The sequence below is a fragment of the Halictus rubicundus genome, chromosome 10 (assembly GCF_050948215.1).
Source record: "Halictus rubicundus isolate RS-2024b chromosome 10, iyHalRubi1_principal, whole genome shotgun sequence".
In the NCBI taxonomy this organism is placed as follows: Eukaryota; Metazoa; Arthropoda; class Insecta; order Hymenoptera; family Halictidae; genus Halictus; species Halictus rubicundus.
The window spans coordinates 4,576,826-4,648,914 of NC_135158.1; the positions used below are offsets into that span (position 1 = coordinate 4,576,826).

At 47.6% G+C, this 72,089-nt stretch overlaps 1 protein-coding gene across 1 annotated transcript; it reads left to right on the top strand.

Annotated features, from left to right (window-relative positions):
- The first annotated feature begins 377 nt into the window (after positions 1–377).
- On the top strand, positions 378–24,698 carry LOC143358185 (putative aminopeptidase W07G4.4). Its single transcript, XM_076795139.1, has 8 exons — positions 378–394; positions 5,236–5,517; positions 9,692–9,800; positions 18,035–18,182; positions 20,641–20,993; positions 22,427–22,705; positions 23,346–23,585; positions 24,279–24,698. The coding sequence occupies exons 1-8, from the start codon at positions 378–380 to the stop codon at positions 24,696–24,698; spliced, it is 1,848 nt and encodes a 615-aa protein (XP_076651254.1).
- The last annotated feature ends 47,391 nt before the right edge of the window (positions 24,699–72,089 follow it).

Below are 72,089 nucleotides of genomic sequence, written 5' to 3' on the forward strand. Positions count from 1 at the left end.
TGACACAGTCTCGGGAGGTCGAAAAAAGGGCTGTGTGCGGCCGTTTAAAGGGCTGGCCATCACCAAAAATAAAAGCCAGTGGAACCCCGTGAAACCAGTGAAACGGTTCGATCCACATCGAGATCCACTCGGTCCAGGGGCGATCTCACGATAACACCGAAGCCGAACGATCGATTCAGCCTGAAGAGAGACGCGAGGGACATCGATAGGTCGCTGCTCGTTTTTCTTTTTTCCGAGCTTTGACGCCTGTTCGCGACGTCCAGGAACCTCGCTTCCCACGATTCCCCGATCGCGATCTACGAAGACCGTCTTCGGTTCGACTCACCTTCCCCGTCCGCCCTTCGAGCAACCCTAAGGCCGATGCACCAGCCTACAGCATGGCGGTCGAGTCGAGGCAAGTGCAGTTTTAGTCCTGTGAAATGACCGTGTGTGATTGTGAAGCATCTTTTGGTCAGACATTGAAATTCAGGCGGTGTTTGTAGGATTTTGTTGGTTAACAATTTTCCTCTGGGTTTAGAGCTTTTTTCGGGGATTTTATTGGTTTGTGGTTATTTTGATGGTGAATGCTCTCTTTTGGTTTCATAGTGGTTTAGAAACGGTTTAAACATTGAATTTCAGATTATCGAAGAATTCTTAATATTTGAAATTTTATAACGTAGATGAAGTGCCGTTTTTGAGGAAAATATGGCTCCAGTTTCTCACTATCTTTTTTTAATGGAAAATTTGTAATATTTCTAAACCATTATTGTCTTAAATTATTGTCGTTTGTAATAAAATACTTAGATAGTGACAATATTTTTTTAACCATTGACCGTTTAAGTTTAAAGGACCAGAAGAAGTGAGCATTGATCAATTAATTAATACCATTTGACGGATTCCCATGGGGACAATTTTGGTTGCAGTCACGATAAATATTTAACTTGTCGCGAGCATTCAGCAGCATCAGTTATGCTGTTTTCCGTGTTTGCGGACGAAGGTGTAAATTGTATCGCATTTAAGTTCGGTGAATAATCGCGGTCAATTTTGGTATAATCGTAATTGATACAGTGACAGAAATAGCTGTTAATTAAAAGTTTCATTTACAGTGCGTAAAGTGAAAAAGTTCGTAAACGGTAATTCCAAAATGAAATACTGCGTTATTTTCGATGACCCATAAACGCTCGCGAATGGAACTTCATTTAATTTTGGATAATACGAAATTAGCCATAAATTCCGATATTTCGCGGAACGAATTTCCTGTAACCAGTCTTTTACACTTCGAGTCAATTTAGGGGTCTCTGAACTGATCCACGGCCACCGGAATTTCATGCACGCACCCGCGGTCTAATTACCATTGCTGGTCAGTGAATTTTAGCGGATGGATCTTCCTCTACAACAGCCCCGGCTACTTCGTTGAGCAAGCTTCGTCGTGTAACCGCCGAGAGAATTAAATCGCTGCTGTTTCTGGTACGGAGTGGATTAAAGTCACTTTGCCGGTCGATTTACCTGGGAAAGCAAATTTCCCGCGAAACCAGATTTATTTTACAATTTCGGACGATTTTCGCGTGAGGAATCGCCCGGCGCCTTGTTAGGGGATGATGAATATCGCCGCGTGCCCGACGATATACGTAATTCCCCCAATTTTCCAAAACTGCACCGACAGTTTCCGCACCCCCCACCCCTCACGTTGCATCGACCTGTATATCGTTAAAGTTTTCGTGTATCCTTCCGTTATGCACGGATGTTTATGCAAATACCCGGCCCCACGCCACCGAGCACCAACTTAGTTTCCCCATTAAGCATCTCATTATCCTCCCGTTTAAGAGCTTTCTTTATTAATAATTCTATGAAACCTAAGTCTCTAGTTTTCATTCCTAGAAAATCTCTCATAATAATTTTATTCTATAAAAATATTGAATGTACGAGAGTTCCGATGAAAATATTTAATCTGAACGTTTGCGGTCTTAAATTATAGGCGGAAGATCGCCCATTATCGTAGGATTACTAAAAAAAAAAAATAGATATGAAATCATGTCTAAAAATTGTCTAATCCCGTCCGCCAGCTCAAATTGCTTCAACTTTAGCGCAAAGTAACGTTTCTAAATCGGGTCAATAAAGGAAGAAGTAGGCTTGCGTCATCCGCAACTGTTTTACACAGAAATGCTTACACAGAAAAATCGCACGATCACCTGCACTAACTCGCAAAATAGTGATTGTAGCTGCGTCAGCACACTGAACCAGCAGGATAGCTTCGAGTCACGTGTACCTACACGGCGCATAAAATTTATGGACAAGTTACAGCCTTTCCAAGGCAATCTGTCCAGTAATCGACAGCCGAGATAAACGTGTAATAAATGCAGGCGTTGTTGAACGTCTCAACCCGCGGGACCGATCCGCTTCGCGAAACTTGCCCGCCCATGTAAAAAGACAGGGCGGGCCGCCCCTCTCCCCCCACCCCTGGGGCAACGGGGGATGTTTCGCGGGGCCACGCGGATATCTCCGAGAAAAGTTTCTTTCAACGACGAAGGACGCGTGGGATTCGTTCCGCGGGAACGAAACGGGGATTCTCTTAAAAAGCCACCGTCGAGCGCCGCCGGTGCCGCGACTCGCGGAATTCCAAAGTAATTTGCACGAAAACGAAATCTCCAATTTTCTTCTCGGCAACTTTCGAATGAATTCTTCTTCTTCTTCTTCTCCTTCCCCCTACCACTCTTCTTCGTCGGTGCTTCCGGGAGATGTTAAGGTTCTCACCTTGAAACGCGACACCGAGGACGCGGAAAACTTCTGCTAGGACAACCGAGCAACGTACTTTCGCGTGTCACCCGGCGAACTTCCGGCGTTGCAACGAAAAATTGATGTCCGCGGATGTCGCGCCGCGTTGTGAATCTAAATGGAACTTTGGGAAAGTTCGCTCGAATTTAATTTTGAGACGTTGCTCGAGAGATCCGCCGTGATCAGAGTGCGAACACCTTTGTGCGTGCATTAGCGAGCGTGGAGAATTTAAGGCAACGTGTGGACAAACGAAAATTAAAACAGAGAATTAGGCTTCTTATTAGGATTGTTATAAAATTACTTAAATATCCACTCAAAGATAGTAAGATTTATCCGGGCCTTATTTATTGAATTTTTAAGGAAACTTCATTTGTCTGTTCATGAGAGACTGTATCTACTCGGAAAGATCTTCGTGAAGAACATTAATACAAAGATAATATTATGCGAGTTTAATGGTAATTTAATGTACTAAAGAAATTAGATAAACGATCCAATTTATAGTTTCTATAAAATCTGAAACGTATACAAGTCCTCCCAAAATTAAGTTACCACTAAACAGTCGAAAAATTGGAATTTTAAAATTTCTGCAATTTCGTGTAAAAACGTCTTACAACTTTCTAGCTGCGCTCATTTTAAAGGGCAAAGACTCTACACTCGCACCCTTAAACTCAATTTTTTCAGAGATCCTGTTTTTTTTAAATAGTCTGAACTTAAGTAATGCATCAATAACACAAAGGAAAGTTAGTTTTTAACACGAGTGGAGTAAAAAGGAAATAAAAATGACTGGAGAAAGAGTACTCAAGGGTAAACAGCTGAAGGAAATGGCACCGCCGAAGAGTGCTACGATCAGGAAGACACAAACGATCGAATCGATCAAAGTGGAAACAGAGGAGCAACCGCGAGCCTGTTTCGTGGATCTTAAGGCGATCGTTCCGATCGAACGGTCACTTAGCGACGATGGCGAGCACTCAGGAAATACGCGGGATTTATGTTCCGCGAGATTCGTATCGAATCGAATCGAATCGAATCGAATCGAAGTTCGCTGGGAGATATCGTTTTAACGTCGGCCGTCGATCTGACCGTCGACTTTTCTGCCTCGCGGCTCTTAAGTCGTTCGCTGTGTCAATGTTCCCTCGTCGAAACGTGCCCGGCTATCAAGTATTCTTTGTGCTGTAACCTCTCTGGATGGTTGGAATCGATACCGTCACCCGCACCCACCGTCTCCCTTTTATTCCCATCGATAGTGTTTATTGGACGGGAGCTGCGCCGAACGTTTTATCTGCTATAACGAATACAGCTGCCAACTATGCAAATACATTACGTAAAAGATCAAAGGCGCAGATATTTCGACTACCAGTTACGTGAAAGATATCCGAGCTCGACAGCACTGCTGCTGGTATCATTGATCGAATACGCTGTGCAACGATAAATTCCGTTCTCCGATGATTTAATCTTGCCGCGAGAATTAGTGCCGGTATCTACAACAATTAGAGATGGCGAATTTCCAATTGTAATCGGACTTTGATTACTTTAATTAAAACTAGAGCCACCCCTCGTAAATACACGCCGAAAGCGCGCGCTGCCTCCGGTTTATACTAATGAAAACTCTAATATACCGTGCGCTGTAAATTTGCCGCCTCGACCTCATCATTCTGCAACTTTTAGCGGGAAACGGAATTCGCGAATGGTTGATACGTCAAAATTTATTCCCTGCATTCAGGATTCAATTATTGCGCCGATGTTGCTGGTGTATTGTGCTGAATATTAGACGACGCTTCATTCCAATTAGATTACTGAAATTTATCGGAAGAGAGCGCGGAGAAATTAAATTCAATAATGAACACACTACCACCAGAGCAGATTAAATTTCACTTAGTTATATCAACCTTGGTTTTAATTTTATAAAACGCTTTTTAGCTCTTGATATATTCAACAAAAGAAAAAGTTCGAAATTTGTATAAGGGGTGATTTCATCCGTTGAAATCGAACTAGAACAGCAATAAAATGCATGAGTGTATCAATTCGTTTAAAAAATTTTAAACATTTTGCGAGAGCCGTTTTCCCCGGCAGTACCAATCATCTAACCTTTCCAATTTTAATTTCGGCAAATAAATTGCTTCCAACTCCCGGAATGCTCGAGGCTCCCAGGCTGTCAATCAAGGCGTTAATAAACGCCACAAGCGCCAAAAATTCCCGGTGCAACAAAACAGCGTCGCCTCGCAAATTAGATTCAGACCGCGTGATAAATTGCGTCGCGCGGAGGGTTAATCTTGCGTCTCGGGTTGAAGCTGCGATCCATAGAGCCGGTGTCTCCTGCCGGATCTCTCAGGTTCGCTCGGATCAAGCTCGCCGGGATGCATATTGTGCAGAGACGACGACGTGTCCCGGGTGTATCATTTACTGTGGTGGAATAGTCGGTGTCCCAACAGGTGTCGATCCGAGCGGCGGTTTCGTTAACACAGACCCGGGTCCGATTCGTTTCAGATGGATGCCGTGTCAGCTGAAGATCGAGGTGAACATCTGCAGCTGCGACTACGACGGCATAATCCTGGTGGCGGGATGCGCGCCAGGATTCGACGAGCCCGAGCCCTTCAGGACCGTCCTGTACGCTGCTGCCCAGATCGATTCTGCTCTGGGCGTGATAGGTGCAGTACTGCCCATCAATCTACCGGCGAAAAGGCTCATCTACAGTCCGACTGGACCGCTCAATATGGACTATCACGACGTGAGAAGCTTCGCCGAGGCGGCCACCAAAGGGGTAGAAAGGTACGCCAAGGGCCCGATGCTATTTTAATTCAGCTCCCACTGAAAAATCGTTTCTGTTACGACTTTTATCGATACATTTATTTGTCGCAGGCTTGCGCAGTCTTTCACCAGTTTTAGTCAATCTTGGTTTGTGTTTCTCTTGGTGGTTTCGTTTAGAACGTCTGAATTTTTTGAACATTCCTTTTAGGCAGGCGTGTGCAAAATTAGATTTTTGTTCATAGTTTCTTAAGATAGCTCCAATTGCTCTGGAGATACTGCAAGACTAGGAGGAAGATTCGGTACTTCTTTCAGGAAATGGTTCAATCTCCTAGAACTGCATTGTAGCACGTATGAAATAAAGACAGCCTTGTGCAGGTCAAAACGAGATGGAATTTTTGTTTAATCATTTTTAAAGTAGTTCTTCTGGCTTTGAAGGCATTGTAACGCTGGAAGGAAAATTCTTTATTCCATTTCAGGGTTGTGGTTTCAACCCCTCAAATTGTATTACGGTGTGAATGAAAAATTGATTGCCCTTGTGGTTGAGTTGTTCTACTTAAAAATGAAGGTACAATTAATTCACCAATTCATAAAATTCATTAATTGTTTGGTAGGTTTGCCAGCATTGATTGTATATCTACATTTCGGCATGGAAAAGGGATGAACTAAATTACACGTTCACTTAAAATGTTCGTAAGCGTTCATTCAAGATTGGGAAACGTTTAGAGGGATGATCCTTCTTTCTGAGGGTTCAGAAATAACTCCAATTATAATCGAATCTATTTAACAACACTGGATTCATTATCGAATCGCAATTAATCAATGATCAGCCACACCACCTAAAGGCGCCGCTATCCCCGCGAGTTTGAACAAAAGCGGTGCCACTGGGACGCGACGAGGGTAATTCGCGCGTAATTGCTTATTAATTGCGCGGCTTAATTGGCGGCAGATCGGGCCCGTCGGATCATTAGACGAAACTCGGATTACTTGTTTCTCTCGAGCCACAAAGGCGATTTCGCAGGGCTTGGCAACGCGGTTAACTTTGCTGATGCTCGGCAGCTCGCTATCACAGAAAACATCCTCCATAACAGAATTTACCGACGAAGCGGAGGCTGACAAGCTCCTTGAATAGATCTGTCTAATCTGGTAGCTATCTTAGGCTGCCTGGAGCATGCGAGAAATTGGGGGTCTGTGAGAAAATGATTAAACTCTCGAAAAGATATCTAACATAGTTCTCAGACTCGCAAAAGCAGTCGACAGTATGAATTGGTTGGTGGGAAAGTAATTTTGTAGTAACATTTTGAAAGACAATTAGCCACATGCTGGAAATATTAGTTTCATCATTAATCGATCGAATATTGTCCACAGATTTTTCGTGTCGAATTATTAGTACCGAGAATGTGGAATTCTAGTATTGTTAAAAACCAATGTAATTTTCCCATTGAGCCGGCATAGTAATTTGTAGCACGACAGAGGTGTTCTACATGAATAAGAGATTCGAAAATGTACAGTAATATTTTAGTGAGCGTACTTCCCTGCTCGAGAAAATTGTTTCGAAATGTATCGTGCACGCGTGCTTCAGATTACAACGATGTCTGACTATTGTTCGGTGTTTCTACTTGCGGTAAGCGATGCTCGCCGTGCAGCAGTGTCTATGTTCTCGATATCTAGTATCAATTTATGGCAGGGTGGTGTAGATAACAGGTATTACGGTATCACTGGTTCAGATTCAGGATAGTAGAAACGGAATCTACTAGTCAGACGTGAGAACTGAACGGTGATAAAGTGCACGCGCACCGGTTAATGTTTCGGGACCCGGTGAACCAAACCTTCTTATCACATTAACAAAACACTGTAATAACGAAAAATGCAAGGAAGAATATAGAGTATCCAAGAAATTAGAAACAGCGTCAATTACAAATATTGTACAAAGGGTCAGGTAAGTAGAATGAGAGCCTGAGTCTATTTTGACCCGGGGTATCTAAATCGTCACTCAATTACTGAATGTCAAAATGGTCAAATTCTAAAAATGGTCCGCCTTCCGAGTGTTAAAATATCACGCAGCCCACAATAAAATCCTCCAAACAGACGTCCACGTCGTTAAACATCTTTTGACAAGTGTCACCGCGTTGCAAAATTAATGGCCCACGAAATATTATCTCGGCATCGATCTGCAGCCAGCGAGGAGGGTCGATCGCCCGTTTTCGACCTCCCCGAAGACTCGCACCTGTCCTCGGAGCCTCGGGGATGATCGGTGTCCCGCGGGGAGCGGATAAATCGAGCCGGTGAATATTTATAAGAACATACACGGAATAGTTAGCCCTGAATTGTGGAAGGGTTGACCGTGCACCGTCGCCTGAATGATTCATAGGTGCCATCGGTTTTTACCGAGGCAGGTGGGCTACGCAGAGAGTGGGGGTGGATCAGGCGTGTCTATTTATGATCGCAGGACCGCGGTCCGGAAGGAGAAGAGCTCGGCCGGTGTAATAAATTCGGAATGCTGGCTCAAGCGAGAACAGATGGATGAATATTTATTCGCGATTAACTTTTCAAACGAGCCTCTTCTCGCCTCGCCGCCTTTTTCTTCGCGCCAGGCGAAAGCGGAGAAACGGTACAGCAAAGTATTACGTTGTTGTAGATGGAATTTTCCATTTTAGAATGTTACGGGCCGATTGAAACTTGACCTCTGCCTCTCCTTCAGTCAAAGTCCACATTCGGTCCCGGCTGCGCTTCTCTCGTTTTCATCCCCTATCTCTGCTCGAGTCATTTCTCGGAATAAAAACGGTACCCAACCCGCGACAGTTTCACTGCTGGCGTAGTGACACTTAACCGTAGACTATAGTTAATTATTGAAAGTTCAGCCACCTTGCTTTCGGGCCCCGACGTCACGAGCCTCGTCGCCTGGCGGCGAAATTCCTCGCGAGTCTCGGCCCCCACGAAATTTCCGTGAAAAATGAAATTCCACCGCCGCCAATCCTCTCCTCTCCTCTCCTCTCCTCTCTCGTTCCTGCGGACTGTCCCGATGTTGCCGTGGATTCCTCGCATACGTCGCCGACACTCGCAAGCATGACAGCCGCAATACCGCCGCGAAATGAAGAGGAAAGAATAACTTTCCCGCCCGTCGTCAGTCCGTTCCCGATATTGGCTGCGATCTTTTGATTCCCTGTCCCGGCCTCCCGAACGACGCCGACGAATGAAATCCCGCGCTGTTCTCTCGTTTGCTCGTCCGCGGTTTACTTGACGTCGGAACTCGGCACAACAGGAATTCCCCGGTGATTTTCAGACGTTTCCGGGCGACTGGATCGGTATTCCTCAATGGAAAAACTTTTTCGGCCCTGTTGACGAGCGTCTGCTGTTTAGAAATTGTACGCCATTTCGTAGAACCGCACCGCGAAACGGTTGTTTCATTTGCCTACACTGTTTCCGGGAACACAATGAGCAGGAAAGGCTATTAGATTAGTCAGCATATTAAGAGTCGCCACCGCGAGGGAATTTGTGTTCTGAATGTTGGTTTTTGTATGTTCCTTATCTAATTAGGAGGCTGTGTGAATTAACACGTTGGCTACCACCGTTTGTTTCGCTGTCTACCCGCACTGTTAAAATGTTTTTAACATCCCTCCTTCGCGAAATATTAAAATAATTTCACTGGAGATGTCATGGAGACTGAATATATAGTATCCTGTTTACATTAACTTTGTGTAGAATTAATTTGACTATCTTTAAGTATATTGCAGGCTCGTGAACGTCACGTGTAACGTGGTAGCAAACATGTTAAGGGTGAGAATATCATGAGAAATGACTTTCAGCGTTTCTCAGATGCGCTGTATTAGTATAGTCTTGGAAAATTTTATTTTAATGTTTGAGTATTATTAACCCTCGTCCACCCCTCGTATCGATCAATAAATATACAGAGGCAGAACAAGGCTTTATTATTTCCAAACGATCGAAACAATTTCATGGATGAATGTAGGTAGACGTCATTTTGCTATATTTAATGAAAGCATTTACAAATTGAACTACTTGCCGTCTGATTGATTTTTTATCAGGCTAGTGTAGGTCAAGGGAAAAAATGCAGGTGATAGTATTGTGCCTTAAACGTATTATGGAAAATGTGGTTTTTCTTTGTTGAATTCTAATTCGATGATTTTACGATTCCAATCGAATGTTACTAATCAATTTGTTAATTTTCGCACAACAGAGCACTGAAGGCTGGAGTTAGGTGTCCTCTGTTGGCGCTTCTACCAGATGTCCGGTTCGAAAATGTCGAGTTAGTCACACTTCTGGGAGCTCTGGAAGGCCTCTATGTGGTGAGCATAGTACTCTATCATTCACCAAAGATTCGTACTAATTTTATTATAAAGATAAATTTCTTCATCCCTTAACACCCGTACATTTTATACATTTTCTATACAGTTTATATCTACTTTCCTTCAAACGAATACGAAAAGTTTCCCCATCAAAATCTGTCTAATTTCAATAAATGAATAAATAAACATAAAAATTGCTACCTGCAAACAACGGAAAATATTTCTCTGCAAGTTTGGCTTCTTTAAGCAAACGAATTCGTGTCCACGTAATGCCGGAGAGTCCATCTTCCTCGTTTCGAATATTCAGACATTCGTGAGCAATTATAGTCACCTCGAGACGCGCGTAAGCGGGCCAGGGGAAGATTAGTAAACGTCAGCGCGGCTGATAAATGCGCGGCGCTCGATCGTATGCAACACGGCTGGTTAAAGCGTTTCCCAGATAGTCGGTCGAATTGTGGCCGTTCACGCGCCATTTAAACCAATCAAACAGATACAACGCAGATGGTTGCATCGCCCGGTGAGAGAGTGGTAGAGAGCGCATAGGTGTATACATACACGGTATTTCGTATTTCAACGAAAGAGGGAGACGGTTGCAAAACGAGCCGTGTTTTCGCCGACGGTCCTGTTTGAAAGGAATTTCTCGTGGCGTCGTTTCGATCCAAGCTCGATCGGGCTGACATGCCCGGCAAACTGACCTAAATCCGGCGTGTGTCCACCAGGAACCGCCGGCGGCGTCTTAATCCATAACTAATGACGGACCTCGCGTCACCCAACGTCCCATGAAACAGCCATACTTCGTGAGCCCGAGCCAGGTTGCGCAGTTAGGCTCTTAGTCAACGACTCGACCCTCACACTCACGCCAACAACACGCCAGCTTCGTTATCTCCCGGGATAATTGCCGGAGCGGAAACCAATCTGACTAAAAAGCTCGATTTTCGAAGCTCGCCCTGGCTGAGATCATTTTTCGCCGAAACGGGGATGATTGGGGTAACTGATACCGGGAAAGGATAATCGAGAGATGGAAATTGGAATACACGGAATTTTCATCCATTGATCAGGGTTTGCAGTTACAAAATAATTTTTTATCTTTCTCTCTCTTTTTATGATTTTATAGTGGAAAACTACACTTCTTTATCTCTGGACAATCTACATTGTTTAATCTCTCTGCCAAATTGTGTTTGATGTATTTGGTCAGCTGTGGTGGTTACTCCGAGTTAATTGGATCCAAAAGTAGGGGTTTGCTTTTAATTGTAACTTTGTTTTTCTCGACTTGCAATAAAAGTGGAACATTCGTTTCCCCCGTCAAGTTATAGATCCCAAAGAACTGTCTTCCGCAACAGAACAAAATTGTCTAAGCTGCTCAGACAGTGTAGTAACCTATTACCCGAGGTAATAGCGAGATTATGTGAGTTTCTCGAAAAAACGCCCGCCTTGAATATTTTAGCGATCCTATTTGGTTCTAAAACTGGCATCAAGGGTGGAAAGTGTGCAGCGCACAGTATCCTGACTGTGCCGAAGGGCTCCAAAGGGTCTCGACGCCTTAAGAAGGAAGTTTACGGTGACCCATAAAAGTTCATAACCCCATCGCTCCGGCTCGCTCGCTGGAAAAAGCACTTGCCGTGGACGAGACAAAACACACATGACTCTGCGTTTGTGCTTCATTTTTCGGAGGTGAAAAAAAAAACGTATTATCGAAAATCAATCGCCCCGGGTCCAGCGAAATATTTCACACATTCCGGCGTTATTTAATTCGATGGAAGCCATATTTGAGCCATACCGGCGCGCGAAAATGAAAAACAAAGTGATCACCTAAAATATTGAAAATTATTTTCTCGATGATATTCGACCCATGCAGCTGCCCCCAAAAAATGAAAATGGTGTCTGAAATAGACTTCGTTCAATATTCAATCAATGTTCGATATCAAAAATCCTGAAGGGTTGGCTGAAAGTCTTAAAAGCAGTATACTAGAAGTCTCGAAAAACTAATGCTAAACAGTTAACAAAAGTTCTAAAAAAAATTGTGAAATACAGTAAAAATGTCACTGTTCTCTGTAATATACTATCTAGAGGACTTGAGTATACACAAATCAAGAGGATAAAAAAATTCTGCACCAAATAGAAAATTCTTCCCGTCAAATATGGAATAGTAGAACACTAAAAAAGTCATTTTTGCACACAATTTACTAAAAATATTGATGAGAGGAAACAGCAGTGATACAAATTTGTGAACGAAGCATCCTGTAACTGGCTCTTGGGACGGTAAGTGTGAGCGAAACTCACCTAACCGTTAGTTCGGCTACTAGTCACGGTTGGACCAGGTAAATTCAACAGCAACAAATGGTCCCCGGTGGCCGGTGGATTGCTTAACATTATTCGGCGGTGTTTTCGAACAAATTCGAGTCGTACGTGGCGCTGGAAAGCCCTCGACGTGGTGGCCGCGAGCTTGTGTGCCGGGCCGGCTGGTCACCGGGCCGAATAAAATCCGCGGTAATTCGGTTCGACGACACTTCGAGTAAACAGCGGCCGGTGACAGGTATCAGCAGCGAAACGCGTGGTCAACAGAGCTATTAAACAAAACCTGTCAACGACAGCGGCGACGCAGCCTGCGCTTGATGGATAAGTGTGTCTTACGAGCGGAGACCTGGCCGGCCACGAGGATCCATTGTTCATCGACGTCTTCGCAGTCTGTACATGGAACACGGTCCGACTCGATGGGCGGCACACCGGTTTCTGATGGACGGTTGACACTCTGGCTCGACGGTTCCTATCGCGAATTGAAAAAGTAAAACACCGCACCGCGCCTAGTCGAGTCTAATGGAACAGTCTTGTTTGACGCGGCCCGGCCCGGCCCGGCACGTCGGGATCGATCATTTTTCGAGAGCACTCCGTCACCGAGGCTGCCAGGAAATTATTAGAAGAGAGCATTGACACCTGACTGGTCAGTAAGGAACCTCAATGTGACGTGACAAATTGGTTCGGGGCTGGATTACCATTGGTGCCATTTTTTCCCTGGGTAAAATCGGGCTTGTAACTTTGTAATTAGCGAAAGGCTGGGGTTGCAATGGGGTTCCTGGAAAGGAATGTACGTCAGTCTCGTTTAGGGCTCGGTAGTGTTAGTGTTAATCATCGATTTCCCAATAATCTATCCAGAGGCTAACGATCCCTATTTGCCCCTTAGTTGAAGGGGCATTTCACAGGCTCCTTCACAGGTGGATCAAGGTAGGAAGCAGGGCGCGTGCCTTTTCCACGATGAGCAGCATCGCGACGACGACAACGACGGAGACGAAAGGGGTTAACGGGGGTGTGTGAGAGGGGCGGAGGAAGCCGTCCTGCCAAGAGTAGCGGATGCCTAGCGTTCCGAAATCTTGACGGCTGGCGGGGCGACCTAATTAGCGAAATACTCGAGGCCCGGACTGCTCTGTGTTTGAGCCATCGACGTCGGAACCCCGTTCCTTCTTTCGTCGGCCCTCACTTCCGCCGTCGTTTAGCCACCCCCGCCGGCGGGTCTCGCGAATAAGGGGCATCGTTTTCCAAATACCGGAAGACGCCCTCGGAATTCCGACGCCGCGTAATCGGAACGCCGCTCTGAGCGTCGCCTCTTCGTTTCGCCGCTCCCGTACCGAGCCCGCTTCCGTTCTACCACCCCCACGTCACCCTTCCTTAACCCTTTTCCCACGCTCTCTCACTTGTTACTCCAAGCCACCCACTTCGTTCCGTTTTTTGGCACACTGTTTAGGGTTCCCCCATTTTTTCGCTTGTTTCCCGCGAGAGACAACTTTTTCCGCGAGTTTTTGGGAATTTTAATGGTCGGGTGGGGATGTTGTCTAAGCGTTGATGGGAATTGTCCGTGGAAAACTGTAGGAGAGAGTGTAGCTATAGTATTTTTGGTTCATTCGTTATTTTAGCTTACTCTTTCCGAGAGAATAATTCTTTCCGTTAGAATTCTAGGGATTTTTACAGGGGGTTGGTGGTGTTAGCTGAGGTGTGAAGAAGCTGAAGAGTGGGTGGGAATAAGAATGAACTGTAAAGGTGATGCAAAATATATTGATGGACCAAAATATTTCGGTTTGAAGAAGGGTGATTCATATTTTGCATAATGGAGATATGTACACGAGGGGGAGGGTTTTTAGCCCTTCAGCATGCTTGAAAGGTTCTCGACTTGTCCTTTAACGTTCGGAAACTCGTGGAAGATATTCGTGGTTTAATCCTCGAAGAGCTGCCGTCACAAGCTAATTGGTTCTTCAGATACCATCTTATGATCCGAGTTTCTTCAGGAGCTTTCTTGAAGACATGAATTTATCTCCAAGGTTCTAGACGATCGTTGAAGGGTTACTGTGGTCCTCATGAAGCCCTGATTCTCGCAGTTGAAATTTAGCACACTAAGTGGTCCATTAAGAGTCGTTTCTGGAATCCTGGAGTCCTTCAAGGGCCACTCTAGAATCCTGGCGCATCCAACGGTGTCTTCTCTTAGGGTAGGTGTTCTTTAAGAGCCTTGGTGGTCTGCTAGGCTTGCAGAGCTTCCTGAAGGTCTCTCGATTGGTAAGCGAGTACTAAATTCTGTGTACAAATCCCTTTTCCTTTTTCTTGCAGTTGTTTAATACTGTGTTCACTTAATTAATAAAAAGTGAAATTGTATTCAAAGTAAAAGAGTCGTGAAAAAATTGTTTAATATTGCTACGTGCTTCGGGTCACTCTTGACCCATATAAATTCTTCATCCAAGCAAATTTTTATTGTGTCCCGGTTGATTTTATATTTAAACGAAAACTGTCAGAAAATTATTGCTAATACACCTGCTTCCCTTTTCTCAACATAAAAATTAGAATCTCCATCATTGATCAGAGTAATCGATATTCCAACACCGCCACAAATAAAGTTCTGTGCAATTTTCTTCGCTCGCAACGATCTTGCGAATGATCGAAGCCGTTTAATGAGACGGCGATCGCAAACCGGAAACAGCCACAGTATCGATGCTCATGGGAAATCGATGCCTTCGCCGATTATTGCTGACGTAATCAAGAAGGCCAGTCCTCAGACGTTCCAACGAGCATTTAGCAGTAATAACGCAACCAGGTTCGAAGAGCTTATTCTGGGTAGACTCGTCCAGCGAACAGAAAACGGAGCCAGAACAGTAGGGGTGGAATCGTCGGGATGAAACGAGAGAAAAGCGTCGCGGTAATCTTCGCAAGAATCACTCACCAAGAACTCTTCGTCCCCATTGTCAGCGGAGAGCAGTCGATTCCCAACTTCTCCGCTCGAGTTGGGGATTTTCCGAAATTTACCGGGATCTCGAAACTTGTTCCTCGGAACACTTTCAATTAAAATACAGTGGCTGCGATGCTCGAGCACCCTGGCGTTTCGAGCAACATTTCAGGCAAAGTCAGAAGCTCCAGATATAAGTGTGATCTAAAATACAGGGTGACTCCGAAATCATAAAAGGGAATACAATTTTTCACTCGTTTTTCTCGAAAACGTGGAGTCAAATGGAAAAATGTTATTCTTCCATTTCATTAATTTCATTTGTATCTTAATTTCACAAACTATGAAATATTAAACTTCTGATGAAATATTAGAGCACAGGACTATAAGTTTGGTTTAGACCGGGGATCCGCGAAAGGATCCAGAGGAAGCGGACGACAGACTCGCTCGATCGATGCTCGAGAAGCTCTCGAGATTCTTATTAGCGTCGGACGCATTACCGCGGCGCTAAACTGCTACAAAACGTTTCCCGCGATTTCAGGCTTTCATGCGATACCGCCTCGCCTGTATACGGCACCCAGACTGTTCACCTACTTCGAAATAATAGCTATCGAGGCACAGCGGGTATCTATACGGGTGGCTACGATACGAGCAGCGAATACATTAACGCTAGAAACTGTATGCTCCATCGTTCGGATAACGATGATGCTCGAAAATCGAAACGCCGATCCTTCTTTCCGTTCCCTCAGAACAAAAAGAGCATACCAACGAGCCCTGAAAAAATAAGGAAAACAGAGAGCAACACTCAACCAGCTGTTTCCGCTCCGAGAGAAGCTGTTGCTTTTATTCGGTAAAATTTTAAGCTTAAATTCGGAAATGTACATCGTGTACGAATTTTGGATCACGGGTAATCAAGACGAACAAATAATGTGTAATGTGTACTGATTTCCGTTATAAGCACGAACGTACTGGATGCCGAGTAAAGTGTTCCGATTTTATGAGATTTCCGTGTTCATTTTCGACTGAAAACCCGTAGGTTCATGGAATAATCATGCAGAGATTACAGGGAATTATCGACAGAATTCTTGTTGAATGCGTATTCGAAAGGGTTGGCGAAACGTGAAGCGGAAGGGCGCGTCGTGTGGTCCCTCCGGGCCGAGGGTGGAATATTAAAGGAATTAATTCGAGCGCGGGATTCCGAATGAAACATACATCATCCGCGGAAGTCCGTGCGGTCTCTTATGAGCCGGTGATCCAGTAAGAGGATTATCCGCTTTAATATTTTCTGTACGGCGGAACAAAGCCGCTAAGAAGCTGCGTCGGATACTCGGCTACCACCGGGACGGCCGCGATACGTTCGGAAACCAGCGGAAACTTGGTCTCCCAGGCTCCTGAAATATTCCTGAGCAGTTCGGTGTCTTCCTTGACGCCCTTCGGGATCTCTATTCGTCCCTCAGGGCTCGCATCTCGGTGCCTGTTCACCTTTAACCTGTCACTGCTTTCGCTGAATCGATTTTTCTATTCTAGTTCACAATTGTACGAGCCACCTTCCAATGAATTCTTAAATTCCCCTCTATTGGATATCGTTCTATCCTCGTCCGGCAGTAAATTTGCCTCTCGCGACGGCCGAGAGGAAAGTAAACCTTGATAATGATGACGATCTCATGTGTCGTGTGTACACGGTCTTCAACAAACCGAGATCGCTTCAACGATTGCTTTAACACACAAAAATTAAATTGTTTTGAACTTTAACACAGAGATGATTGTGAACAGACTCTTTGCTGATGAATCGTTAGGTTTCGAGGTTAAATATGCCGCTTCTGAAGCGACCTATAATACTCCTATGAACATGTACTAGCTCAATAGTAACAGAGTGGGCATGAAAAACTTCTTGATACGTTTTTCGAAGTCACAATTGTAGTTTGTGGTTGAAAACATTTTTCCTGAAACGTCCTGTAGATAGTTAATTACGGAGACAAACAGATTATCCTGATACTGAAACATCGAATCAACGTGTGAGAATAAAGAATCATAGTTCGTATTGAAACATTTTCCTCCGAGTCGGTTTTAAGTTTTCGAAATTGGGGACACATTTTCTGAAACACCCTGTAGCCAGCGTCTCTTATTATCAACATTAATAAGTAATTCTATGGTCTAGTATCTCTCTCCCATATCGAGCTAGCCCATAGAGGCGAAAGAAATCTGCATCGATCGGTGTTCTAATTATTTAATAGCACGTACAGGCTGTTTCAGGAATAACGATCGTAATCTTCAAAATTGACCGTATCTGAACTCGTAAAGTTTCAACCTTCTATGTTCTAGTACCATCGATTTTACTTTATCACGCAAATAGAAACTTTAAAACATCATAAAAGCAAAATGAAAGTGGATTTAGTATGCCAAATCAAACTAGAAATTGAATTCAAAGATTCAGGCATTCGAGTAAGTAGAATAGACCAGCCCGTGGCGCGACTTTTCGAACTATAGAAACTATTCACGCGAATAATTATTTAATTTCTACACATATCACTGCTCAAGTATTTAAATATTTAATTTTAGAAATAGAGCTCTTATATGCTAAACATGTACGAGAATTAGCATTTGAATTAAGTAGAATATATCAGTACATGATCAGACACCAATCTTTATTCACATTCGACGTCAGTTCTTTTATTCCTGAGAATTTCTCAAGTCCATACACGCGTTTCTCGATGTTCCTTAGCTTCTCCCAAACAGTATAAAAAGTAGCATAAGCTACACACTCCTAAAACTGACAGAGAAAATATTTTTTTCATAAAGATCTACGCGAAAACAGTTCCACAGCAAAATTGGAAGGGGTTCAAAATTTGTCAGGGTTCCAAAATTTCATTCAACGTGAGAAAGACACTAGGCATTAGTCCCCTAAGCGATTGATGGCGTGCAGCCCGCGAACCTCAATCTCCTTGAGCGTAGCACAGTAGAACCAAGAATTTCCGAGTACCCTTAAGTGTCATTCAGTGTTTCCGCGGGCCTGAATCTGTCTGTACCGTCTGTCCAGCCCCTGGAGGTGCGAGAAATATGCCCGGACCGTTGCTTCAAGGCGTGTCAGCTGGCCGTCTGGAGTCCGATTTGCAGTAAGAAGCTTCAGGGTATCGTGAAGCTGGCCTCGGCGCTCGAGAGCGGAAGATACGTCGCGAGGGACATCGGTAAGTCCTTCTCCGGCCGCAATTCCTGTTGCTTTATCGAGCGGAGTCGCCGAAGAATAGCTTGTCCCTTTCCTCACCCCTTTCGACTTCCGTCTTTCCTGTAAATGGAACGGCGGAAAAATCACCCGCAGCCACCCCCGCAAGCCACAGCTGCGACACCGCGAACCTCGCCGTCACAGAAACTGCGACTGCGGTCCCCGACGAGACCACGCGAAATTTTCGCCTGCAGACGCACGCCAGACCTTGCCAGGGTTGCTACCCTTCTCCCACCGTGCAAGTTCGCTCGTCGCTAGTTTCGAAACTCGTCCGGCTCTGCAACTGTTTGCCGATGTTGACCGTGCGATGGACGCTTTGTTGACCTCGTTAGAATTGTGTTTCCCCGTAGACAATTCCGGATAGGGGTAACGAATTGTTCGGATTTGTTTTTGAGGGACGTTGTACCGGGATCCAGAGCTCTCATTCAGAAGGTGATTCCTAGGTCCTTAGTTCGAGGGTCTAGGGCTTTAGTTTAGACTCAATTTCGGTCTTAATCCATTCGTATACTGCGGATTTAGAATATAAATGGTCACATATATAACTGTAAAGACAGTGGTAGGATCGAATAATGTTGTTACATTATCACGGCCTGTTGGTATTGAAAGAGGAAGTGTATTTTAACATCTGCTATTCGTTAGTATAGGGCTTACTCTATAATTGTACTAGAACTGAACGACCACAAAACCAGAGCAGTTTCATGGAGGATAGTTTAATTTCGATAAGCAAACCGAAGCCATCACGTGCAGAGAGTAACCGACTAAATATTGGTTATAAATCTCTGTCACCAAATGGCTGTTCCGCGGCTGGCCGATGGTATCGAAATTAGTCGTAATTATTCCACAGATGTTTATGCATTTATTGCACATATATCGGACGAGTTTGCGAGAACCTCGCCGAACGACAAATTTAAATAGAGATTAATAGGATGCTTTAATGTCCTCTGCAAGCTTCCCATCTCTCAACCATATCACTTCCTCGTTTAAAAAATGATTCTGTACCAGTACAAAACACAACAGATTTTCGGTACAATTTGCTATAATCGTGTTAAAAATTCACAGACTAATCACTAGACTAGACCTTTATACAAGTTCCCATTTTATAAAAATCTAAAGAAGAGTCTTTCGCGTCGACTACAAGGATCCTTGTGGCGAATACAAAATAATAAGTCTTCTTGCATTACACAAAGTTGCACATGTTGTGAATGCATAAAGATCCGCAGTCTCCTAATCGCGATAAGCCGGTTCGCTTTCGCTCGGCGAGTTTGTGGTAGATACGACGTAAATTCGTTATACAGCGCTGTATAATTGAGTAGAGTAAGTATCCGATTCTTGAATAATGAACAGGTCGGCAGCTCGGTCCATTAGTAATTCACGGAACTCGTCGCGAGGAGACAGCCAATCGGGAGCCTGTGACCGCTCCACTTTTGAAACGGACGTTTAAACAGATTGTCCGCATAGCTCTCGCTCGGGCGCGGTCACCGCGGAATTCCGTGTTTCGCATAATTCCGCGGCGGACGATCCTCCACGGGGCCGAATCCTGTTTCTTTTATGTATGGCGTGGGATGCGGGGGAGGGAGGGGGGAGAATGGACATTTCTTGGCGGCCGACGGAGGAATGTAAATTTCAGCTCGCCCCGGATCTACATTTTCTCAAGAATCTCGGGCGTTTAATTAAGCGGGGAAAAACTTGTGTACACGCGTTTCGGCGCGACACCGCGCCGCGACGTCGATCCACTTTCCTATTTGCGGAACAACGGGGCTGCAATACCACCCTTGGTAACCCGGAGGTACGGTGCTCACTGTCAAGCTGCCGGATAATTCCAAACGTTTTGTGAATCGTAAATTTCGTCGAAACTCCCGGGAAGTTAGCCGGATTTAAGTAGAATGGAACGGTCTGTGTCCAGACACGGCTTTCAGTGGTAAAACCAAGTAAAAATAATCTTCTTTCCCTCTGGATTCTCAGTCTGTAAATGCCGTTTGTGCGATTCACCCTTTTTATTCGTGCGGAGATCGCTGTTTCAGTAGAATAGATCAGACCTTGGTCGGACTCCGCTTTTTATATGAATAAAATCTGTACACTGTAAAGCAGACAGTAATCTACTTCATTCAGAATATTTAATTTTGAGATTCGTACGTTTAAATGCTCAAATCTGAGGGAGAATTAGCAATTCAAGTAGAATATACCTGTCCATGGTCAGACACCTACTCCCACTCACGGTAAATATTTCTTATTTCTGAGAATTCGTCAATTCCAGATGGTTTTGTCGATGTTCATCAAGTCCTTCTGCATGTTAAGTAGAATAGGCCAGTATATGATCAGACAATTGATTTCAAATTAAAATAAAACTATTGCAACTGATTCATTCAGTCTGTATGAGTTGTAAATCAGTTTGGAGGATAATCTAGCATAATTCTTCCGCGCAGGAGGAGCAGATCCAGAGAGGATGGCGCCGCCCCGAGTGGAGGAGTATCTGGCAGAGCTGTTTTGCGGCTCTAACGTGACGATGCAGGTGGTGTCCGATCAGGACACCCTGCTCCAGGAGTATCCTCTGTTCGCGTGCGTGAATCGAGCCGCATCAATGATCCCCCGGCACGCCGGCAGGATTATCTTCCTAACCTACGAGCCCCCTAATCCAGCCTGCGTTCTGGAAACGGTCATGCTCGTGGGAAAGGGTGTCACTTACGACACCGGCGGCGTCGACCTCAAGATCGAGGGCACAATGTTCGGCATGTCGAGGGACAAATGTGGGGCGGCCGCGTGTGCTGGATTCATGCAGGTGCTTTCATATCACACGCCTCGTAAATCATCGTTAAGTAATAGTCGGAACGACCTTACACCACCGCAAAAACGCTGCATTGCCGTTAGCATTTATTCATTTCGTTTTCAGTTCTGTCGCTCGTATTTCCCAATTAAACAACTCTGCACGAGCACGCGCGCGCGCGCGTAGACTTTTGTGACAGCGTTCTAAATTATCTAGACAGAAAGTGCTGCAGACTATTTATTAAATTAGAAAGTTCAAGAATTTTTAACAAATTTTATTTGCACATTTAATTCACGCGTATTATTCGTATTATATAAATAGACGCCAAAAAGATATTCTCGACAAAATATTTTTTAATTCGGAGTAAAGATGAGTTTATATCGAATTTTTAAATTAATGGAAAAGAAGTTTGTTCGAGAACGTGAAAAATGATTGTAACGTATGAGCTGCAACAGTAATGTGAGGTGTTAGCGTGCGATAGAACGCATTCATAAATATTCATTTTCTTACACGGCTAAATCAGTATTGCGGGCAAGGTTGCACGCGGGACAATCCGATAGTTTCTCTCGTGAATAGTTCCAGCTTTGTTAGAGGAGACAATGCGCCGAAATTTGCCCGTACATTACATGTAACAGATTAAATGGAGATTGTGCATTTCATTTCACGACAATTAAGTCGGCAATTTAATCGACGCGATTACATACGCGTTCGTATGACCGAGGGATTCCGCAACACGCATTCGACGGTTCCAACACTGCCTTCCACATGCAATGCAGAGTAGTTGGCCGACACACAATACAAAATCAACAGCGGAGTAACTTAATCCAAATTTATATACTGTGCTCCCGTTACGTGCTCAGTTTCGCTTGTTTTTGAACGTACTTGTATTTATTATCCCGGATATCCAACTATTTAACGGATTGCCTATGCTGAATTTCCCAAATAGACTTTCCGGAATAATCAACAACCGTGACTACGTTAAACAACTTCCAAATACAATTTGAAATATCCCACGCACAATTTTCGCTTAATTAATATATTTCCGAATGACATATACAATATTAACAATCTCTTAAAATCCACTGTACTTCATTTATTCTCCATTATTTAAATTATTAACTCGGTGGACTCCAGTTTCCCAATTTTCAGTCTGGCCAAGCAGAATTTATTGAACATCATGCATTTCCTTCGAGTCGAAAAATGCTGTTCTTTTCGGGCAATATTTAAGCATTGAAGTAAATGTAGACATACGATAAATATCAAGATTATTTATTCTATAGAAAATAATTCAGGACAAAGAAGTTCCAGTTACTCTACCTGTGAGACAAATGTAGGGCAAGGGATTAAAAGACAGTTTCCTTCTTCCATCGTTAAAAAAATGATGTTGTTCTAAGCGCAACAATGATTGGCCCCAGAGGCGTGTCAGGAAATATGTCACGTGTTCGCAGGTGGTGAATTTACTGCAACCGCCGACGGTTAAAGCCGTGGCGGCTTTGTGCGTCGTGAGGAACAGCATCGGCGAGAATTCTTACGTTTCCGACGAGGTGATCACGGCGAAATCCGGGGTTAGAGTACGTGTCGGGAATACGGATGCCGAGGGTCGGATGGCGATGGCCGATGCCCTCTGTCACATCAAAGAAATGGCCCTGTGCTCGGTTAATCCGCACATCTTTACCGTCGCGACGCTCACCGACCATGCGGCGCTGACTGTTGGCCGGGGATACTCGGTGGGTGCAAAACATTCCTCAAATTAACCTGCCAGCTTCTCTGGATCATTTTTAGAGAGAAACAATTCGTCTCCTTTTAAATTTGTAGTTTCCAAAGTGTTTGTCAATTTTTACGCCTTGTTAATTTATTAGGAGCTTCAAAGGCTACCATTTATTTCAAAATTTTAGAGACAGTATCCAGGTCTCCAAATTCTTAGAGCTCTTTTTCAGAGTTCCAGATTCAATATGAAATTTTTACAGTTCATAAGGTTTAAATCTGGGTTTACGGAACCCATCAAATTTCTAATATTTTCGATTTACGATTATTGAGATTGTAAAGATTTATCGATGTGGAATTATTGAACAAATTTATTTCCTTGGGTATATATTGTAAAACAAATGACTAAAAATTTGGGTCGACACGTTCTTGTTAATTTTATAAAGTTATGTAAAATAGTCATTGTTAGTGCTCCGTAAACCCAGTGTTAACGAAATTTATTACGAGGAAATTTATGTTTGCGAGGTTCCTCGATTCAATCCAAGAATTTTATTACGTCGAAGAGGTAGATTGGATACTTCGGTAGATTACTGCGGGCGAATTTCTGAATTGTTTAAGACGAGAGAGATCCCAGATCGGAAAGTAAAGACCAATCTCCTCTAGATCGCCATGGACAACGCCGTGGCGCGTTTGGTCAGCAACGCGGAGAAGATTCAAGCGTCCGGCGAGACGATGGGCGACCCGTTCGAGATATCGAGGATACGCAGGGAGGACTTCAATTTCCACACGGGTCGAACAGAAGGTGACGACATTCTCCAATCGGAGAGCCAAGAAACCCTGAAGACGGCGAGAGGACACCAGGGCCCGTCAGCTTTTCTCATCATGGCCTCCGGCCTGGACAAGGTGAAAATTAATTTAAAAGGGTTTACTTCAAAAATTCGCTTCATCCACCCCTCTGCAACCACACATTCAATTTTCAGCAAGACATTCAATCGAGAACTTCGGGTCACTTTGACCCGGACGTTGAAAAGCAGTGCTGACATATGTCTAAGTCTGTCATCCACTAAATAATTTCTTTTGCATTGACACCAAGAATTCGGAATTATTTAATCTTCAAATTCCGGAGATAAATCATCACGATTCATTAACAATTCACGATTCCTTGTTTCAAAAATTGATCCAAGCATAGATCCTTATAATCCATTGAGACTTTATAGTGCCTTATTCCAACAAATTCACAGGGTGTGGCTTGCAAACAAAAGTGTACCGATCCTAATCACTTAGTTCCACGCTCGAGACACCCAGGATCTGTCTGACCACCGCGAGTACCTTGGAGCTAACTATATCATTCAATCTTGTCACGTGGTTTACAGAGTAGACGAGTAGCCATATTCTTTCAGTCCGTCTGTGGCCGCCGCTTTACGCAGTGCATTTTCGCCGCGAAAGGTCGATGAATTTTTTATGGGCAATGAGCTTAGCACAAGTACCACGAGGAGGCGTTAATGGCGGATTAAAAAGCTTTTCCATTACAATGACGTTTAAAGCCTCGTTTATCCGCCCTCCCCGGCATCTCACTCTCTCGCGTATCGATTGCAGCACGGCGCTTGCAGCTGTTCGCCACTGAAGTACACGCACATCGACCTTTTCGGACACGTACCGAAGCCTCACCACCTGCCGTACAGCGGGAACCCGGTCCTGGCGTTGGCCTACTGTTACCTGATCCAAGGAAAATGTCTGACGGTCAGGAACGACCTGCCGTTCGAGATGCAGTACGTTTGCGAGACCAGCTGCAATCCCATTTGCCTGCAACCCTGCCCGCCCTGTCCACCTTGTCCTATACCCTGCGAGGTCAAGGTCTGCGCGCCTTGCGATCCCTGCTGCTTGCCAAACTGTTACCAACCACCACCTTGCGGGCCGTGCATTACTACACCAAATTGTGCACCTTGTGGAGGTGAACCCGTCACTGTTGTCGAACCCATTTGCAGGCCGAACGTACAGAAAGATATCTGTGGCTGACCATTTGACAATAAAACTATAAGAAAAGAGAATTGGTGGTTTATTGGCGGCATGTTGTTATTTTAAATTTTCACTCATTGTTTCGACGTTAATTATTTACGTCCAGGAGGATCTAGGGAAGGGACCAGGGACTCGGCAAGATAGGGAAAGGGTGAACACAGGGGATCAGAGACTAGGGAATTTAGGGGAAGGGTCTACGGAAGGGTGTAGAGACTAGGGAAGGGCCTAGGGAAAGAAGCAGGATAAAATCAGCACTCCACCTTTAACAAATCTCTAACGTTTAGGAAACCTACTGACCAAAACCAATTTCGAACAACGTCGAAATTTCAGACTAGGCAATACGAAACCCCATGCGACCACTCAACCACGCTTCGTCGATGATTCTCCTACAGCCGGTAAAATCCCCATTACCAGCGATCGCTGCACCGTTACCATCAGACCGTAACACTGCCTCTACGCCCAGTAAAGTCGGTCCCTGTCTGCGCAACAGCTGGTACACCAGTCTCCACAGTTACCACGTTGGCAAACCCGCATCGGAACCCTGCGCTCGGGACGCATCTCCGCATCACTTTCTGCAGGAAGTTAAGCAATGGATTCATTAAAGCCGGAAGCGTTCGGCTGACCCGGCAACCTTTTCCCCTCCACTTCCGACGCGGTGCGCCGATGAGCACCGGGCTCAAGAGTCACATCGGTTTTCTCACAGCAGCGGCGTGCCGCGATTCTCACGGGCCCTAGCCGCGGCGGGAAAACGCGCGGCCGCTTGAAAAATCGGAAATCACACGCATTCCGCCTCGGAACTGGGAAAACACCGGCGAAGGGGACAGTTGCCAATAAGCGTAACCCTGCCCTGTCCGCGGAATGCAATCTATGCGACTCGAACCGGGAATCATCGAACCTTCCAGACTGTCGATCAGCGGCGCGCGGCGTGTCAGTGCCTGCGGAACATACGCGGCATTATACGGAACAAACGGGCCTGCATTGTTGCGGAGGTGCGCCTCCGCTATCGGAAAGCCGATCGGCCGGTCCTGATAAGGCGGACAAGGCCTACAAGCCTCGCCGCGACGGCCGGAATTGTAATATTATCTGGCTGATTGCTAAATTAACCCGCCTCTGCCCGATAAGCCTTATCGCCGACGGACACGGGGTGGATTCGACGAAACGCCGATAAAACGCGAACACCGCGAGGATTTCACGGAACGGTCGACTTCTCCGCGGAGCGATAATTACAGGCAATCGATCTCGATGCATGGGGATCCGTGGATCCCTTCGGGATCGAGACGCGGTCGTCGAACGAAACGAGTCCTGTGTTTTGACGGGAGCCGAGGAAGCGTGATGCCGCGGGGCCTGGAACTCGCAGGCGCTCCTCGATTCAGCTCGTGGAAGGGAAACTTAATTACGGCCACGTCCTTTCTTAATTAAGAGAAAATGTTTGGCGTATCTCGTCGAGATTACCGTGTACGAGTCAGGCTTCCGTTTGCTCGCTGCCTGCGCGCCGTCTGCTCTCTCACGATCGAAAGCCCGATCCAAAACTAATTCTTCCATTCTTTCCACGCGAACGAGCGTGTCCGCCGGCTTCGTCCCCGTGTCTCCGTTCCTTTTCACCGGCTCGCCTCTGTCTATCGGCCGGTGGATGAGCACCCGAGCACACGCTTCGATCGTTGACTCCCCGCAAGGGAGCCGCAGATTATCGCAATTATCGTGTATCGACTGCCGCTCGGCTCGTGTGAGCGTAGGAGGCTACCATCCGGGACGATTTTCCGCGAGCCGAGCCGTGGGAAATGGAGCAGCTCGCGTTTCCAAAATGAGTTTCTGTATCCCCCGACATTCGATATTTCAAATTATTACCACTGGGCTGCGGATCTCTATGCACAATATTCTTTCTTGATTTTGATTAGCTAGAAATATTACATTGATATACTGTCATTCTTCTAACCCGTGCTTTAAATTGCATCCACTCATAAATCCGCAATCGTCACGCTTTTATCGAAAATAGAAAGATGGAACACTGCAGACGTAGGACGTAATTATATTTTGCACACTCGACCCCATACCATCGGATGATTGCGAAAGTTCGCAAAAATTCGCAAAATATTGTAAAAAATAGTGGTGATTATAGAATTAACTAATAAAATTGTTATTCGAGACTGCAATCACTTGTGTTTTATTTCCTTATCGGGCACGAGCTTTCCCAAGGATCTGATACAATGGAAATTATGGAAATTCTAAATGAATGTAATCTTGTCAATTTTATACAGCAATCAAAATTCGATCTGGGCCCAAGCTTCCCAGGACCGAGGGTAAATCCCTAGGAAAGGGTAGCAGTGTCAGCCTGGCTGTTTCTGTCGATAAAACCCCGGGCCGCTGGTCGCGTTGGACGGGTCCGGGTAGCACAGAGCCCGGGGCCGGTAAACATGGTGGCAGTGGTAGCATTATCGTCGCGGTCGGGTCTCGCTGGTCGGGTCCGGTGGTACACGCGAGTTGACATTGTTTGAAGAACTTGAAGCGAGCAAAGTCGTCGGGGCGGACGACGAGTCGAAGTGGCGAGAAAGGTTCGCGAGTAGGGAAGAACCTCTGTGGATGGTTCTGTTGAAGAGGTAGGAGGAGGATGAAGCGAAGAACGAAGAAGGAGTAGGAGGGTGCGAGGAGGAGGAGGATCAGCAGCAGCAACAGCAGAAGCAGCAGCAGCGGCAGCACCACCAGCAGCAGCAGCAGCAGCAGGAGCAGGAGCAGGAGCCGGGGCGAAACAAGCGGGACAGAGAGGCAAGTCGAAACACACGTATACAGGCGGAGAAGGCGCGCGCTGCCACGGCGAAGAAGAAGAAGAAGAAGAGGAAGAAGCCGAAGAAGACGAAAAAGACGAGGCGACAGAGAGAGAGAGAGGAACAGAGACAGGGTGAAAGGGTGAGGAAAAGGAGGGGTAGGGGGTGGTAGGGGGCAGTGTGGCGGGTTCGACGGCCGGCTGGTGGCCCAGTGACCGGGACCGGTTCCCTCCGCGGTTCCTCCTTCCGCCTTCCTTGCAAACGCACAACTGCATCATCTCGACTCGCCTCTGTCCCCCTCGCTGTGCCCCCTACCCGCGGGCCCGCGTTCTGCAGCCTTCCTTCAGTCTCTTCCTCTGCATGTTCGTTCACGCTCGTTCGTTCGCCGCAGCCGCTGTCTCTATCATCCACTTCTCTTCTCTGGTCTCTCTCCGCCGCTCTGACTCCGCTCCGCGTAACTTCGTCTTCCTCTTCCCTCCTGTGCTCGTCTTTATCAGCCCCCTCAGCGTGTTCTGGTTGTTGTTGTTCCTGACGTCAACGGCCTCTCCGTCGCCGTCGATCACGCGAAACCGTCAACCACGCGAACAACCACCGTTTCTTTACATTTTTTCCGCTCAGACGGATAAGACATTCTTGCTCCTCGGTCCTCTTCTTCTGGAGCCACTTCTGCCCGAGTAGCTGCGCCATTGTCATCGTCTTCGTTTTTCCCCTCTTATGCCTAGTTACATACAGTGCTCGACTAAATTTACATCAGCTCGGGAGCCAGTAGCTCAATTTCCGCGAACAGAGCAGATTTTTTGTCTCCTTCAAGACAAGCGAATGGTGGGGATGACTCATGTAAATTTCACCGAGCCGTCGTTCTTCGTCTTGGTCCTCTTCTTCCCGAGTGGTTGCACCATTGTTTCCCGTTTTCTACGTATACTTTCCTGCAGCGTTGCTCTTCTTCTTGGTCCGACTTCGTCATCAAGAGAGCAGCTCCGCGCCATTGTCGTCGCCATCTAAGTGCTCGCTTGCCTGCTGTCTCCTTCTCTCCGGCGTTTCATCTCGCTCGGCTACTCTCGACCCCGTCGTTCTCACCCTCTCCAGAGTCCCGGCAGCACGCTCCACGCAGACTGCGCCGAAGAGGTCACACAGCTCTCTTCCCTCTTTTCATTCTTCCACCGTTCCGTCCTTCCTCCTCCGTCGAGGCTCGTTCAGTGATCGAGCGGCCATAGCCGCGGCTGGACGCAACTATTTATCCCACGCATCGCGGGATCGCGGCACCAGGACAGGAAGACCTCCATCCGACTCCCCAGCTCTTTCCCTCTTCGATCCGAAGGAGGAGAACGCGTACAAACGGAGGGATCCGGAGGATTCGTGATGGGTACCCTCGAGAGTCAAGGGCTTGAAAGGAAAAGTAGTTCTATGGGACGAGGAGGGAAAATAGTATCGAGGGGAGCACGCGGAAGAGTAGAGGAAGAGGCGAAAAGAAAAAGGAAGAGAGAGAAAGGTAGCTCTCCGAGGGGGAAAGGAAGTGAAAGTACGAGGAGGAGGCCTGCGTTACTGGCGCATCCGAGATTTTGTGCCGTCGTTCCTCATCCTCGTCGCACGCCCCCTCCCCCTTCCCCTCCCTCTTCTTGTTCCGAGCGTGTACCCCATCCGCGTCCAGCGCCGATAATTTGTCGGTTCGTTCGTAACGAGCCGAGAAACCAGGAAGAGAGGCCGCAGGAAGCGAAGAGGATTCTCCCCTCTCGTCCCTGCTACTGTTGCCTCTCCTTCTCTTCCTCCTCCTCCTCCTCCTCCTCCTGCTTCGTCTTGCTCTCCTCGTCGTTCTGCTCGAAGGAAAGTGATTTTCTTCGAAGCACGCTGACCCCGAGAGACAACGTCCACCATTGAAATCCGGATTACGCAACCCTCTCGACCGTTTCGTCGTCTTCTTCTTCTTCTTCTTCTTCTTCTTCTTCTTACTTCTCTTCTTTCTTCTCTGTTCTTTCTGTTCGTGTTCCTCGTTGCACCGGCGTGACCCTGATGCTGATGGTCAGCCGCCGCCGCCGCCGAGAGAGAAAGAGAGAGAGAGAGAGAGATTGAGAGAGAGCTCTCCGAGCTCCGCAGCCTCCGCCGACTAAATTATCGTCTATTCATCGGTTTCAATCGGTTCCACGTTTATTACGTGGCCCGGCGAGACTGAATGCCTCGCTATTACGTAGGTGTTTCCTAAGAATGGCTTCCAGGGCGCACTCGCGCGGTTCGACTTGCTAATACCACCGGTTTCAGGTCAATGGAAACACTCGCCGCGGACGAGGCGAGCGGATTTTTCTACGCATTCTTTCCCAAGATCGCCGAGTTAGCCGATTTAAATAGAATTCCGAGGAGCCGGGGAGATTCTTCGCGCGAGCCGAGGCTCTGAACATTGCTCGAGCTGTGCGACGGATTGTTGCGGGACACCCGGTAGCGGGTGACTCATTTATTTCGGCAAGTGAGCTGGACGTTCTCGTTTAATTGAATTTTGTTCGGAGGATGGATATACATTTAGCAATTCTTGTCCCTTTCAGGGCTGTCGAGGCTGCAAATAAACTAAACTGGTAACACTCATTTTTGAGGAAGTAAAAGGATCATGAATTACTGAGATCTCAATCTCATACTCCTTCATTAATCACAACCTTCAGTCTTATACCTTAATTTCTCGATGACGGTATGTTCCGCACGTTGTTGTACGATTGACAAACAGCGTAAATAATTAATCAACTTGACACCGAAGTATAAATTAAGCGAAGACAAGAAAGATCAAACGATGATTATAGCCTGTGTGTCACTTCATTCTTCAAGTCTTGATTGATTAACAATGAGTCTTCGCTGAACAAGGCTTCAGACTACTTCTACGTTCCCGACTCGCTAGAACCCTAGACCGGGACTTGAACCTGGGACTTAAATTCTCCGATATTCCCAAAACCTGTTCAAGAGCGTCTACGACAGTCTAAGCAAAAACTCCTTCCATCCGCAAGAAGCAGTGGATCGTGTCCAAAATGATTCGAACACGAGTAGCGACAAGTTTCCAAGAGACCGCTGAGCAAAAGGAAGAGTCCTCGGTTGGACCATCGAGGATACTTTAAATAGCAGGCCCGGTTAGCAAAGTAGGTGAGGAACCGGCTACGAAAAGAGAGACACGCACACAGAGAGTGAGAGAGAGAGAGAGAGAGGTAGTGAGAAATGGATCTCGATCATGGCGAACTATTCGTGGTAACGGTACATCTCCTGGAACCGCAGGTCAAGCTACGGTTTCGGATTTATTCGGTGTTCTCCTGTGTCGAACGTTGCCGCGGGGACCGGGCCCCTCGTGCAGCGTCACGTGCTCTAGCTTCTGTGCCCCGAGGGGGGAGGGCCAGGCCGCTGGCGAATTAGCCTTCTTCTCAGGAAAGTCACGAGACCACGTCGAAAATTCCCGGGCCGAGCGGTACGTGACGCGAATCTCGTTTAGGGCCCGACGGGGCCCACGAACCACCGCCGGACCCCTATCGTGCCAATAATTGCTGCGTCGGGCCCCGGCTAGAGGAACACCACGTCATCGCTGGTCTGCGAACCTTTATGCAGAATAAAAATTGTTCGCAACATGTAAGGCCCAAATTTAAATTCGTGTCACTTTTTAACGAATTGGTATGGTACTGTTTCCTCGGACTAAAAGATGTGCCGCGCTGGAATCTTCCTAAAAACTCAATTAAAATTCACTGTAACACTTTTAGTAGTAATAAATAGTAGCAGGGATATGAATAATTTCGCTTAGCCAGAGTTGTGATTATGTTAAGCACAGGGCACAGTGTGCCAGAAAATGGTGGCCAGCGGAATTAGCAGTCGGGGCCACAGCCCAGGGAATAATTCATGCGCGTTGGGCTCGATCTATGGGTGCCTGGATCGAAAAAAAAAACCCGAGAAAAGTCACTCGGTCGCTGAGGAATCTTTGTGGTGGCTCGGTTCCTCAAGTGGATCGCTCCACAGGCTCGAAATCATATGCGGTGGCCATTTATTTGGTCATCGCGAGAGGAGTTTTATGTTCAGATTATTCTCGATTGGGCCCAACAGGTTTATTCCGGTTGACTTTATTATTTCTCTTTTTTTTCTCTTCTTCTTCTTCTTCCTCCTCTTCTTGTACAGCTTCACGACGAACCGAGGAATTCATAGAGGCTCCTCAGAAGCGAATATTGAATGTTTTAATCAAGGTTGCCGGCGTCCCGAGAGCACAGGGATTATGCAAGAGTCCTGACCAGGCTAAGGTTGAAGACATTGCTCAAGTGATACTCGTAGCTGATTTTATAATTAAACTTACGTTAACGAGCCTGTAACCCAGATCCGACGGAAATAAAAGATTCGATGATGCGGTGCTGAAGAGCGTGAGCTCTCTCGGTTCGACGCGTTAGCTAACTTTTATGACCCGGTCGGAAGACCAGTTCGACCCGATAGATGCCCTCGGAGAATGCTTAATTCTTCCGTGAGACGCATTCCGATGGATTTAATTGAAAATTCTTCGGCTCTTTATTCATCCATTAAACATCCGCCGCGGAAGACGATTCGATCGGACTTGAAAGTGACCGGAATTTCTCAGCCGCGCCGAGAAATGAAGCAACCGGCAAACAGCAGAGAAAAATGATGGAAAAGTCATCAAATTAAAGGAGACTCGCCAGGTTATCCCAAGAAGTATAATCTGTCAGAAACGAAGGAACATTGTAGCAAGCCAGAGTGGCATAGTTTGTAGCAGAGAAGTCCAAAGTCAGAGGGCGTGGTTTGAATCAAGGTCTCGGACCTTGAGAAGATCGATTGGGCAATCATTAATCCGGTCCACGAGGCGTCGATTACTTTCGAGTGTCCGATATAGGGTAATTGCTCCTGTAGTCAGCAGTTTAAGCGCAGTGGTCGGCCATCTTAAGCGTCGTTATATAATGTGGAGACACGATAGGCTTATACAAACGTGTGATAATTTGTTAGTAGATATTTATTTTTAACCTTGGACGGATTTTAAATTCTTTATTTCCCAATTATTGAGATTATGAGATCCAGACGAACTTTGTACAAATAGTTTTCTAATTTTGGAAAGGCAATCCAAACGCGTCACTTTGAGTGCTCGGTAGTTCTAGCGTTAAGCAATTTGTTTTGAGGAAGTCAGAGTGCTGGGTAGGGGCTGAAATAAGGCACGTTTACCCTAATTCAGGGCCCCTGGCTGGCTTCTCACCTGGCTGGTATCTCGCCGACCGGTGTGCACGCGCGTGTGCACGCGAGCGCGAGAAGCCTCGTATCCGTGTGTTTTCCGTCTGCTCTTATCGCGGATCTCTCCCACTCGGCTTTCCCCGGGAGCCGCCGGATTCCATTCTCATAAATATTTGAAATTCGCAGTGCGCTTATTAATCGCGCGATTAATTAATCCCCGCGTAGGGTCCGCTTGGTACAGATAATAACCGGGTGAGGTAATTCCGCGATATTTAACTCGGGATCCGCCATTAGGCAACCCAAAGGGAATAAATCCCTACCTACATTACACGGATATATACGTCCATAGGTATATTTCATTCTCTCTCTCTCTCGCTCTCTCGCTATCTCTCTCTCTCTCTCTCTCTCTCTCTCTCGCTCTCTGTCGTTCTCTTTGTATCTTTTTCCTCGTCTGGTAACCTGGACGCGAGCGCTAACGAGAAATAAAATCTAATCGCTCGAAAAGCTGAATCTCCGCCGGCGTCGCTGCGTGTACAAGCGGCTCAGATGACTTGCTACCCGCCGCGGAGTTAGAGCTACGTGCTATTGACCTTTACGCTCAATGATTCGCCATAGGCTCGCGTCAGTTCTGAAGTAATTGGCCGAATAAATTTATTGCGAGTGCCGCGCGAGCTACGCCCGGCGTATCACGCGAGATCGACGCCTTCCCCACCTCCCTAAACGCCACTTTTCGCACTCTCTATACTGGCATCGTTCGGATAACAGAGAACCTCTATCTGCTCCTTCCACTAAAACTTTTTACTTTCGATAATATCTGACGATTGCAAACTGAAGGACCTTTACAGTTTGTATAATTTTGAGATTGGTAGCATGTGTTGTTTGACCAGGGAGTATACAAAATTGCGACTGCAATTTGAGGACTATTCAGTTTGTTTCCTCTGTGCCTGTAGTGGGCGTGGTTTCATTGCACTTCATGTTTGCGCGGCAATCTGTTTCCGTGTCTACTCTAGAATGACAACTTTGGGAAAATAACATCAGAAAACAACGAAAGAAGGCTCCTATAGATTTCGAATAATAAGAGCTATGAATTTTTCAATTTGAAACATAATTTCAAATCCTAAATGCTCCAGAAAGTTCGGAAATGTGACACAGATTTTATGAATTATTTTCTTGTTGCTCCTTGTTACATTTTCGCACTAGAAATATTTTACTATTTTAGGTGGGATCGTGCACTTACGGCTGATCCTGTTCGCATAAGCGGAGTGCAGTGCTAATGCCCGTGACTAATAGACCATCGATCGTCGACTAATCGCCCGGATCGATTATTGGGTCCCGCGCGAGGCCGTTTGACCCTCCTCGATCGGATCCACGTGAGAACGCGAGGACTCCGGGGCCCCTGCGATCGATCATAAGAGGTCACCTGCTCGATCGACCACGAAATTCTTGTCGATCCCCGGATCGAATCTACCGGACGTTGCCTAAGATCGAGTAGATAACACGTCTATCCAATATTCATTGCAACTGACTCGTTTGAGTTTCTTTTTTTTTCGACGTAGGAGGTTCAACGTCTTTGACACGGACAGGTGACACGGAAACAAATATTACCTAATTATGCTAATGCCGTGATTGGAATTTGAGTCGGAGCAATTCGAGGATCTAGGAATCATCGGCAGCTCGCGACGATCATTGAATCTTTCATGAATGCGGACGGGAGCTGTGATTTCTATGAATAGCGCTGGGACTGATTAAAAGTGACTGCAGCCTGAACTGGTAGCATGATGGATCAACTACCAGGGATTATATCTTGGACGACTGTGACGTCGAGTTGTCAGACATCGAATGATTTCAGAGCATCAAGGAAATTACAATGCTTCAGTGAGCAAAACTATTAAAACACAGAATCCGATTACTACGAAGAGTTAAAATATTTCTGTCTGTTGGCGATGATTACGTAAGACCCTTTCCCTCCCACGATTATGTTAATTCTTACGATAACCACAGAGGAAATGTTGTTCACGCTTTTCGAATTTGCATAACGTGCAAAATTAGGTAAATTGATTTTCTACTGTTTTGAAATTCACGCTTCTCAGGTTTCGCGGGTAGTAATTAGGCCGCGGTTCTTTACGAACGTGAGAAATTCAATGGGATAGAGAAACTGGAATCGAAAAGCAGATTTTTCGAATTTGTCAACGATAATGGTAAACTTTCTCAAGCATTTGAAGTATCACGTCCGTAATCATCTCGGCGAGCAGAATCGGTCTCGGTCATAGCGTTCCGCAGCCTCTTCCACGGGCGGAAGCAGATGCAGACCGCGAGCGGCTCGTCGATTTATCTATTCGCGCACGGTGTCCGCGGTTAGGCGTTGATTATCGACTTTCCTCGAATTCCGCTTGGCGATCCAAGTCGGGTAGATTCTATCTGCCGTGTGTGTCTCGTGTTCGGCGGGTCCCGTCGATTCCTCGAGGAAGGACACGGGGGCCTTATATAAGAAGCATTCGCGGTCCCCGGGAGAAACGAGGAGGAGAAAAGGACACACGCGGCCCAGGGGGATAGGGCCGGTGAACGGGGAAGACAGACGGATAGAATGTAATCTATTAGTCTCGGTCTAAGACTGGCTGGCACAAAGAGGAGTCATACCGATCGTGGAACATCGCGGAACCGGTCCCGGCCTCCGAAGATTAACGAGAGGGAAGGGAGAGAAGGTCCTCGCGCGCTCCTACAACCGGAAACGACGATGCTCTCCAGCCTCCCTCGGCGAAAATCGTTCGGGCCAGTCGCCAGCCAAAAAAGCAAAAATCTCGAGGATTATTCGGTTGGCCCGGTGAACTTGGCCGGGGCGAGATTCCGGTCTCCGGTGACCCTGCGCGTCGCCTCCGAAAGGGGTCTGGGTTAAAAGTAGCCGAAGACAAAGGAGGATCCTCCGAGAACCAGCGAAACGAGAGGATCCCGAAAGGATCCACGCGAAGAGTTCTCGCTTCGAGCACCCAGTATACACACCGCGAGACGAGGAACCGGGGAACACGCTCTTTATCTCTGTCCCTCGCCCCCTCTCCTCTTTCCCTCCTCCACAGGTTCTATCCGAGTCGGTCCCTCTTTCGTTCGCCTGTCTCTGTCGGCTTCCCTCTCTAGCCTCTTCCTGTTCCATCGTTCGTCTATGGTCTCTGTCTGCCGTTCAGTCCCTCCGCTCTACCCTCTCCCGGATCGTCCCGGGGGCCCTCTCTTTCTCGCTTCGCCTCTGTGCAAAGTAAAGAGGAGAGCTCTCTGCCTTGGGTCGTTGGCCGTAACTCGCCGTGACCCAGTGCGAGCGCTAGGACATTGACTCTGCATCGCCATCGCCATCCGCGATACCAACTTCCCTCCGTCCCTGGCCCCCCGGGCCCCTCAACCTCCTCCTCCTCCTCCTACTCCCCCCACACCCCCTAGTCACCCCCCTCCTCTGGGCCCCCACACCGACGGGGCCTCCACCTCCTCCCTCCCTCGCACGCTCAACCTCCCCCGCTCCCGTATCGCCTACCGATTCCTCTATACCTCGTTCGGTTTGCACCGACGACTTGTACGCCTCCATCTTTCTTTAACTTCGTCTTCGTCTTCATCTTCGTCTTCGTCTTCGTCTTCGTCTTCCTCTTCGTCGTCGTCTGCGTCTTCGTCGTCTTCGTCGTCATCGCGTTAGTTGCCTTAAACCTCTTCGTCGTCTTCGTCGTCATAGCGTTAGTTGTCTTAAACCTCTTCGTCTCCCTCTTCGACGTCTGTCTCCGTCCTCTTCCCGAGACACTTCTACCGCGACCGTCGCTGACGATGATGACGATGGATCGTACGGCTTTCGCCAGCTTCCTTGTTCGCTGGCAATTTGGCAGATTTTCGGTGAAGAATGAAGACTCCCGGTGAGTGAGGATGTTGGCAAAATGATCTTCAGACGGTTTAAACTCTGCTCTCGTCTTCACGGTTCGCTCTTCCCCGCCAGAGAGATTGCTCTCTGCTTTGGTGATTTGAACGATTTTGGTCGGAAGAAACAAAAACATGCAGGATCGGAGTAACTGAGGATGTTGACTTCCTGGTCCTGAGGTGGTTTAGGGTCTTCTTCGTCTTCGCAATTTCCTCTTCTTCCTCTCGCCAGTGAGATTGCTGTTTGCGTACTTGAGCAATTCGAACGATTTTGGGACGGATGAAATCAGGATGACTCGGGATGCTGATTGGTTCGTTCTAACACGTCTCTTCCTGTGTCTTCGTACTCCTGTTCTGCTCTTTTCGGTCAGCAAGCTTCCTTCTTGCACAATTAGTTCTGAACACACACGAGGACGTAACAGAAGGTAAATAGAATCGTCGTAACGATTGGTTTTGCCGCAATCTACGTAAACGCAATATAGTTTATCCCTGTGTACATACTATGACACAATAAAGTCAAACAATCGTTTGGTGAATCCAGAGGATTAATGGAAAATAATTGAAAGCGATTGCACGAATACTGGTTTGACAACAGTGCTCCGCGTTTCTTCTGCAAATACAATTTCTAATGAGAATGCTGGCAATCGAGCACTCGGAGTAACTAAAGATGTTAATTAGCTCGTTTCTAAACATGTGTTCCTCTGGTTTCGTCCTGTCATTTCGCCATTTTTCACAAACGCCATCGATTACCAAGAACCCGAAAAATGGCGGTTGGACCACCTGTAGATGTTAATCAGCTAATTGCAGCAGTTCAATCCCACGTCATTTCACTTTGCCATGTTTAGCCAACAAGCTTCCTTTTCTCGTTTCCTGTCAATGCGATCGCTTCCGATTATCGGAAGGTCAAAAACCAGGGCTGGCGGCAGGAATGTTACACGGGTGATTACAGAACAACCGTGTTTGGTGTCCGCGGCGGAAATGGGGCCCGAATATGGCAGCCCATGGAAACTGTTGCATAAATTGGGGTCTGTTTACGGAAGGAGCCGGGAGGAACGCTCGCGCGCGTTCTTCGCGGGAAGTGGCGCGTTGTGGTTTCTTGGTTTATGAACCGAGGCCGTGGTAACGATCGGTTTCTCCCTGAATACTTTATCCCGTCCCGGGATTAATCGACGCTCCAATCCTGCCGCCAGATGCACTGATTAGCCATCATTTTTTGCCGCGATCCGAGAAGCCTGATGAACATCTGTACAGTTGAGTGCCGTCCAGTCACGTCGCTAGCGCCTCCTATTTGCAGAAAATCATCTCTCACCAATTTTGCATCACACGGCTAAATAAAAATCGATAGGCAAGGGTTTGATTAGGTCGGAGCAGTAGAAAAATTTCGTGAACGCTTAAAAGTCGTTGTCCCGGGGAAAGAAAGTGTCGCAAGCGATGTGCCACTTCGTTTTCTCGAATCTTTGAGAAGATCTTTGAAAAGGTCCTCGGCTGACAAAGCGGTCGAAATTTTCTTAAGCTGTTCGTGTCTGAATAATCCAGAAGCGGAGAAGGATGGACAATGAGCGGGGAAGTGGGATGGAGACTTGACCCGCAGCAGGCAATACTCGAAGTCAGCTGACTTCCACCGCCTCTCAGCTGGTGAGTCCTCTTACGAGAATAAACCGTGAAGACACACCGGTGATCCAAAAAATGGGACAAAATTTACACCGGCGCATGAAAGAAGGAAACCCTGAAAGAACGTCTCGTTGAATACTTGCGCAATAATCATTGTATAATTAGAGTCGTCTCGGTTCTAAAAATAGAAGTCCGGCAGAACGAAATCGTGTGTACCAGGCGGAGCGTTCACGTTTAAACAGTTTTCATGGTTGAGGTCGAGCCGGCCACCTTGAAACGAGGTGGAGCGTTCAATGTCAGCCACCAGGTTCACCCACTCGACCCGGGCCACCAGAGACACGTGTCCCTGTCCACCGAATCGATTGTTCCTGCGAAAAAGTTCTAACGCCTCCCGATTGTTCTCACCGTGTGCCCCGGAGAATGGAAAATTTACCGCTCTGCCCGTCGGTTGCCATTGTTCACTGGACCGATCGCAGATAAAAAACGAGGAGATCTAACGCCTCGATGCGATCTGCCGCACACCGAGACAAAACTTTTCGAGAGATAAACGATCGCCACTGAAAAATTCACTCTTCGCTGACCGTGGCTCCTTTGGGGTCCATTTCTTCCTTTTATTGGCACGGGCGTACTTTTCAATTTTCAGCATACTTGAGGTCCACAATTTTATTGGTCCGAGTCAACGGATTATAAATTTCAATTCGATATTATAAAATTATGAAATTTTTAAGCATCCTAAAGATTGTGGCAATTTAAATCCACTTTTCTACTGATTTACTGGTCCAAGCATTGCCGAATTCAAAGGATCATAAATTTCAATTCGATACCACAAAATTATAAAAATTTTCCAACCCCAAAAAATTGTAAATATTTACTTTTTATTGCATTATCCAACCATTTAGAGCATCCAATATTTCCCCATAGAAACTGATCTAAATCTAAAAATTCCATATTGATCTCTCTAACTGAACTGGCAATTCCAACATGAATATAGATCCTTGCAACTATCTTGACGGTTCTGACACCAAATCCTGCTGAACCGTCAACAAGCAGTCTCCAGCCGGATCCTCGCGAGCCTAAGAAACGACAAATTCCGGCGTCCGTTTCGCTCTGTCGCAGCAACACCGTGAACAGACAGAAAAACCGGTGTCCCTGTTCATTGGATCGCGTCCAATCGTCGATTCATCGGTCAGACAATACATGGTAGCCGTATGATCGCGGTATCGGCCTGCTAGCGTCGTCCAGGAGGAGGCTTCGTCCGAAGGCTCGTCTTCGAAACCTGATTTTCTCCGTTTCACTTTCACGGATGCGCGGCGCGGCGCAGAGTCTAACTCGCAGCCCGCCGTTGAACTTCCTCGTCTTCCTGGAGGAAGGTCGTAGAGGGAAGCGAATAACAGAGGAGCCGGGAGGGCAGAAAAACCTGGAGGAAATAGCTAAGGCCGCTGGGCAACGAGAGGGGTAAAGCAGGACGAAGAGAAGACGAAGAAGATCGAGGAGAAACGGAGAAAATCCAAGGGGAACGGCGAAGAGGTTTCCAGCGGGCGTTTCGCGCGGAGCGTTGCGAAGTGAAGAGCGGAGGCTGCGAGACAATGAGAGGAGACTGGGACAGCAAGGACGAAGAAGGAGGCGAACTGTAAGCACGCATTTTGCACGAAACACTGTGAACCATTGCGAAGGAGAGTGCCAGTCAGCAGGCAAGGAGCGACGAAGAGGACGAAGAAGATCAAAGGGAAATGAAGAACGAGGCGACCCTAAGCTCGCATTTCGCGCAAATGGTTCCGAAGCGTGTAAGGCGTCTGGAAGCAACGAAACTCGAGGTTTCTTTGAGTCAATCGTACCAGGAAGACCGGCGTCCAATTAGGTAGCCGCCAACAGCGGAAGCCCGGCCAACTTCCCGATCGTAAAATATATCCATCCTGATAAGCGACAGAGGTCCTGGCTCGCTCGGGTGTCCTAATGAGATGCACGGGAAAGGACTCGGCTCGCTTTCGCGTCACGTTTCCTCGTGCACAACCACACTCCGGCCGCGTAGAACACCGAAACTATATGCCCACGGCTAGGTCACTCGAATTCGGGATTCACGCGGGCCACCTTTTTAACTAACATCTATTTTTTTTTTGTTCCCTTCGAGGGTGCAGGCACGAAGAGAGAGAGAGAGAGAATGTCGTTTGTTCTCTTCATCCCCGCCTCACGTGTTCCTTGGTTGATTGATGGAAGGAAGTGTGGCGATGTGCGTGACGCTTTTTCTCTCTTCTCTCCTCTTCTCGCTTCTTCTCTCCTCTTAGCTGTGATCGTGGTTCCTTGATTCTTTTTTTGTGTAAATACGGGCCTGTAAGAGGCGGAAGATGGTCGGGATAGCAGTTCCAGGGAATCCGCTTCCACTTTGACGGCTCGGCTTAATTGATTCTCGAGTATGATGTGAATACCCAAGCGTGGGACCCGTGGCCAGGATTTGGGTACTTTTGGTCCTGGCGTGGACCCTTGCATTTTGGGTTTGGGGACTTCAATGATCCTGTGAGGGTATTAATCTCTTGTGCGTGCTGCTTCGGCGAGGAAACGATCTTGAGTGTTCAATATTCGCTGGTTCATTCAATTCTTATCAGTTCAAAGAAAATGAAGTTCATTTTATTCGTTTGAATGGAACCAAGAATTTTTAAAAGACTGTACTTAATTATTAGACTGCGGAACTTTATAGAAAATAAAAATTTTCCAAGTCAATTGGCAATATAATCGTGTTTTTGAAATCGTCTGATATTTTCGCTGTTTTGTGTTTCACCTGCTGATTTTTGTCATAAATGCGTCAAATCCGCAGTCTATTATATTCAAATGACTATTGTATGCATCCTGAACAATCTACACAAGCTAAAACTGCGTAAAGATCAGTAGCCTCGTCACAATTCAACTGCACAATTCACACTTCTTTTTTAAATCGAAAACAAGCGCAACAAGGGTTGCAAGAAACATCCCCCAAGCCAGGGGATGAATCACATGCTCCAAATAATTAATGTCGATCAGAACATTCGGAAACTCACCGGCCAGACTGAGAACTCACCCTCATCCCTTAGCCACGTTGCAGTTCTTCGTGAAACTCTGTCGGTTCAATGATGCCGCGCACGTTCCCCCGGTTTTTTCTTATGGGAGGGGTAGGTCATCCCGTTATGCATTTTTTCAAGGAAAGAGGGGGGCGGGGAGGTAGCGGAGAGAAAGGCGAACAGGCTGCGCCAGGAGGGAAAAAACCCGGGGAAGCATAGGAACGTCGTATGAAAAAATGCTGGCCGCGGACAAAAAATCGGTGCATCCTGTGCCCTGACCTCTCGGAGTAGCATTCGGGTAACGCGGATACCGGTCCGATCGGCTGGCCAGTCCGAATACTCTCTCTCTCCTATACGTACATCCTATCCGATCTCGTTCGCCGGACCCTTTTTTATTTCCTCTTTTTGGATTCCCTCCGACCGCGCCACTCTCTCTTTTTCCACCGTGTGTCCCGTGGTCCCCTTTGTGCGCGCGCTCTCTCGCGTATTCGATTACGAGAATCTCGTGTTACGCGGCCGGCGCGTGCATCGAGACGCATCCGATAGGCGTCGGGACGCTCCTCGATACTTCGGACCCCGGAGGATAAACGCAACTGTACTAAGGGTCGTCCGTCTGAACACCATGAGGGTCATCCAGGACCGACGTTATGGAATTACTGAAAAATGATTATCATAAAAATAATGCCACTGAATATCAAGTTATTAATGCGGAAATTGACTAGACCGTAGTGTGACGGTGAGGACTTCATTGCCAAGTTACTAAAAATTATTAATAACGCTGGTCAAATTGAGAAAGTGAGAAGTTTAACCATATCTTTATGTGTAAAATTACGTTTCTCTGAAATATGTACATCTTATTAGGTGGTGCTTAAGCAGTATGCTTGATGAAAAGTTTAGATAAATGCCTTTTGAATCAAAATATTCAACACAACAATCATGTCATTTACCTTCTCACTAAGTACCACTTTTTAGAGTGATCTTACAGAATTTTGCATTTAATTGTAAAAGAAGGTACATATTAAGTACTATTGATGTCAAGGCTCACACTTTGTTATAAGTATTAATTCTCCTTTTTAAAGGGCTTTATACTTGGTAAACAAAAGAAAGTGCGACAGAGCTGCTCCGTAGCATAACACGATGACAGCAATGGCAATGTTTTCTGACAGAGTACAGCGGATCCAAGAGGCCCCCGGCTATTTATTGCCCAATAAAATTTGATACAGCTCTAACAGGGGTTGCTAATGAACTCTGTTTGCCGGCGTAGGTTTCTAACAGCTGTGTTTTGTTGCGATCCGATGGAAACAAACGATTCCACAATGGACGCTCGTCCGGCAGGCGTTCCTCGCGGACACGGCAGGCCATCGGTCCTCGTAAAGGACTTTTATGAGTTTGCGAACCTCCGAAAATAGCTACACAATCGGAACCGGTTTCGGTGTAATCCTCGCTGAATTCTGTGTAGGCCCGCAATTTCAATAAGTAAACATTTCCGTCGCTGCAACCACACACGACACAATTATACCGCTTCTCGTTCCGAGCTCTCTTTTATTTTTTCACGGATTTCGTACTAATTCCCGGGGGCGGGGAACGAGCATCCGGGTAGAGAATTTCGCGTGAGAACACCGTCGTTCTGGTTAACGTTGTTTTCAAGAAAAGGAACCGGGTTAGTGTTCGAGCACGGTGTGGAGTTATCGCTCTTCGTCATCTGTGTAACCAATTTTCACCGTGGCACGATAATGAGAACAAACTTTGGGGAACGCTTTGGCGGAATTCGGGGAACTTCGGGTACAGGGAAACGTTGGTATTGAAGGAAGAAGAGAGGTTGAATATTGTTAAGATACGCCCAGTAGATCAATCGAATTGGCTGTAAAGTAGAGACTGAAAATTGTTCGATTTTTCTCCGGAGAATTTTCAATCGAACCAAACGAGGTAAAAATCGGCGCACAGGCTCGATCGATCGGCAGAAATAAAGCTTGCGTGGAGACCCGCAATCGGTAAACAAAGAGAAACGACGGACGCGGACGAGACTTTCGAGCAGCGTCGATCGGCGAGTAAACAAAACGGAGTGAAAGGTCGGCGAAAGAGCGGAGAAGGAGCTGCGAACGAGAAACAGGAAGTGCTGGCGCGAATCAAATTCCCGGTAGGGTCACCGGCGTACCCATGCCGATGGCTGTGCCATGGTTGCGGTGCCGGTGTAGTATGGGAGATCGGCGGTTACGGTCAAGGACTCACTGACGTCAGCCTCGCCGGTCGTTAAAGAATTTAGGTCAAAAAGTCACTGTTGTGTGTTCGCCATTCATCGCGGAACTTGCCGTGCAAACGACCCATGTCCGATTTTACCGGGAATGGACGTCCGCCATGGGAGCACAGAATCCGCAACACACTCATCGGGAAGATCGTTTATTTCTTTTTTTTTTTTGCTTCTCTCGTCGGGTTTCGCTAATTATTTGAATTGCAAATCCCAGCGGCACCGCTTCAAAGAACGAGTCAGCCCCGTCGTCGTCCCGTTACTGGGGCATTAGGCGCAGGGACGCGCCTTCGAAAAGTCATCCTCTGTCGTCGTTTCGCGCCGCCATGATAATTGGAAGACCCGCCTGAAAAGAAACCGTCTCGTCGCGTGCTAATTCCCGAAAACGAGCAGGGTCCAACCGAAGAAGAATTTTCTCGCCCGGACTTGTTTTTAATGGGTTAGTAACGTGTTTTCGAGACCGGGGCCCTCGTGCCGTGCCGGCGCCGTTGCCTGTACGAATGGCCGCAACGGTACACTATCGAGAGTTCCGGGGAACGATATTGAATAATAAAATTTCCAGATAGACATTTTCGTCTCGGTTCTTTACATTTCGTGCTGAATCACGTGGCCAGGAAATTTGCATTTCGTTGGGCTCGTGAGAATCCAGTTGCCGTTCTGAGATGTTTAATGATACTTCGAGGCTGAAGTAGTTCGAAAGTGAGACACTGAAGGTTGAAGATTGCTTGTTTGGTTAATATTGTTATTTCTGAAAACATTTAAAAGATATTCTTTGAAGAATTACATCATTGAGTTGAATACGTTAAAGTCTCGAACACTGGCGAAAGAAACGGTCAGTGCTCCTACAAACTTAGACACTATACAAATTTATTTGAATAATTTTCAAGTTTTTCTTGCGAAAATATCAATGAAAGTTCGAAGAGTAGCGACCGAGGCTGCAGAAATGTAAGAAATGACCGCCGGCACTTCCTGCACCCGGTTCGGATAGCAGAGGGCCCACAGCGACAAGTATACAGCAGTAATGGAGGATAGCAGGGAGGAAAACAAGGGGTCCCCGGCGGTATCGTCGCCGCAGGGACGACAATGTCCGGCGATAACGAAAAGAAAGGAACAGCGGCCCGTAACGCGAAAATAATGGAACACGGAAACGGCCGGGGGCAGGCACGTGAAAACCGACGGTAATTAGAATTCTTCTGGCCACGTAACATCTGCGCCTAATACAGGAACTATCGCGTGGGTATAATCAGGGACAAGAATCGCGCGAACGAAACTCCTCCTGTTCTGCGTTACGGAAGAACCTTCGCCTGGCTCGTTCTCGCTCGCGCGAGCGCGTTCGGAGTCTTTCGCCGTGAAAAGGTGGAATCAATTTGCCGGTCTCTGACGTAAGAGCAGGATATAATATCCTGAAGACTCATTGTATCCTCGCCGAGGAAGTTTATCAATGGAATGCAGCCGCCTCCGCGCGTGGCCGGCGATGTTGAAACGCGCAGATGGCTTCCAATACGATTGCTCCGTTCCAGCCCCCTTTTTCCCCGAGCTTCCGGCCAGCTTCCTGAACATTTTTGTGCAAATATTGCCCACCCGAACTTGGAGCAAACTCTCCTGGATCGCTAAGTATCTGGATCTTTTTTTTTCCCCGTGGAATTTTTGGACGCTCGAATTGCTGAAGTTCTCGTCTACGAACGCTGAGAATTATTTTCAACGCCTATAATGTTGTAGCAAGTACTGAAATAAAAATATTCCTAGGCATACTAAAATCGCAAGCTATGGAGGCAGCAAAGTCCTGAGGGTGAATCGTCGATCGAAAGGTTAATTCCCTGGTCGAGAGGCTGCGTCTTGGCTCCCGCGGCAGCGTGATCCCGCTCGTGACTGGGTATAATTAACCTTTTCCCTGACACGAATCCATCGCCGATAAAAGTGCCCACGGAGACAATAAATACCTCGAGCAGAGGCATCCTCTTCGAGGTCACGTCGATCGTTTTCCACTTCCAGCGAGCGCGCGCGCGCGGACGCGTACCGGTGAATGACGGACTGCCATTCGATAGGAATAGATAGTCGGCGGCGACGACGACGACGACGATAACCGACGAAGAGTACGACGACGAAAGGCCAAGGGGAGAAAGGAAAAATAGGAAAAACACGAGGCGCGTGTGGGCAGACCGGCACCTATTTTCCTCGCGCTCAGGGGTCACGGTGTCCCCCCACCCTCTCCCCTCTCCGAGGAAACCAAGCGGGGCCCGTTCGTCTGCCCCCTCCACACCGTGGATCGGGCCCAGGTGGTTTGCAACCCCCCTCGATCAAGGAACGCGTCGGCTCGCGTACCGCGAAGCGCAGGTTACATAATTATTCCGGTCGTGCCTCGCGAGCGTTTCTTGGCCAATGGGATTGTGGTTCTATGGGACAGTGGACGGTGTCCCCATAGAAGCCACGCCTCGTGACCCAGACTCCCACATAACTGTTCTCGAAACATCATCGGCAGTCCGAATGAATCGACGAGGAAAGAAAGTAGCCGGCCCGACGCGGACAAGAGCGAGAGAACCACTACGCAGGCGGAACGAGACCGACGCCGGCACCGGCGAACAGAAGGACGAAGAAGAAGGAGACGAAGACACGCACCGGGTATTAGCGATTCCCGCGACGCCTCGACGGAGTCGCGCTAGTGTTTGAAATTAGACTTCGCCATAGACGTCGGCGTACACCAGCCAGCGCACGATTTTAGGGGACGCGGGAGGCTATTGACGGTGTTCCTTGCTCTTTGACCATGAACTTGGATTTTATGCCTCTTTTACTTCCGCGAAGCGAGATTTTAACTCCGAAGACTTAACTTAACTTCGGACATTTTATCTCATATAGAATATTTTCGAACTTTTTCTTTCAGATTGTTTTCAATTATAGTATAGTAATTTTTAGTGGTGTCACAGAGGAAGCAGTCCAGTGCCGAGGGTTAAAGTTTCTGTGATTTTATTTTCATTTGAAACATATGTATAGCTTCAATAATGTTAAAGTAAAAAATTTGGTCAATTGCTACCGGTGGTGGTAAGTTTAATGTTAACATCCCCAAAGTCCGGCAATCTCTCGATGAAAGCGGTCGCGAACAAAATACTGCGGCATGTAAAACGATTTGAAAAGATCTCTGAAAAGATCTCCGAACTTCCGACATTGTCGACCGTTGTCCACTGGCCAGCCTAGAGAGGCGAGTGTGCCACACGCCCGTCCGTCAAATTAGGGTATGAAAAATGGCCCTCGATCGGCACTTCATGCCTTAGGCTACTTTCCGGCTACTCTTTCTTCTTTTTTCGCTCGCGTGGCCGCACTCGCCGGGAAAATATCTGCCGGGATTAACGGGGAAGAATGCCTGCCTCTCGGACAGAGTCCACTGTAAAGGGCTTTTTAGTTAACCGGCGCCCATTCATCCCCGAGCGAAAGGGGCACTCGAAGGGCGGCGTGGTAGTCGTGAAAGATCACCCGCGGACGGATGACAGATGCGAAAGGGTCCGGTCGCGCGGCTAATTGCCAATTAAAAAGACATTTCTCGTGGTCGCACGGCTGGACAGAGTTTTTCCCGAGGACACGGCGCCCTGTGGGCCATCTGCACGATTTTCCGGAACGGCTGGACGTCGATCTTCTTCCATACAATGATCATTCTTCGGTCGAACGGACCATCGGGGCGGATTGTTGCCGAGGAACAAATGGTTTTTTAAACGGCCGCGGCGCCCACCCTTGCTGGACCTCACCCGGATCTTGAAGCCATTGTAATGCATATACATGTATATCCTGATGTTGACACGGTCAGAAAATTATGCAGCAGAATTTACATTATCCGGGGCCTCTGGACACTTTCCGCAAAGAAATAGTTTCACGAAAATGGAGCAATATTAAGAGTGACATTTTTAGTTCCAAGGATTTCGAGTTCGACGATTGTCAATTGTGTGACAGCTGTATGGTTGAAAATAAAATCCCCGAAATTAATCACTAGTATTTTATTTTAATCTCCTATCCAATTAATCGTATGCACTAAATTGCAATGTCGGAAAAGAAAATTTGCGTGTCCCCGGAGCTTTAAGACCAGTCGGAAAGAATGGCATATAAAGCGTGGAAACATCAAGTGTTCGAGACGAACGTCCCACGCGATCCTGCCGGGGACCTCGTGTCGCAGGGAGAAATGACGCGCGGCGACGCAGCTTGGTGCGACGCGGTGCAACGCGTTGCAAGTTGCGGTGCAGCGCCGGGGTCCCGGAAAAGCGATATCTCTGCGCGCGTGTATAGCAGGCTCGCGTCGGTCACCGGTTCGAGAAATATCGTTCGTCGAACAATGGGAAGGAGCGCTTGCTTAGGAAGCGATAACAGAATCGAGGCAGCATATCACGGACCTTGAATTGCGCCGGGCACACCTCCGTTCTGCCATTACGCGGCCACTTGGCACCGGCCACGGTGTGTGCGTCTACCAGCCGCATACATCGCGAATTTTTCAACGGGGTGATCTATGCGTTCTACGATTACGCGGCGTTCCTCTCATTCTCGAAACGCGCGCCGTTCCGGCTCGAAGAGAAACGTGGATCGTTGCCACCGGCCATGCGACCGGACCGACACTCTTCCGTAGTCTATGCTCGTGATCAATGGGCTGCAGATCAAAAGAAGAATTTTCCAAGACAATTGCAAGGAAGCTGCATAGACATTTTGTCCTTCTCTTAACACTCGGTTCACGGGACCATAATGACGGGTTCTAATATTTTTAATTTTAAATTGTTAAGATTCTAAGGATGCATACATGAGAAATCACTTAGCAAATTTATTTCTTTGGGTAGGTGTTATTTTAAAAATATTGCCAAAAATGTGGGTCGCACGTTGCTGTTATTTTGTGCTCCGTAAACCTAGTGTTAATAATTCGAATAAGCCGCAGTCGTTTTTGAAATCGTCTGAAATGTTCACTGCTCTGTGCTTTACCTGCTCATTTTCGTCATGAGAAGTTCAATGGACCTCATGAAGGGGTAGAACGCCAACTAATTACCCGAAACGATCGCTGTAAAAGAATCGACGGACACCACTCGCAATCTAAGGCTCGCATATCAAATTCCCTCGCGTTCGGGAGAGAGAGAGAGAGAGAGAGAGAGAGAGAGAGAACGGAACCCCGCAGCCCATCGAGATCGATCGTTTCAAAACCGAGTCCCAACGGCGGTCATCGGAGCGCGACGCGTCCGATCGAATGTCTTCGATAATTATTCCCGCTGCAGGTACCGGGAGAGCGCATTCATCCCCGCGGGCGTTGATCGACTTCCGGGTCTCTCCGACACGGTTGTCGATCACGTGGATCAAATTCGAGCGTTTCCAGGAAGAAATCGATCCTCCGGAGACGCGGCATGGCACCGTGGCAGCGTGCGCACCATGTCCACGCGGCCCTGCCATATGGACAACAAAAACGATCTCTCGATGCTTCTTTTTTGTTTCTCCGACCATCGTGCCCCTCCCGGAGGATCAAAGGGAAGCGAACGCAGCGAGCACGATGCAATACGAGATACACTCCGGAAGACGGGGCCCTTCTGGACAGATCTTGTGAAAGGGTTCGACGAGAAAGCGGGCGAAACAGCTGCTTTTCCACCGGCAGGAAGACGTCGCGGAAGAAAGGGGTGAAAGAAGGGAAAGGACATTGAAGAGGGGCAAGGCAGAGGGGTGGGAGGGACGAGCAATGATCCGGAGACAGGATACCTTTCTCCTCTCTCTGTCCAAGCTTCCTGATCCTCCTTGCGGACTGTGGAGGGACCAAAAGGGAGAGAGAGTCACGTGTCGCGTGCCACGGCACGTGATCCTTGCCGCGGCACGCTTCTACGCGTCGTCGACGTCGATCGTCGCGTATCGAGCGCCGATCGACAATGCCCAAGGAATCGGGAAGGATTATGGTCGTTCATTCATGCCGCCTCTTTCAGACACCAGGCCCCCGGGGCCCGGGGACCCGCTTCCTCGCTTTCTTTCCGTGCGCCGGGGACCATTGTTGCGTCACACCGCGTTCGCTGTCGTAAATCTGTTTTATAACACGGCTGCGGCCTTTTGTCGCTTGTTTTACTTACTGCAGTCACGCTCGACTCTGCGTTTGGCCCTTCGCTTCGTGCGTGTTCCTTGTTTCATTTATTTAGGGTTTCATTAAACACTTCTGTGTACGGTCGTCGTTATACTGGAAGATAAGGATTTTCATCGACAATTCCACAGAACAGAAATAGATTTCTTTCTTGATAAGAGGTATGAAATAATTAACAGTGTTCCGAAGTACTTCTAGTCTTCTGTATTTTATGATTAACTTCTTCAGTTTTATTCGAAGTCCAAAGAATCCGCAGTATGACAGCCACACTAATTTCATACATTTTTCACTTATTCTGAGTAAATTCTGAATTTTTTCCTGAGGAAGAAATTTATAAAATTTGTTTTCCTCCCAGCACATTGATTTTTAACCACTGTGAATTTCATTACGGTATAATTAGTTATGCCTCTTTATAAGGTAAAATATCCTTGTTATTCAAGAAAACATTTTCAATCGCATTCACCTTTCCAATCGGCGATGCCAACCGCGCGAATGCTGAATAATAGAGTTCCTCGCGGACATCCCAGTTATCCAGGGTTAAAGAAAAGGACAACAAGAAGGAAGAAGGAGAAGAAGAGAAGGAGGAGAAGGAAGCTAGTCCTCTCCCGGCAAGACTGGGTTAAGTCCCAAGGTCCTGTCGTCTCGGAGGCGATCCCGGGCGCTCAGGACGCGGACGCTTGTCCCACGGCTGCGACCTACAGAGTCGAGCCACCTTCCACCTAACTGTACCTGCACTCAGATTGCAGCAGGATCGGAGGAAGTCTCTCGCTGTACGAACGCACACGCATAGACCCGCCATCGGTCCAGCATCCTCGCGAACCAACTTCTTTGCTTCTTCTCCGTGCCCTTTTTCCCTTTCTCTCTGTCTTCAAGCAAGTTCCGAAGATGTCACAGAAATTACACCCTATCGAAGGGTGTAATTCTCACCATCCCCAAAACAAAAAAAGAATAGTATAAGATTGTTGGTAGCTTCAGGGTTGGCCGAGTCTGTAATTGGCACTAAATGTTAACCCTTCAATTATACGGTATAGAAGACGATATTACAATGACTACTGATCAAGAAGACTGATCAAGTACTTGAGGATTGTAGACGAAAGGCAGACAGACTAAGCAGTGCTGCATATCTTCCAGCTTTTGTTCAAATACAAAGTGAACCTCTCAAAATTGGTTCAGTCTAAACAAGTACAGAAATATCTTATCTATCTACCACCGTCAATTAGAAAGAAGTCAAGAAATTAAAGGAGCACCTCGAATCTGAGATTATAGAGGAAGTAGAGACAATTTGGGACGTAGGACCACCTTCGACATTTTGGTACCATTTCCGTGCCGACAACGGTCAAGTCGAGACACAGTACTGCTGCCCACGATTTGGTACCACTTCCGTGGCAAAATGGAAGGATAGAGGCGTTTGTTAGCGGTTCAGCAGGAAAATACGCAGCCACCAGCTCCCGAGCAGCATCGGCGAGGGGTTCGGGGGAGCGGGGGAGCTGGTACGCGTGAGAGTGCCTTTTATGTAGGTAGCTTACACGCATAAACGGCTCGAACAGCGTGGCATCGAGATATGGGCCCGTTACTTCAGGGTGTCGCGCGCGGTGGAGCCAGTTACCGTGTTACCGCAATTCAGGCCACAAAGTCAAAATACAGTTAGCCGTGGCCGCGTGCGAGCGCCTGCCGCGAGCGGCTCTCCGCACCAAAAAAGAAATCCGGCTGCGATGCCGTGCCGAGAGAGCCAGCCGCGCTGCTCCCTTCGGACACCGGTCGGGTCCGATCCCGATCGTGTCCGTTCGTTCGTTTAACTTCTTCTTCTTCTTCTTCTTCTTCTTCTTCTTCTTCTACTCTGTTCCATCTGTGCCCGCGACCTCGACGCCACCGACGCCGACACCGCTGCACCGCTGTTACACCGCTGCTGCTGCTGCTGCTGCTGTTGCACCGCTGCCCGACTGCATCCGGCTGTAAACCCAGTTGCACGCACCGCATCGGGGGTACATCCTCCGCGAACAGGGACCACGGACTCGCTCGACTCGCCTCTGGGTTATCCGCCGACTGACCGATCGTGAGAAACCCGTCGTAAAGGAACCGGCTGTTCGATACAATGGGTTACCGTTGCTCGACTCCTCCTGATCCTCCGCGGAGATTTTCGAGCTCTCCTCTCTCCCTTCCCACCGACTTTCTTTCTCGCTCTCTTGCCGAGTACAGCTCGCCGTTTCTTCTTCTTCGATGTCCTCTCCCTCGCCGTCTTCCTCGTCTTCTTTTGCTCGATCTTGGCCATCTCCCTCGCACGCCATTTGCATATCTGGGGAACATCGGTCTGACGCTGACCGTTATCGCGTCCATTCTTCCGCGCCTGCTTGTGTTGCTTTTTGGGTGATCGATATTGAACGCTCAAACCCGGATTTTTTCTGATTTCTTTTTGATCAACGGTACTTGGGACTTCTCGTAGAAGGGATAGGAAAAATACTGAGAGACTTGTGGGTTTACAATTTTTGTGGGATTTGGGGGAGTGTAGGGGAACACTTGAGATTTTTGGTTTCGTGATTGTTTCGTATCTCGTGAACCTTGTGTAGAGGATAAATATGGTTCTAATAGTCTAAAGAGCTTTAGATTTGCTCGGAATTGGAGGGAGATTGGAAATGAATTTTTGGAATTTTTTATGTTATGATTTGAAGATATTTTTAATCTGCGCGGATGAGGGCAAGAACGTGTCGAACTCAGCAGATCCAAAGGCACGCGCAATCTAAATTGTTCGGCAAATATTGCGAATCATGCGAAACCGTGACTCATCCTGAAAATTAGAGAGGGGTCAAGCTGTAGTCCCCACCAGAAGATGTCCAACCGGCGGCATCGAAACACGATACGGGCCCCTGTGGTCCCGTAGAAGTGAATTTTCGTGAAAGTGGGACAACAGGAAGTTCAACGGTCGAGGCCCGCAAGCTCTAATAGAGCGATCAGCCGCGGCGGCCACGGACCCTGACACCATAGATCAGGGCCGCGAGTTAGTGCACGTCGGGGCCCGTCTCGCGTGACGTTTCTACTGTACGGTGCATCGCTGCACCTTTAAACTGCCGTCCTGTCTGGGAAACACGGCCGTAAATTTCGCGTTTGAAACTGTTTTCGGACCTGTCCGCCGAGAATAGAATCGCTGACAGCTACTGCTGTTGTCTCTGGCCTTCGAGCTTCCACTTCCGTGTACTTTACTGACATTTCTTCAAAACGCATTATTCGAGATTGAACAATTGGCTGAGGAAATACGTTTTCGTCTAACTTCGTTTCCCCAGAATTGGAAGTGTCCAATCCACAGTGGAAGTCTCGCCAGAATACTACTCTCCAAATTATTTGCTGCTCCGTTTTCGGCCTCTGATGCAAGGACAACAGCCATTATCTAACACTCTTTGACTTGTGAGTTCAACGACTCCACCCTATTCTGGGAATCGTGAGATTTGCTCGATTGTACAAGATTTGAAGTAATCCGTTTGATGATTGATAAATTTCAAGGTTCGCTCGAGATAAGGGTCCATAACAGACTGTAAAAATTGCTGTGTGTTTTGTGACGTGAGTATGCTTGATCGGGTACGATAACTGTGTTTGATAAGTTTCATGCCAATCTTCACGATCTTAAACAAAGTATCTGTTAAAGTATCAATAAAAACATGCCACGATCATTTTATGACGAAGTTACAAAACATGTTTCAATATTCAAAGAGTCTATATTTCCGCAAAGGGGCCCAATTGCGTTCAAATTGTAACCATTCTCGGCACCAATTTTTTCCAAAGAGTGCTGCGAACAATTTTTTAAAAGGAAACCCCGAAACGGGTCCCCTCACCGAAAACAATCGCCAGAATTGAATCAGTTCCCCAAAAAGCTCGGGCCCCTGTAGTCATCGTTCCAAATACGGGGCCCGAGCGGTATTGACACGCCTCCGGTAACCTGCGAGCGATTTACGTCACCGGGCCACGTAACCAAGCGTCCAAGAAGCGAATGGGAACACAGGGCCCCGGAAAAAAGAAGGCGAGAAACGAACGGGCCCCCGGCGCGTAGGAGTGTGTGGCGGCTACTTATCCCCTTCACCGTGAGAAATCACACAAAGAGTCATCGAGTAAGGCCGTCGGAGTTTCGGGGTCCAGTTCACGAAGAGAGGGGGCCTGAGAAGCATAGAAGAAGCGTAGCCGGTGCAAGATTGCAACACTCTCCGGGGCCATCCACGTGGATCCCTCGAATTTCCAGAGTACAGGGCCCCGGTGCATACGCGGTTGCTCGCGACCCCCTCCTTTCGACGGGCTCCGCGCACTGCATGCCACAGAACGGGGCCCGAACTGGGTCCGATCGAATTTAGTGACATTTTGCTGCAACTTTTGAACCACAGGGAATATTCAAGTGGAATTTTCGCAGGGAAATTAACAAAAGGAGGCTGTTTCGGGTATAAAATGTAAGACATTTTCTATTTATTTAGCATTGGGTGCAATTTATTGGGGCTCTCAGACTCGTATAAAACATTACAAAATATCTCCAAAATTCTCGATGGATACCACCATGGGCCCTTCCCCTTCTCCTAGGGCGCGCGAGTTTCCCGGCGTCGGCGCAGCAAAATGGGTCCCAGGAAGGTGGGAAGAATAAGGTTTTCTCTTGTGGGCCCCACGTGGCATTCCACGCGTGCTCGTCGCTCGCCCCGGAGAGGAAGCAGGCGGAGGCCAACGCCCAATTCGCAACCTACGGGCCCCGGGACTGATATAGTCCCGTGGGAGTGGGCGTCCCGATGCTTCCCGGCTAGTAATAGAGCGGACAATTGTTTGCCGGCTGGTCGGGGAACGAACCGGCGCGGGAGGTTAACGACACCCGGCCTGTCGAAACACTCGGCTGAATATCATTTCGTGGCACCGCGGGCACATCATGCGCTTCACCAGGGTCCGTTCCCCCCCTCCACGTGAACGGCGACCCGGGGCCCGGACCCTCCGCGTGCCTCTGCACCTGATAAATAATGTAGGCAAATTTGCCGGTAGATAAAGCGCAGGGACTTTTCACGTGAGAGGCCACGGGTGATTTAAAGAGGAGGTACGAGGCACCGACATGGTGATCCATAGGGCCCCTGTTATCGTTCAACGGGCCTCGGAATTGAATTAACCGCTCTTTAAGATCGTGGGCCTTGGTCAGACGATGTTGACTCTAGGGGATTAAATATTTATGCTGTTAAAGTGGAGCCTGTGTGCTTCGGGCCTGCAATGGGCCCTGTGTCGTTGCCGAGGCTGTGTTGCCAAGCTGTTCTCAACATTGTGGGAACCCTAATTGAACGGTACGGATAACAAACTTGTCTCTGGAACAAGTCTCTCTCTCTCTATCTTTCTTGAAAATAGAGATTCATAGTCTAGTAATACAAAAAGATAAATAATTTCTGTGGATTTTGTAAGGATTGTTTTCTGCCGAGGATAATTGAATAAATGGTAGGATCACGCGACTCACTCCAAATATTTGTACCGCCATCGACTGGGTTCCACGTCGCCCGTGGTTCCACGTGCACGTGCGACCAGGTGAGACACCTGCATGCCGAAATTTCGTCCCCCGTCCCAACTCCGGGCCGCAAAGGGACAAGGAAGTCGGGCTGCGCTTGCCTACGCACGACCATTTGCTATAAATAATCGTTGAATAATGGGCCGGCGTAATTTCTTTATGAATGACATACCGGTATACGCCGAGCGGAATGCTTTAGCGACGGTACACGGAAGAATTCGATTTTCGAGGACGTTACGTGACTGCGTTACTGAACTCGGTCGCATCCATCGGCATGTTTGGATATGAATTTTTTAACAGTCCGGCAGCCGTGTCGCGATAATTGGCTTGTTTAACATAGACGGGGACCGTGGCGAGCTCTCGTGTCGAAGACACCGACGCCATTTCGCTCCCTTCGCTAACTCCCGTTCCTTCCAAATCCGAAACGGATATGAAATCGTACAACTTGCTTTTTCAGTTGCTGAAAATCGAAGCATTGCCAGATCTATAGAAGAAATTCATGTTCATGATTCAAATGTCATGTAATTCAATATTGATCTATTAGGTAGTAAATGTAAGGAAAAATTGTGTGTGAACGTAGATTGCAGCTGTATGAATTTTTCTGTTCGTCACAAACAAATTATAAAATATTTCGACATTTTCCTCAGGAATGCATCCAAAAAGAACGCGTCTACCGTTTTCCTGTATTTGCTTGGAATTCTTGAGTATATGATTAAACTGTATGGAGTTCTATAAACGCGTATTCTTCCGAAGAAACATGGTAAAATATGTTAACCAAGTATCCGATGAAATGAAAATTGTGGAATTTGACGAAACGCGGCTGATTGGTTGCAGCAGCTCGCGCAATGCACGCCTGCACCGATCGTACGACACGTTTAGACGTCCGCCTCTCGCCAACCATGAAATCTAACGGACACTCCTTTTACCATAATTTCATGTAATTACACGGAGCCGGTGGAGCAAGTCACGTTATCAGTTACAGTGCACCCTACAGAGAGAGAGAAGTTTAACAGTAAATTCGTCGGAGCAACTGGTCGATTGCTCTATCCTAACAAAGTGATCAGCCCGGGGGACAAGGCATCATCTCGGAGATTGCCAAGATCAACAACATAATCTCGCATTCGCTCATATCCCGGCCCGCCGTCGTCGGTCGAGCCGTTCGATTTTCAGGACAGTTCCCCGTCGGCATTCCAGCGACTGCTTCCAGGGCATTGCAAAACGAAAGTAAGAAAGTGCATGGCAGGCGAGAGACAAGAAACGCCCGGCGAATATCAGCTTAGGCCGGAGAAAGGCGTCGCCCGGAACGGGGTTTTCATTTCCATGGAAAACCCATCGTGCGCATCGTTCGTTTTGCCTTTCACCCCGGACGTGCCGCTGCTCCTGCTCCTGCTCCTACTGCGGCTGCTGCTGCTGCTGGGAGATACAGGCGGATATCTGCGAGCGCATTTACGTGTTTCGCGAATCGCAAGTCGGCCGCGAAAGAAAGCCCCGTGAAAGTCGCCTCGGAGCCGGACCGAAGCGGTTAGGCTTGCGGCGAAACGAGGAAGGAGGCAGGGTGACGACCAACCACCCCCACCATCGGACCTGATCGGGCCCCCAGGTGGAAGGGGCCCGCAAATGGGCCCGCCAAGCACCTTGACACTGTGCCAGTTTCGCTAGACTGGACGGCGATCTCTTTCTGCAACTACTATCCCAAGTCCGTTCATTTTTCTTGCGGGCCACGCGTACAGAGAAATCGCACTTTCCTTCATTTTGTCACTATGGGCCCCTCTGACCCGTTCCTCGTCAATAGACTGCAGATCCTTCTGCGTAATAAACGTTTTCGAAGTCTACTGCGACAAACGGAAGTTAAATGGAAATGCATTACTTCTTCAAACTTCCAACATTGACCAAGAATTCATTCTCACCATAGTTAGTAGAAAAAGCTTTGGAATAGCTTTGGTACTCGCTAGTTAATCCACAGACATACCGAATTCCTCTCGGAAGCAATTAAATGAAATGATGAGGGTCTCAAAGCCACGAAATCTCCACTTATTTTTCCATAAACCTCAAGAATGCCGGAACGTATAATAGGATTAACGTAATTTATGCCTCTCATGACGCCTTGTAATAATCGAAATTTGTTTTGAAGAGATGCTTAAATAAACGAGGAATACAATATCTTGTTTCGAAGCTGAGAGAAGAAGCTCGCTGTATAAAACGAGCCAGGCGCCCTGCGGTTTTTTTACAGCACTACTTAGGCCTTACGACTTCCCGATTTAGGGTTACCCATCCCTGCCGGTTTATTGCCGGTATGCAAGCGTCCACGGGATCCACGGATCGAACGAGTGTTACGTGACGGTGGTCACATCGACCTACTATGGTCTGCTGTCCTGCGAGCGTATCTTCCCTCGCATACTTGAAACCATTTATCAAATATTGAACCCGACTATTTAGCTCTGACCGGTTGACGTAAAATTCCTGTAAAACCTTTATTTTATAACAACAATTATATATGCAGTATTTATGCAGAACCCCGACGTTAAAACAAATTAAATAATCGCATCCTGTCAACCACTATCTAGAAAATCCCCAGAGAAAAATCATTTCCATCATCCTTGTTTCATCCCCTATCACTAAAAACGTTTTCAAGGCTATAAAAGTCCTGTCACCCCGAAATTTCGCAGCAGATTCATTTTTGTAGACGATTCAAAAAATCTGGAACTATTCCAAATATACCAGAATAATAGATCCCCAAAGAAAAATCGTTTTGATCATCCCTCTATCGTCCCCTATCGCTAGAGAAGTGTCTCAAGGCTGTGCAAGTGCTTTCACACCCGAATTTCCGATCGGATTCAATTTTATGGGGCATCGTGGCCAATCGAGGCCTTGGTTCTCGGAGGAATTTCTCCGATCCCTCGATTCTTTCACTCTCGCGTAATCGCGATCGTTAGCGGCTCGATGCTCGCTCGACCCTGTTTCGTGGTCGGTTGGCGGCCGGCTGTTCGGTCGCGTACCGAAGCGCACGCGCACCGTCCGATCGAGATTCGACTCGCGTGCCGATCACGCGTTCGAGCCGATCGACCGAGTGCACGCACACACTGCACCGGCCGATTCGCGCATCGCGTCGTTGCACGCGACCGGCCACGGCTGCACACGTGCAACGCTGCCGCCCCGTCCACACACGCCCGATGCGAAATGCAAATGCGCGCTGACTTTCAACGCGACACCGCTCCAACAGGCCGAGCGAGTCACGAGGGGTGACGCACATCGACATCCTGCGGGCCTATTCGATCCTGGGCTCGGTTTCCTACCCTCATCACAAAATCCGCTCGGTGAACCCTTTTCGAAGTACCCAGTGCAGCTGTACTTCGTTTGCGACCTGTTCTTCGTGACTTTGTCAAAAGAATTGCGGATTTTATGCGCTGATGACGAAAATGAGCGGATCAAACGCGAGACAGTAAAGACATTTCACCTGAAAATTGCTTTCATACCTTGCAACTCATGCAAGCAATTTTTATTCTGCATCGAAACACTTTCGTTTATCAAATAGTACAATAAAGTGAAATACAGATTGATTAAATTAATCAGCATACACATCAAAAGGTGAAAGCGAACAAGATCGTCAAGTCAACAGACTAAAACAAGCAATATACAATTTTATCGTACAGCTACAAGTAGAAAGTTCGTTCCGTTTTATGTCACGAGATAATAGACCCAGTTTTTGACACTTGTAAGTAATCTCGTATCGTTAATGCACGGATAACTCGTATTTCATTACAGGTTCTGCACAAAATTCTCACAAGTATCAACCTTTCTTCGCCATGTATCAACATCAGAATTTTCGAGAATAATTAAATATTAAGACAGCACGTACAGCATCTGTCCGCGATTTCTAAACGCGTATCAGCACCTTTCGTACCCTCGTCACGGCGCGATTAGTCCTGTCAGTATCCGCTGGTCGAAAACCAGCAAAACCAACGAACTTTCCCCTGTTTCCGCCGCTTTCCCCTTGCGATCACCGTTTAATTAACAAAGTCCGTCGCGGGGGCCACTTGCTGTCCACGGATCCGCGCTTTCTCCGTCTTTCTTTTTGCTTTGGATGGACGGTAAATTCCAGAGATGTGCGAAAACCCGAACAATTCGAATCGGGACGTGTCGGGAATTGTTTCGGGATAGAGACGGATTCCAGCAAAATTTTTGGGATTCACCCATATGTCGGGATTCCCGAGATTACTCACAATTATGCCGTATTATTCTCGGAAGTGCCAAATTTTTCGAGAACGAGTCGATAATTTTTTTTCTGATAGGGACGGGAAAATTTCTTGAGAATGTTTTTTCATTCCAGAGAATATTCTCGATTATTCAGGGGAGTCACGACAAAGTCACAGTTTACGAGAAGCCTACTTGCCTCGGGCCGACCTGACCCAACCCGACCCGGTCCATCGACTACCCGTGATTTTCGGGTTTTCGCGCACCTCTGTTAAATTAGCTTGCTCCATTATTAATGGTGGTATTGGTCGAGGCCGTGAGTCTGATTTACGCGACAGGTAAGAGCACCGGCGAACAAGGTGAGCACGCGTGCAGCCGTGCAGCCGACCGATTTCACTTTCCCCGACGAGGAAGGTGCCTCTCCCTCTATTCCATCTCTTTCTTTCGGTTTTTTTCCCAAGCAGGGAAAGTAAAAGAGAGGCGGCGCGGATGTGTTGCCGTACCAAGAGCGACGAAGACAGCGTAGAACCGTGAGAAAGACAACGAGCGAAGGTGTGAAATGTCGATCGCCGGATACGAGAGAGTTTCTCCCCATTTTTCCGGTAACTGCCGCCGCCGCCGCGACCAAAACCGATCGACTTTCTTCCTAGGGATTTCCTTTTTCGCAAACGAGCTCCGCGAAACGGCTTCCACAAGGCCCCCGGACACATAATTGCCCGTAGAAAGTCCCGGATTGCGTAACCCGCCCGATCATGTTATCAACCTACATCGCGAGAAAGGGATCATTCTATTTCCTATAAATGAACTGCGATTTTAACTTGCCCTATGATTTGTTTCACTGCCACCGTGACGATTTGAAATTCTATGGCGGCCATCATTCCGGGGAAAACGAGGCGAATTTATGCTGCGAGAAGAATCTTATTTGATGAACATTTCCAGTGCCTGAAAAATTAAATTTACCAGTGGCTAGGTAACAGAAAAATGGAATTGTATTTTCGTTCGAAGAAAACTTTCTGCAAGAAGTCCTACAAGATCTTTCCTATTGTCCGACACACATTTGAGAATCGTGGTCACCGCGAACCTCCGCCTACAAACTTCTCCTTTGTCCAGACCCGACAAAAGTGGATGCAAAGCGGCGCCGAGTGTCGAGCGCTAAAGCCGCCTTTTCACGTGCGAGCTGCCACTTTAATTCTTCCGGACACTCCTTCCCTCTGTTACTTTGTTTCCATATAATCCATATAACGATAATCTATTTCCGCGACTCGCCCTCTCTCTCTCTCTCTCTCTCTCTCTATTTCTCTTGTCCGGCTTAATTAATTATAATTTCCCGCAATTCAGCGGATGATATCGATTCTTGCGTACGTTTGATCGCTGCCTGGGAATGCCTATCAAACCCGACCGAGCAATTTAATCCGAGATTATAGCCATTAATTATTATTAGATCCCAGTAAAGAGGATTTTAACTGGACAACCGATCCGTTCCGCGGTTCGAGGATCGATCCGCGCCGGCGAACCTAAGACACTTATGAGTCACGGTGGATCGAGGCGTGGTGATTAAGCGCTTCAGATTCTGGGCCGTTGATCGCCGCCGCTGGATCGAGAGATCTCCCTTCGATCTAATCCTGGAATCCGCGCCGTCGAGTTACACTTTCTTGGATACATCTTTGGCCAGGCCTCGGTTCTCAATTAGCCCCTTGTCTTACAATATCGGGTAATCAACGTTTCGAACAGGATCCATTAACTGTGCATATTATTCGTTTTAGTCGAACGAAAATCAAATTCCATCTCTGTATCGATATTTAATCGTTCGAGAATATATGGGCTGACATGGGTGCCAATTCGATTCTACCTCCAACATAGCAATATTTAAATTATTTATTTGTATAAAGAATACAAATCTGCAGAGATTAGTGCACAAAAAATATATGATTCTATTAAAAAAATCGAAGTTGAAGTTTCGAAGTTCTTGACACGTCCACTTATAATAACATTATTACGCGAATGTCTTGAAACCATTTACTCTGCATGAAAACGTTCCTCGCTGTGAATAATAATAATAATAATCAAAGTGTTAAGTGCCAATTTAATTTTTAGCCATTGGAAGAAGTAGAGGTACAAGGAGCCAACAGAAAGAGGTACTCATTCAAATTATGAGAAGGACCAAAAATAACAAGGATTTGCATCCTCCATTTTAGAAAATGGCTGCTAGCTCTACGATAAATGAACGGAGATCCAATTATCACCCAAGACAACTTATCAGGTGTCCATCAAACCGGGTAGCGAGTTTCATCGAGAAAGGTTCATCCTGATCGGAGTACCCAGCCCTGCTATACTGGGTCGCGAGCGCGGAGGCATCCAGGTTGGACCGGGCCCATAATCCACTTCCTGCTGGCCGAGCCGGGTCTGATAAGAGCAAGGTAGTACATCGTGGTCGATAAATCGTATCGAGGAAGCGATCGTCGAGAGCGTGGACGCGTGCCGGGGCTGGGACCGGTGGCCTCGATCGTGACACGATGACCGTATCCCCTGTGGAGTTGGGTCGAACGTGCGAACGTGTACTCCGCTATCTCTTCGTCGTCCCGAAACCCGGAGTTCAACGTTCTTTGTTCGGTTTTCGGCTCGAGCGATCAGCCGCGGACGAGAGGATCGCGGACTTGACGTGTTGGCCGAGTCCCCTTTCCCTGTGTGTGTGTCTGTGTGTGTGTCTATGCGTGCGCGTCTGTACGTGTGTCTCACGTTCTAGCCGAGAGGAGAGATCAACTCGTCTCTCTCGATCCGGCCGGAGCCGTGATCCATCGGTCTCCGTTCATCTTGCGCGCGGCTCCTCGCCTATCTGTCTCTAGCTGAACAGTGAACACGCCAGGCGGGTCAACGCACCTAGCCTAACGAGCGACCAGCCAGCCAACCTATCCATTCTGCCTACCTACCTACCCATCTACCTACTTATCGTCACTTATTCACCAGACCTTCGGCCCGGTCCCCTTCGATCCCGAATTGGTGAATCGTGCCGCCTCCCACTCGACCCCTCGCCGATGCCAACACTATGAACGCTCAGACGAGGCTCGCGGTACCACAGACGATTTTTCTTGCGATTGACACTAAAGGATGAAGAGCAAGCTTCTTCCTCGATTGTAGATCACACTGTGCAGAATTTTATAATTTAGAAGATGGTTTCGTATCCTGTGGTACATGGAACCGACATGATTTTGGCACACGGTACAGGTTGAGACACTTAACTGTACCACCTCATTTTTAATTCGGAAGATTATTTCATAGTCTGTGGTGCGAGAATTGATGACTCTCGTCTGTCTCGATCTGGAACCGATATAGTCTGGAGATAAATCATGATTGTAGCACACGGTCCGGGATGAGACACTTAACTGTACCAGCTAAATTTACTTGTAAACTAAACGTACCCGATTTCCATAAGAATTTTTCTTACTAATATTACATTAATATTTTGATTTTTCAGTGAGTTGCAATTTTATTCAGATTTTTAGTGAAAAGTATTGAGAAAATGAACCAGTGAATGTGTTGGGTAACATTGATTTCAGTGCGATTTTTGAGAAGGATCACCGGGCGTGCAGCGGTAATGGGAGGAGAGGGGCCGAGGGGAGGGCACGGTGATAATTCGTGAGCCCGTATCGATGGAACACGGCATGGCGCCCCTCGCCTCGTCAGGTCACTGATCCAGCTTGAATCGATTCGCAAAAAACGGGCTCCGCTCTTCGGGGACCGAGGGGCACGCGGGCGGAGGCATCCTCCTCCAGGTGGGGGAAAGGTATCACACGGTCAGAAGCTTTTTACCTCGAAAAAGAGGACTGCCTGGGCCTCGATTAACTGCGGCCCGGTCAGCTCGTCAAGGAATCTGGACGAGTTCCGAGGCTATTGTTCCTGGGCGTCGCTCTAGACCTAGACATTGGGTGGCCGGTGAATTTTATAGGCAATGATCTTTTTGGAGGATCTTCCTCCGAGCCACAGGATCTTTCTTGGAGCCGGAGGACCTTTGTTCTTGGCTCTGTGGGAGGCTGAAGGGTGTTTTGCCTTGGTGGGCGATTTGGAGCGAAATCTTATATGGGGGACTATAAGATAGGTTGTTTGGGAGACTTTTTGGGAGACGAACCACATTGCACAAGCGTGTTCTTTTTCTCTTTTTGACGGTGAATGACCTTTCTGCTTGATGATGTTCGATGGACGATGGTAGAAGCATACAAGACAATACGTACCTCTTGATACGTTGTGTAGAGTAAAATCGAAAATTGCTGAACTGGTTTCGGTAGACTGGTTAATTTATTAAGTTTGGCAGATTTTTCGGAGATGCAGAAGTGTCTTTAGTCCCTCTTGGATGTTCAGCAAACTTCATTTCTGGATGATCGAGTAAAGTGAAATCGTTAATGCGTCCCAGCGGCGCGTATCAAGATCGACGTTGGATTAGGCAGAATTTGTTCGAGGTACCGGGGATATTAGTGATAAAAGATAAGTTTCATGTTCGCGGTTAGGCGTATCGACGGCAGGGATCGCCGAGTAGGAAGTGGAGGCCGTGGCCAATCGTGAATCCAGCACGTAACGCGTTCAACGAGTCTTCAAGTAATCAATTCCGGGGGATCGATAAATTGTCGAGTCCATTGGACTTTGCCTCTGACTGTTAAGAGAAATGTCAAAGTGCTTGTATACAAACTCCCAATGAATCACGCTCGCAATACGATAGCGGAGCCTCTTGTCTACTCATCGTCAAGGTCGGACCACACACTATTTGCAAATAAAAAGCTGCCTGGTCGATTTGTCGAACGTGTTAATGGACCGCGAAAATAAGAGTGAGTCACGATCAAGTTTAATCGGTCAAACGACACGAAACAAATCCAAACGTCGAATTAAATCGATAGAGGACGCCGCGAAGGACAGAGGACTCGAGCCATGGATCTGGGATCTTCGTGATCCAGCAGGCTCAAACGAAACTCTAATTAGGAAGTAGAGACCGCAACGAAACGTCCGACCGCGGTGTTCCATGACGAGCGTTTCTCGCCGGCGATGATTCAGGCGTTCGAGTTAGTTTAGCGTCCGATCTCGCGAAAGTTCCCAAGCGGCCCCCAGAGATCCATGTCGATCCATTAAACCGTCGCCGATCGATCGCGACGACTACGATCACCTCGCTCGTTGGTTAACAACGACGAAAACGCGACGATAAACAATAACCGACGCGATCCGATCCGCGCGATCGATCCGGCAGCCGCGCGCAAAGGTCCGGCCGATTCTTTCCCAGCCGATTTCCCGGAAGCGCGTTTCCCAGCGAGGCGGCGCGCTCCGAACGGCGAAATTCGATCGTGTTTCAGCGTTCCCGGGCGCGAGTCGCGGCGGATCGTCGGGACAGGGTGAACGGCCGACCTAGAGGCTGCGCGCTGCGTCGCGCTCAGAGCTCAGACCGGCTGAGAGCGGCTGAGAACTCTCGCGGGAGATTCGAGCACGCCTGGAACCCGGACCAGAGAGAACACGCCGGAAAATTCCCTTTTTGCAACACTGAAACGTCGTAAGTCTGTCGGAAACTGAAGGTGATCCATTAGCGGACTCCTTTGAGAAGTGTTGAAACTATTGGTACTAAGTAGTTGATAGTTAGAACTGATTAGCACTTAATTTTTGGATCGGAGTACCTGGACCAGCACAAATCTCTAGATAAAAATTCTCTCTGTTAAAAAAAGATGACGTGAATCCTCCACGAGAGGTAGTTGACACTGTAACTGGATCAGTCACAATCTAGTCAGGAATTGAACGGATTCAGAGGCTGCATAGTCTTCGTGGATCTGGGAACCTGGACCACACAGACCATAATAATCTACGGTATAAGAGGATCATCCGCAAGAATCAAACATTCCAAACGCCAAAAGCTTAGTCATCCGCGTTCGAGACTGCGCCGTTGATAGTGTGAACCATTATAATTCTCGCAGGCGAGTTTGAATGTTGCTGTTTGTCACGCTTCTTCCCGGTTCGTTCGCCGGCTAAATGGATTAATTACCCCGAAGCGATTAAGGGGATTCTTCCGAAACGCGAGCGGAAACGATGATGGCGTGTGTGCCAGGACTCCGGTGCGGTGGCATGATCTCGCGGCGATTTACAAGGTGTCCCGCGGGCGGGCGAAAAAACTCGCATGGGGAGGAAGAGGAACAGGAAGAAGAAGAAGAAGAAGAAGAAGGAGGGGAAGAAGAAGAAGAAGAAGCGACAGCGATCTTAATCGCGCGCGGCGCGGACGTGATCCTAGGTCGTCGAAGGACTCGGAAGTCGAGGTAACACCGTGACGGCGAGCCTCGCAGCTTGCTCCACTAGCGGCTGGGAAAAAGTGAAAGACACTATGAGAGGAGGATGCGATGGAAAGAGAGCGATCGGGGTGGGGGCGGCTGAGAGAGAGAGAGAGAGAGAGAGAGATGAGAAAGGAGGAGAAGCAATCCGGCGAGAGAAGGAGCTGGGGGCCGGCAGACGGAGAAGGAATGAGGAAGAGGAGACGACGCGGAGAGGGTGACGTCGGTGGAAAGGTGCGAAGGCGAGGGAGGACAGGAGGAAGCGAGCCGAACGCTGAACAGGGACAGCCTGATCGAACCAGAAGAGAGACGGGATAGTGCAAGAGGGAAGACCGTTGGTGGAAGGAACGAGAGATAGATGGTTAGGTGGAAGAGAAGGAGAGTCACTCGCTCGAGTTGTCGAGGCGATTGTCCCGATGTGCGTGGCAAAGTTTTGCGCCGGGCTCTCCCTGACCTAACCACTCCGCCTTTCTCGACTCGGCTCGGCTCGGCTCGTCTCGAGACTGCCACCGACGGTCACCCGCTTCCTGGACACCGGCCGCCGGTCACCGAAATCCTGCTGCACGTTGATTCCTTCAATTTCTGGAGGGTCTTTGGGGACCTCGACGGGACCAATGGTACCGAGTTGAACAGTCTGCTTGAGTCGGTTCACTTCCTAAAAGGGCTGTTACGAAACGTCACTAATGGCAACCTCTTCTTGCATTTTACAAACTCACGAACACCGCAAACGCATAAAGGCTCGCGTTCGCTCGTCACAGTGGCTTCTCTCCGTACGCATAAATTTTTCACCCACATAGGAGCGTAGCCGGCCCTCGGTGCAGCACTTATGGCACAACAATGGCATCACCGATCGTCCCCGCCGACCGGAGTGTCTAATCCCGCCATTACCCGGTTAATGAGTCGGTGCATCGCGCGTCAGCGTGGCAGAGCTAAAAGCGTGGAAATGGATCGGTGCGTGGGGCACCAGGCAGGTGTAATTAAAGACGTTTCATCGGGCGACGTGGATCGACCCCCGTTAAAAACCGACGGGGGCACCGACGTTTCGGGGGGCAGCTTAATTACTCGTAGGCCAATTGGGGGGCGCGGACAGCCTGCGTCCGCTCGGATGCTGCATTCCCGGAGCCCCCGGAACGTCATCTCGAAACTGACTGTTGCGCAAACGGTTGATCAGTAGGCAGCCTTCTCGTTTGTTGCACAATCTTCCCATCCGTTGCACGGTTAAGGCATTGACGCGGGGAGAACAGAGAACAAAGAGAGAGAGAGAGAGAGAGAGAGACGAGAAGGATGGTGAAAGAAAGAAATAGAAGGAAGAAAAAGAAGGAAGCGTTGAATGACTGCACGGGGCCGGTCGCCTTGATCCTGAAGCGATCGGTTAGGGCATCGTTTACCTCTGAACTCCGCGGCACCGGCCGAACGAAATTTCGACGCACGCCGTGGCCGCTGTAAAATGGAAATTGGTAACCTGTCAGTGAGCCTAAATTATACCGCTTCCTGCTCCGTGGCCCAGACGCCCACGGACCCCCATTCGTACCTCGGGAAACAATCAGCTAAGCTATTGAAGGATCGAGAGCGAGGACGTTAAAACAAATGCCCTATAAAAGCGAAAGAAAATGTACGACAGCAAGGGAAATATATGACAACCAACTATGTTTATACATCGAGTGTCGCTTGACTGCGGGTTTTATTGAATACTATAAAATGCAAATGTTGCACACCTTGGGTGTAAAGGGTATGTGATGGATATTTTTATTCTGTGAGTCTCTTTCAGCTGTCTTGGAATTTGTCATAGGAATTCCTTGTTAAATAGATTAATTGGAATTGTTTGAAGTTATTTTAGGGGACGGTGTCACATTCCTCTTTTAGGCAAACGGTTCTGCACTTATTACTAAATATATGTGCTATACTAGATAGTGTGTATACGAGATAGTGTGTTATACTATCAATGTTACATTTCATTTGTGATCACAGAAAATTCCTGGTAAAAAATATATACAGCTTGTCAATTAATTTTACTTGCTAAAGACGATTTAAAAGGATCCAGGTTTTTCAATTGTGGTCACAGAAAATCCCCAACACAAATTGCAGCTTACCAATTAATTGTAGTTGCTAAACGCGATTTATTAAAGTCAATTAACTAGTTACCAGAGTCAATGGACATAATCGCTTAATTTCTTGATCCTGCTCAACGTTTGCAATCGCAGCGCAAGAAAAATGTTAAAAATCCGTTCCGCAGAATTGTCGTCAATGCAGAAAAATGAGCGATGAAAAACCGTCTTGATCAGCCTGCGAAAAATTCCTGAGTGGCACTGATTCATACCGGAAAACGTCCTCTCAGCCTTCAGGATGCAGGAATCATTTCGCAATTTCCTGGTACATGCGGCTGCCACCCACGTCGAGTTCATTGCAATATTATCGACTACTATTAACTCTAAACATTCACAAAAACGACAACATCAATTACAATGAAATTAGTCTGGATGAGTGATATGATAAAACAGCTTACGGCAACATGAGACAATTTCTCGATAAATTTTTCAAAAGCGACAGCAACTTTGTTCACAAAATTCAACAGGTTTTTAGAACCAATATAACAATTTCACCTAAAGTCATTCAAAAGAAGATGAGATGAGTTTCCATTAGATACAACTCCACAATTAAAAAGCATATTAATAGGCTTCCGGTAAGTAAAGTGTTAAAAGCATCGAGTGGATCGGGTAAAAAGTCGATGAAAAAGGGTTCATGTCAGGGATGAAACCGCGACTTGCTCCAAAAAGCGCGAGACCCATCGCCTCGAGCCACCCACCGCACGGTTCTAGCCTAATAACCGCGTCTATGGTCGTCTCTGTCGCGTTTATCGTGATTATTGTCGGCGTCCGGATCGATTACTCCCACGCGTGGGCAGTTCACAGTGCCGGCGACACGGGGATTTACATTTCCGCGCAAAAATCGCTTTAATGACACCGCGCGCGGCGCAGCGAGAAGGTGCACGCAGTCGGCGAATCGAACCTTGAGGATGATCAAGTAATTTATGGTTCCCCTCTGGCCCCCCTTTGGCCCCCTCGCCGTCTCACTCTTTCTCTGTCTTTCTTTCTCTCTCTCTCTTCTCTCTCTCCGTCTCGGTCGCTCGTTTGTCCGTTCGTTTCTCCGTCTATCCTTTCGGAGAGCGCTTGGGCTCTCCTCTCTCGCGCAGGCTGGTCTCTCGGTTTCTCTGCTTCCTCTTCTGTCCCGGTGTGTATCTCTCAGTTAGACTTCGTAGAAGGACGCTACCCCTCCAAACGTCGAGAGCGGGATGCTGCTGGTGGGACGAGCGAACCGAGTCGTTCACCTTTTATCCCAGTAACACGAAGTCGTAGCCGCGAGCGACGACGGGCGACAAACTACAAACTGCACGTTCTCGCGGTATATCTACACGACCGATGCCAGGCAGGACTGTGCTTTATTTGTATCGGCCGATCAGATGCCGGCGTGTTTCACCGTTCCTCTTTTTCTCTCTCTCTCTCTCTCTCTCTCTCTCTTTCTCTCTCCTTCTTCCTTTTCTTTTTCATTCCACCACCTCTCCCTCTCTCCTCCGCCTCCAACTTCTTCTTCTTCTTCTTCGTCGTCGTTGGCCTCGTCGTATTCTTGTTACGTCTCCGTCCGTTAGGCTCGTCTCTCGTTCCTTCCTGACGATTCTCCTCTGGCCAAAGGGAAGGGGAGGAGGAGGGAGATCGGCTCGTAAAATTCGCTCGACGAATCGCTGCCTGGCCCGGTCCACCGGGTCAAATTGATGCCTCCGACTTCCGAGGCCGAGTCCCCCGTCGATCTGCACGATCAAACGAGTTTGATTGATAACCTGGAATCCGCGAAGCTGCACGCCTCACAGCCCAGGACCACGGGACATTGTTGCGTTCCGAGACTCGCGCGGAAGCTGCTGCCACGCTCTTTGTTCGCACTTCCGCCACCACGCGGATTCCGCCGCGGAGAAAGTAGACGCTGGGCGATTGACACACGCCTTGCCGATTTTAGTAGTTCTTCACGGGAAAAATTATCTGCGTGCGATCTCGGTCTGACGATTTTTTTTTTAATTTTTATTGTGCTTTTTTTGGGTGGCCGCGGTGTAGATTCTGGAACTATAGAACTGAAGCAAGTCATTTTCTTCCGTCGAGATATTCAAACTTTTGCGTCTGATATATATATAATTATCAGAGAAAGAAATCGACATAACACATAAATACACTGACAGAAATACAATACGTCGTAACGTAATATATCAAGTGGCTAATCCCCATTCGTTCTGAAATGTTCTAGAAAGACAAAGTGTTGACAAGAGTCCGTCTACCCTACTTTCATCGTCGTTGAAACCAACCTGACCAATGAATCAAAGTCAAAGCAATAAACGTTCGCCGAAGAAATACCTGCCATTTCCTCGAGGTGTTTTTGACATAATACGTAAAGTGGTCGATTGCTGGTTTAGAAAATTTCTGCAAACACAAAGGATTAATGCCCCATTTTAGGGTCACCGTCACACAAGGTCAGGCATAGAAGCTACCTTTTCATTCCGGAATTGAACGCGACCGTGTTCGGCAATGAGTACCTTGTCTCCCGGCAGCGATGAAATACGAGCCTTCCGCGAAGTAACCCTTTTCTCTTAATCCGCTCGGGAGGGCAGAGCACGGCGGTATTGACGCGAAACGTTCGAGCTGTAAACGCGCCGGTGTATACGTTTTCCGTACGGAACCCCGTAAACCCATTGCCCATTCGGCCCCTTGGTCGGTCAGCATTGAACTCTTAGGGTTTGGGGGATTCGGTTCAGGTACACGGACAGACTGACAAACAGACAACCATGTTCGGAACTGCGTTTAGTCGAATACGTGGAAGAATCGTAGTCTCTCCCGCGAACGGCCGAAGCCGTTTATTGCGCGTCGCAACTATTCTTAAGTGCGCCGTGGATTAAGGGTGTGGCCCACCGCACTTACCGTTCTGGCCCCATTACGACAACAGGCCGTACCGTGGCTCCTCGTTTGCACCGGGAGACAATGACCGGTGGCCCCAGACGGCCTACCTTCCGTCGTCCCACCTTCAGCAACACCATATCGGTCCGGGAATTACTGGGACCTGAACCCGCCGATCGACCCTCCACTTCCGTTTCGTCAATTTATAACCCCCGCGATTCTTGCTTTCCGCACTTCACAATTTCCAATTATTTCTCACCGTTTTCATACAGAAGAAATACACTATGGAATTGCAGGATCTTGGAGGGGGTTACAAAATTAACCCTTCGCCGGCGTTACGAGTCGTTTAGGGTCAGGAAAACATTTCTTCGAGACTGCGTGGATTTTTATTGCAAATATTGATTGAACATTCCGACCAATTATCACCTATACGTTGCATTAAAGACTTCAATAATTATCACAGAATTGTTTTCAGACGTCATGAAAATTGTAAGTACATACATATTTCTCTAATGAACATTTATATCTTCCAGTAAGTTGATTTCTACTCATCAAACAAAAATATTCACATTTGTATTTGTACATAAATTGATCAATCGTAGTGGTTTTCAATGGAATGCATTTCCATTATTATTATCAGGTTGTTTCGAAACCTGATTCAGCACCATTTAATTATTTGTAACTGGATTCAGAGGTCACAGAAAGTGAACTGAAATCTCTTCGGGAAACGTTTCCACAATTTGCTGCAATGAAAATATAGGGAACTTTTATTTTTAAAAAATCGTAATCATGTGGACAACGTAGGAAAACACATTTTCCGAGGAAACACGATCGACGTTTTGTTGCTAATCGTCGGACAATGGGGTGGCAGCCACGCAGACGGAAATCGACACCAGCTTCGCGCTTTTCCGGCATTTCTGACCGATTGCGTAAGCGTCCGGCCGTCCCGTCGATTCGAGATATAGAGCCTATTAGCTAACGAGCTTCCTTATCGGGAGGATTAGGGCTGGAACGAAGGGAAGTCGCAGAATTCCAGTTCGTAGGACGAACGTAGGATGCGGCCGGCCGCGGACGCGGACGCGCTAACCGCGCGCGCGATGATTTAATGCCAAGTGCCCGGAGTTTATTTTCGCGGGCATTGGCATGGTGCGTGTCGCGAGCGTCGCCGTTTCGCTCCGTTTTCTTAAAATACCCAGGAAATCCCTTCCTACTCGGATCTGCCGAAACAAGAAGAAAACCCACCGTACACCAACAAAAAAGATACGACTCATCGTTGTTTGCGCGCGATTCGTATCGTCACGCGGCGGTTCACCGCCGATAGAAAGGCAAAAACCGTCGTCGGTGAAAAGCCAGAGGTGGACAGGAAGCAGAAGAAACCAAGTTCGGCGATAACATTGCGTCCCGTGGGGCTGCGCACGCCGCCGGTCGCAAGACGATAACGACGGGAATCGATTTTACACGAGGTCAATGAATTCGCTGTTCCGTTCCATGCTGCAGAAGTCGCTCCGTTCGGAGACCGTTCCGTTACCGGCGACGCTTAACAATGCAAAACTTCTGTCTCCTCGTTCTCGCTCCAGTTTCTCGAGCCTTCCTCCAAAGTCTATTGATCCGTCGAAAAATTAACCTCATCGTAACCGATGACGTACGTCATGACGGTGCGTCGATAACATACTGGTAGGTAACGTCAAAATCAAACTGGATTCACGCGTCACCG

Bases quoted from the DNA above. Each gene is read 5' to 3' on its own strand.
- LOC143358185 (XM_076795139.1), top strand. The intron at 9,801-18,034 runs GTGAGCATAGTA...CCGTCTGTCCAG, and splicing joins CTCTGGAAGGCCTCTATGTG to CCCCTGGAGGTGCGAGAAAT. The intron at 20,994-22,426 runs GTGCTTTCATAT...ACGTGTTCGCAG, and splicing joins CGTGTGCTGGATTCATGCAG to GTGGTGAATTTACTGCAACC.